This window comes from Phyllobates terribilis, unplaced genomic scaffold, assembly GCF_046119375.1.
Source record: "Phyllobates terribilis strain yellow unplaced genomic scaffold, ASM4611937v1 Scaffold_3__8_contigs__length_932513732, whole genome shotgun sequence".
NCBI lineage: Eukaryota > Metazoa > Chordata > Amphibia > Anura > Dendrobatidae > Phyllobates > Phyllobates terribilis.
The window spans coordinates 593,647,929-593,720,017 of record NW_027362763.1 but is presented as its reverse complement, the minus strand read 5'-3'; positions in this window follow the sequence as shown (position 1 = coordinate 593,720,017).

The following is a 72,089-nucleotide window of genomic DNA, read 5'->3' as shown; positions in this document are numbered from 1 at the left end:
AAAAACAAATGTTTCAACTTTTTTCAATTTTACCCCGTGGGATATATATTCTACCCACACACATTTGGAACTCTCCTGCGGTACCCTCACACATATTATCCCCTCATTTAGTGGATATTTAAGCATAAAAGTGAAATTTTCAAAAATTCTGAAAATTGGATGAAAACGACGAAATGTCAAGGACTCATCGGGCGAATTGCTCTGGAACTGAAATCAGAACGCTCACTGACATTTCCCCTCTCAGAAAGTCTGTTAAAAGCTAGAAAAATGACTAATTCCCCCCAAAAAAAAATTTCAACTTTTTTCAGTTTTAACCCTAAGGGATATATATTCTACCCACACACATTTGGAACTCTCCTGCGGTACAATCACACATATTATTCCCTCATTTAGTGGATATTTAAGCATAAAAGTGAAATTTTCAAAAATTCTGAAAATTGGATGAAAACAACGAAATGTCAAGGACTCATTGGGCGAATCGCTATGGAACTGAAATCGGAACGCTCACTGACATTTCCCATCTCTGAAAGTCTGATAAACGCAGGAAAAATGACTCAGTCCAAAAACAAAATTTTTTCAACTTTTTTCAATTTTGCCCTCGTGGGATATATATTCTAACCACACACATTTGGAACTCTTCTGGGGTACCCTCACACTTATTATTCCCTCATTTAGTGGATATTTTCACAAAAAAAGTGACATTTTCCAAAGTTGAGAAAATTGGCTGAAAACGACTAAATATCAAGGACTCATCGGGAAAATCGCTCTGGAACTGAAATCAGAACGCTCGCTGACATTTCCCCTCTCTGAAAGTCTGATAAAAGCCAGAAAAATGACTAAATCCAAAAAAAAAAATCAACTTTTTTCAATTTTACCACGTGGGATATATATTCTACCCACACACGTTTGGAACTCTCCTGGGGTACCCTCACGCATATTATTTCCTCATTTAGTGGATATTTTCCCAAACAAATGACATTTTCAAAAATTCAGAAAATTGGCTGAAAATGACGAAATATTAAGGACTCATCGGGCGAATCACTCTGGAACTGAAATCGGAATACTCACTGACATTTCCCATATCTGAAAGTCTGATAAACACAGGAAAAATGACTAAATGGCAAAAAAAAAAATTTTTCAACTTTTTTCAATTTTACCCTCGTGGGATATATATTCTACCCACACACATTTGGAACTCTCCTGGGGTACCCTCACACATATTATTCCTACATTTAGCGCATATTTTCACAAAAAAGTGAAACTTTCAAAAATTCTGAAAATTGGCTGAAAACGACTAAATATCAAGGACTCATCGGGTGAATCACCCTGGAACTGAAATCGGAACCCTCAGTGACATTTCACCTATCTGAAAGTCTGACAAACCCCGGAAAAATGACAGTCCAAAAAAATTTTATTTTAAATTTTTTCAATTTTACCCCCGTGGGATATATATTCTACCCACACACATTTGGAACTCTCCTGGGATACCCTCACACATATTATTCCCTCATTTAGTGGATATTATCACAAAAAAGTGACATTTTCAAAAATTCAGAAAATTGGCTGAAAACGACTAAGTATCAAGGACTCATCGGGCGAATCACTCTGGATCTGAAATCGGAACACTCACTGACATTTCCCATATCTGAAAGTCTGATAAACACCGGAAAAATGACTAAATGCCAAAAAAAAAAAATGTTCAACTTTTTTCAATTTTACCCCCGTGGGATATATATTCTGCCCACACACATTTGGAACTCTCCTGGAGTACCCTCACACATATTATTCCTACATTTAGCGGATATTTTCACAAAAAAGTGAAATTTTCAAAAATTCTGAAAATTGGCTGAAAAAGACTAAATATCAAGGACTCATCGGGCGAATCGCTCTGGAACTGAAATCAGAACGCTCACTGACATTTTCCCTCTCTGAAAGAGTGATAAACACCAGAAAAATGACTAAGTCCAAAAAAAAAATGTTTTCAACTTTTCTTAATTTTACCCCCGTGGGATATATATTCTACCCACACACATTTGGAACTCTACTGGGGTACCCTCACACATATTATTCCCTCATTTAGTGGACATTTAAACATAAAAGTGAAATTTTCAAACATTCAGAAAATTGGCTGAAAACAATGAAATATCAAGGACTCATTGGGCAAATCACTCTGGAACTGAAATCAGAATGCTCACTGACATTTCCCCTCTCTGAAAGTCTGATAAAAGACGGAAAAATGACTAAATCCACCAAAAACAAATGTTTCAACTTTTTTCAATTTTACCCCGTGGGATATATATTCTACCCACACACATTTGGAACTCTCCTGCGGTACCCTCACACATATTATCCCCTCATTTAGTGGATATTTAAGCATAAAAGTGAAATTTTCAAAAATTCTGAAAATTGGATGAAAACGACGAAATGTCAAGGACTCATCGGGCGAATTGCTCTGGAACTGAAATCAGAACGCTCACTGACATTTCCCCTCTCAGAAAGTCTGTTAAAAGCCAGAAAAATGACTAATTCCCCCCCAAAAAAAATTTCAACTTTTTTCAGTTTTAACCCTAAGGGATATATATTCTTCCCACACAGATTTGGAACTCTCCTGCGGTACCCTCACACATATTATTCCCTCATTTAGTGGATATTTAAGCATAAAAGTGAAATTTTCAAAAATTCTGAAAATTGGATGAAAACAACGAAATGTCAAGGACTCATTGGGCGAATCGCTCTTGAACTGAAATTGGAACGCTCACTGACATTTCCCCTCTCTAAAAGTCTGATAAACGCAGGAAAAATGACTAAGTCCAAAAACAAAATTTTTTCAACTTTTTTCAATTTTACCCCCGTGGGATATATATTCTAACCACACACATTTGGAACTCTTCTGGGGTACCCTCACACATATTATTCCCTCATTTAGTGGATATTTTCACAAAAAAATTGAAATTTTCAAAAATTCAGAAAAATGGCTGAAAACGACGAAAAATCAAGGACTCATCGGGAGAATCGCTCTGGAACTGAAATCAGAACGCTCATTGACATTTCCCCTCTCTGAAAGTCTGATAAAAGCCAGAAAAATGACTAAATCCACAAAAAAAAATATCAACTTTTTTCAATTTTACCACGTGGGATATATATTCTACCCACACACATTTGGAACTCTCCTGGGGTACCCTCACACATATTATTTCCTCATTTAGTGGATATTTTCACAAAAAAGTGACATTTTCAAAAATTCTGAAAATTGGCTGAAAGCAACTAAATATCAAAGACTCAATGGGCGAATCGCTCTTGAACTGTAATTGGAACGCTTACTGACATTTCCTCTCTCTGAAAGTCTGATAAACATCGGAAAAATGACTAAGTCCAAAAAAAAATTTTTTTTCATCTTTTTTCAATTTTACCCCTGTGGGATATATATTCTACCCACACACATTTGTAGCTCTCCTGGGGTACCCTCACACATATTATTCCCTCATTTATTGGATATTTTCACAAAAAAGTGAAATTTTCAAAAATTCAGAAAATTGGCTGAAAATGACGCAACGTCAAGGACTCATCGGGCGAATCACTCTGGAACTGAAATCGGAATGCTCATTGACATTTCCCGTCTCTGAAAGTCTGATAAACACCGAAAAAATGACTAAATGCGAAAAAAAAAAAATTCAACTTTTTTCAATTTTACCCCCGTGGGATATATATTCTACCCACACACCTTTGGAGATCTCCTGGGGTACCCTCACACATATTATTCCCTCATTTAGTGGATATTTTCACAAAAAAGTGAAATTTTCAAAAATTCTGAAAATTGGCTGAAAACGACTAAATATTAAGGACTCATTGGGCGAATCGCTCTGGAACTGAATTCGGAACACTCACTGACATTTCCCCTATCTAAAAGTCTGATAAACGCCGGAAAAATGACTAAGTCCAGAAAAAAACATTTTTCAAATTTTTTTCAATTTTACCCTTGTGGGATATATATTCCACCCACACACATTTGGAACTCTCCTGGGGTACCCTCACACATATTATTCCCTCATTTAGTGGATATTTTCACAAAAAAGTGACATTTTCAAAAATTCAGAAAATTGGCTGAAAACGACTAAATATCAAGGACTCATCGGGCAAATCACTCTGGAACTGAAATGAGAACACTCACTGACATTTCCCCCATCTGAAATTCTGATAAACACCGGAAAAATGACTAAATCCCCCCCAAACATTTTTTAAACTTTTTTCAATTTTACCCCCGTGTGATATATATTCTACCCAAACACATTTGGAACTCTCCTGGGGTACCCTCACACATATTATTCCCTCATTTAGTGGATATTTAAATATAAAAGTGAAATTTTCAAAAACTCAGAAAATTGGATGAAAACAACGAAATATCAAGGACTCATTGGGAAAATCGCTATGGAACTGAAATCGGAACGCTCACTGACATTTCCCATCTCTGAAAGTCTGATAAACAGCGTAAAAATGACTCAGTCCAAAAACAAAATTTTTTCAACTTTTTTCAATTTTGCCCTCGTGGGATATATATTTTACCCACACACATTTGGAACTCTCCTGGGGTACCCTCACACTTATTATTCCCTCATTTAGTGGATATTTTCACAAAAAAAGTGACATTTTCCAAAGTTGAGAAAATTGGCTGAAAACGACTAAATATCAAGGACTCATCGGGAAAATCGCTCTGGAACTGAAATCAGAACGCTCACTGACATTTCCCCTCTCTGAAAGTCTGATAAAAGCCAGAAAAATGACTAAATCCAAAAAAAAAAATCAACTTTTTTCAATTTTACCACGTGGGATATATATTCTACCCACACACGTTTGGAACTCTCCTGGGGTACCCTCACGCATATTATTTCCTCATTTAGTGGATATTTTCCCAAACAAATGACATTTTCAAAAATTCAGAAAATTGGCTGAAAATGACGAAATATTAAGGACTCATCGGGCGAATCACTCTGGAACTGAAATCGGAATACTCACTGACATTTCCCATATCTGAAAGTCTGATAAACACAGGAAAAATGACTAAATGGCAAAAAAAAAAATTTTTCAACTTTTTTCAATTTTACCCTCGTGGGATATATATTCTACCCACACACATTTGGAACTCTCCTGGGGTACCCTCACACATATTATTCCTACATTTAGCGCATATTTTCACAAAAAAGTGAAACTTTCAAAAATTCTGAAAATTGGCTGAAAACGACTAAATATCAAGGACTCATCGGGTGAATCACCCTGGAACTGAAATCGGAACCCTCAGTGACATTTCACCTATCTGAAAGTCTGACAAACCCCGGAAAAATGACAGTCCAAAAAAATTTTATTTTAAATTTTTTCAATTTTACCCCCGTGGGATATATATTCTACCCACACACATTTGGAACTCTCCTGGGATACCCTCACACATATTATTCCCTCATTTAGTGGATATTATCACAAAAAAGTGACATTTTCAAAAATTCAGAAAATTGGCTGAAAACGACTAAGTATCAAGGACTCATCGGGCGAATCACTCTGGATCTGAAATCGGAACACTCAGTGACATTTCCCCTATCTGAAAGTCTGATAAACACCGGAAAAATGACTAAGTCCAAAAAAAAATTTTTTTTACTTTTTTCAATCTTTTCCCCGTGGGATATATATTCTACCTACACACATTTGGAACTCTCCTGGGGTACCCTCACACATATTATTCCCTCATTTAGTGGATATTTTCACAAAAAAGTGACATTTTCAAAAATTCAGGAAATTGGCTGAAAACGTCTTAATATCAAGGACTCATCGGGTGAATTACCCTGGAACTGAAATCGGAACACTCACTGACATTTCACCTATCTGAAAGTCTGACAAACCCCGGAAAAATGACAGTCCAAAAAATTTTTTTTTTACATTTTTTCAATTTTACCCCCGTGGGATATATATTCTACCCACACACATTTGGAATTCTCCTGGTGTACCCTCACACATATTATTCCCTCATTTAGTGGATATTATCACAAAAAAGTGAAATTTTCAAAAATTCAGAAAATTGGCAGAAAATGACTAAATATCAAGGACTCATCATGCGAATCACTCTGGAACTGAAATCTGAATGCTCACTGACATTTCCTTTCTCTGAAAGTCTGATAAAACCCAGAAGAATGACTAAGTCCAAAAAAAACATTTTTCAACTTTTTTCAATTTTACCCCCGTGGGATATACATACTACCCACACACATTTGGAACTCTCCTGGGGTTCCCTCACACATATTATTCCCTCATTTAGTGGATATTATCACAAAAAAGTGAAATTTTCAAAAATTCTGAAAATTGGCTAAAAACGACGAAATATCAAGGACTCATCGGGCGAATCGCTCTGGAATGGAAATCGGGACACTCACTGACATTTTCCCTATCTGAAAGTCTGATAAAAGCCGGAAATATGACTAAGTCCAAAAAAAAAAATTTTTCAACTTTTTTCAATTTTACCCCCGTGGGATATATATTCTACCTACACACATTTGGAACTCTCCTGGGGTACCCTCACACATATTATTCCCTCATTTAGTGGATATTTTCACAAAAAAGTGACATTTTCAAAAATTCAGAACATTGGCTGAAAACGACTAAATATCATGGACTCATCGGGCGAATCACTCTGGAACGGAAATCGGGACACTCACTGACATTTCCCCTCTCTGAAAATTTGATAAACACTGGAAAAATGACTAAATCCCCCCCCAAAAAATTTTCAACTTTTTTCAATTTTACCCTTGTGGGATATGTATTCTACCCACACACATTTGTATCTCTCCTGGGGTACCCTCACACATATTATTCCCTCATTTAGTGGATATTTTCACAGAAAAGGGAAATTTTAAAAAATTCAGAAAATTGGCTGAAAACGACTAAATATCAAGGACTCATCGGGCGAATCGCTCTGGAACTGAAATCGGAACGCTCACTGACATTTCCCCTCTCTGAAAGTCTGATAAACGCCGGAAAAATGACTAAGTCCAAAAACAAAATTTTTTCAACTCTTTTCAATTTTACCCCCGTGGGATATATATTCTACCCACACACATTTGGAACTCTCCTGGGGTACCCTCACACATATTATTCCCTCATTTAGTGGATATTTTCACAAAAAAGTGAAATTTTCAAAAATTCAGAAAAGTGGCTGAAAACGACGAAATATCAAGGATAGTGTTGAGCGAACATGGTCGACACTGCTCGATACTCTCCCGAGCATCACGCTACTCGGGATGTTTGGTGAGCACCGAGCATTTCCGGGTAACTCAGGCGGGAGCTCGGGTCTCCGCCCTGCATGTTTGGCACTCTTTACAGAGCCAATGAACATGCAGGGATTGCCAGCCAGTCACTGTAATGCTGCAGCCATGTTGGTTGTGGGCATTACAGTGATTGGCTGGCCGCACAGCGTCACCTCGAGTATTTAAAACCGGGCGCCGCCATCTTGGACACAGTCGCTCCGGATTAGACAGTGTAGGGACAGCGCTGCTGATTTAGGGGGAGATATAAACTGCGAAATAGTTAGTGTAGGGTCTGTAAAGGCTGTATGAACAAACATTCAGGACTAATATCCATCCCAGATACCAGGCAGGCAGGCTGTATAGGAGACACAGTGGTTATACCAGCAAACGTTGCATTACAGTCCTGTGTGCTCCTGTTGCTGAAATTGCTGGACTTTGCACCAGGTGTCGGGGGCCAGGAAAAATCCTTTTTTTTTCTTCTAAATCCTCCTTTTTTTTCCTCCTTCACACTGTACAAATACACGTCTTATTAACGTTTTGGTGTGTCCCCCCCCCAAAAAAAAGTGTGTCTCTGATTTTTCAGACACAAATATAACTGTTGAAAATAGTCTGGTGTAGGCTAGAGAAACAGAAGTGTTGTTTTGCACTTCCAGGGTTCAAACCTCTGTATTATCCATTTTGGGGCATTTGTATCTAAAAAAAAAAGCAGTTTGAGTGTGTCGCTCACTGTTCAGCCGCAAATATCTCTATTTAAAAAAGTGTGGTATACCCCAGTAAACAATAACTGTGGTTTTGCCATCCCACGGTAAACAATCTCTATTATTCAGCTTTTGGTAGTTTTTTCCGTAAAGAAAAACAGTAGTGTCTCCTGACTGTTGTGACACAAAAATATATCTGTTGAAAATAGTCTTGTGTAGGCCCGACATCACAGTGTGGTTTCGCAGTTCCACGGGTCAAATCGCTGTACTATCCAGTTTTGTGCCTTTGGTATCTAAAAAAAAACCTCTTCCACGGTTCTAATCTACTCTTTATTACCCCTTTTCCATTGATAGTGCAAGTGTAAGCTATTTTACTTCATTTACAATGGGCAAGGCGCGTGGCAAGGGACGTGAAAGTGCACATCCTGGTGATGGTTCGTGCAGAGGACGGGGCCGTGGCCAAGGTCAAAATGTGCCACAACCAACAGCCACATTTTCTCGCTCCCACTTCTTGACCGAATTACTGGGGAAGCACAGAACAACACCAGTATTGAGAACTGATCAATGTGAACAGGTTATTAATTGGATAGCAGATAATATTTCCAGTTACCTGGGCACTACCACCTCCGGTCTGTCTTCCACACGGTCAACTCTTAGTAGCCGTGAGTCTCGACCGCATACTCCTCCTCACCCTGATGCTCCTTCCTCCCACTATGCCGAGCGTCGTCAGACAGCAAGTGATCCCACACTTGGACACTCTGAAGAGCTGTTCACTGGTCCATTTCCATATTTGGGCCCCTCGCCTGATACGCTTGAAGTGGTGGAAGAGGAGATCCCATGTTGCGATGCCCAAATATTTGAACAGCCACGGCCACAGGAAGTCGACATTGGCAATCTGTCACAAGAGGTGGACGATGACGAGACACAATTGCCAGAAAGTGAGGAGGAAGATCGTGGCGCACAAGTGGAAGAGGAGGAGGTGGTGGATGATCTAGTAACTGACCCAACGTGGAAGGAGGACATGCAGAGTGAGGCCAGCAATACACAGGGGGAGGGAGGCAGAGTACCCCAACAGGCAGGAAGAAGCAGTGTGGTGGCCACAGACAGAAGGCAGGCAACCGTTCCCCGTAACACCAACACGAGGGACGCTGCCAGTACAAGCCGTAGGTCTTCCAGAGTCTGGAATTTTTTTAAAGACTCTGGTGATAACCCCAAAAAGGCCATATGTTCACCTGCCACACCAGCATCAGCAGGGGTGACAAAACTACCAGCCTGACCACCACCAGCATGATCAGGCACGTGGCAGCAAAGCACCCGACTTTGTGGGGCGAAACCCATGGTCCACGACCAGTGTCAGCGGGTGTCACCACTGCTTCTTCCACTGTTGTGCATGAAATAGAACCCCCTGTTGTGTGTGCAAGGCAATCCCCTGTCCATACTGCATGTAAAGATGCCCCCTCCTCTCAGTCTTCACTTGTTTTGGCAGTTTCTCAAGAAACAGCATCAACGTCCACGTCCACGTCCCACCGCAGCGTTCAATTGTCCATATCCCAGACCTTTGAATGAAAGTGGAAATTCGCAGCTAACGCCCCACAGGCCACAGTCCTAAATTCGCACATTTCACGACTGCTTGCGTTGGAAATGCTGCCTTTTAGGCTGGTGGAGACGGAATCCTTCCGCAATCTTATGGCGGTGGCCGTCCCTCGGTACTCGGTCCCCAGCCGACACTATTTTGCCCGGTGTGCCATCCCCGCACTATACCAGCACGTGTCCCAAAGCATCTGCCGTGCCCTCAACAGCGCAGTTACTGGGAGAGTCCACCTGACAACAGACACGTGGACAAGTGCTTGTGGCCAGGGACGGTACATCTCTCTGACGGCACACTGGGTAAACATAGTGGAAGCCGGGACCCAGTCGGACCTTGGGACGGAACACATCCTCCCCACACCGAGGATTGCGGGCCCTATATCAGTCAGAGTTGCCCCCACAGTGCACAGCTTCTGCGCATCCTCCTCCTCCTCATATTCAGCCTCCATCTCAGATATCACCACATCAGTTACAAGCTGGAAGCATTGCAGTGCTGCCTCTGCCAAGCAGCAACAGGCTGTGCTGAAACTCATAAGCTTAGGTGATAAACCTCACACTGCTTGTGAGTTGTGGACAGCTGTGAAAGAGCAGGCAGATCTGTGGCTGAGACCGCTGAACCTACATCCCGGCATGATCGTGTGTGACAATAGCCGTAACCTGGTGGCGGCTCTGAGGCGAGGTGAGATCACACACGTACCATGCCTGGCTCATGTGCTTAACCTCGTGGTTCAGCGGTTTCTTAAATCGTACCCCGAGTTGCCAGATCTGTTCGTGAAAGTACGCCGCCTGTCAGCTCATTTTCGCAAGGCGGCTACAGCTTCCGCCGCCCTTGCTGTGTTGCAGCAGCGTTTGCAGCTTCCGGCACACCGACTGGTGTGTAATGTCCCCACACGTTGGAACTCTACCCTCCACATGTTGCAAAGGATTTGTGAGCAGAAGAGAGCAGTTGTGGAGTACCAGCTGCAACAAGGCCGTCGATATTCAGGTCAGACTCCACACATAAGACCTCAGGAGTGGACCTGGATGTCTGACATATGTAACATCCTGACAAACTTTGAGGAGGCCACCAAGATGGTGAGTGGCGATGACGCCATCATTAGTGTCAGCATCCCACTTGTCTGTCTTTTGCAACGCTCTCTGCAGAGAATTAAAGAGGAGGCATTGCAGCCAGAGTATGATGAGATGGACCAAGAAGCCGTAGCGGGCGATTACACACAGCCCAGCCTCATCTCATACCAACGTGCATTGGGGGACAATGAGGGAGAGGAGGAGGAGGAAGAACAGGAGCTGCTGTCATGCGTTGTAGATGGTAGTACCTGTACAAGTGTCATACCATCGGTTCAGCGTGGGTGGCCTGAGGACAGGGGGGAGGAGGAAGAGGAGGAGGAGGAGACCATGGTCAGTCGTCATCTTGGTGAGGACACGGAAATCTTTCCCGTTACCAGTCTGGCACGAATGGCTGACTTTATGTTACGCTGCCTTAACCGTGACCCTCGCGTTGTCAAAATGTTGGGTGACAGTCATTACTGGTTGGTGACACTTGTAGACCCCCGCTACAAGGAGAACTTTCACTCTCTTATTCCTGAGGTGGAGTGGTCTACAAAAATGTGGCAGTACCAGAAGGCGCTTGCTGCAGAACTCTTAAAAAAATTCCCACCTGAACACGCTAGGGGCAGAGGTCACAGTTCGTTGCCCAATCAAGGCATACAGGCAAGAGAGATGCAACTCCAATCCAGCAGAGGCAGGCATACACTGTCAACATTCTGGGACAGTTTTCTGACACCCGCCCAGCTTACAGGCCCTGAGGCGCGGGGTACTCTCACAAGGAGTGGAAAGTTTCAAAAGATGGTGAGGGAGTACCTTGCCAACCGTACCAGCGTCCTCCGTGATTCCTCTGTGCCTTTTAATTATTGGATATCCAAGCTGGACACTTGGAATGAACTCGCTCTGTACGCCTTGGAGGTTCTGGCCTGCCCTGTCGCTAGCGTGTTATCGGAGCGTGTTTTTAGTGCCGCTGGGGGAATTATAACTGATAAGGGCACTCGCCTGTCAACTGACAATGCTGACAAGCTGACCCTTATCAAAATGAACAAGGGCTGGATTGGGCCAGTGTTCTCATCACCACCAAATGACAGCAGAGTAACATAAAGTCAAATCCACTGTGTTATTTCGGGAGGTGTATTCACATGCACCGCTTCACACCCACACATGGATATACATTTCCTCATTTCGGATGTTTTATCTTCTTCTCCTTATCCTCAGCCTCCACCACCACTATACCACCAGGGTGCCAGCATTGCAAGTTCCTCTGTCCTTATTTTTGGCAGCTTTTGCTTGCAAGGCATAAGCAAATACTATGGGACACCCACTCCCCAATAATGGGACTTATGTTTGTAATATGCTGTACTGCATGGCTCTTGTAAGGGGCATTGCAAGTTGCTCCGTCCTAATTTTTTGCAGCTTTTGCTTGGAAACATAAGCAAATACTATGGGAGACCCACTCCCCAATAATGGGACTTATGTTTGTAATATGCTGTACTGCATGGCTCTTGTAAGGGGCATTGCAAGTTGCTCCGTCCTAATTTTTGCCAGCTTTTGCTTGCAAGGCATAAGCAAATACTATGGGACACCACCTCCCCAATAATGGGACTTATGTTTGTAATATGCTGTACTGCATGGCTCTTGTAAGGGGCATTGCAAGTTGCTCCATTCTAATTTTTGGCAGCTTTTGCTTGCAAGGCATAAGCAAATACTATGGGACACCCACTCCCCAATAATGGAACTTATGTTTGTAATATGCTGTACTGCATGGCTCTTGTAAGGGGCATTGCAAGTTGCTCCGTCCTAATTTTTTGCAGCTTTTGCTTGGAAACATAAGCAAATACTATGGGAGACCCACTCCCCAATAATGGGACTTATGTTTGTAATATGCTGTACTGCATGGCTCTTGTAAGGGGCATTGCAAGTTGCTCCGTCCTAATTTTTGCCAGCTTTTGCTTGCAAGGCATAAGCAAATACTATGGGACACCACCTCCCCAATAATGGAACTTATGTTTGTAATATGCTGTACTGCATGGCTCTTGTAAGGGGCATTGCAAGTTGCTCCGTCCTAATTTTTGGCAGCTTTTGCTTGCAAGGCATAAGCAAATACTATGGGACACCCACTCCCCAATAATGGGACTTATGTTTGTAATATGCTGTACTGCATGGCTCTTGTAAGGGGCACTGCAAGTTGCTCCGTCCTAATTTTTGGCAGCTTTTGCTTGGAAAGCATAAGCAAATACTATGGGACACCCACTCCCCAATAATGGGACTTATGTTTGTAATATGCTGTACAGCATGGCTCTTGTAAGGGGCATTGCAAGTTGCTCCGTCCTAATTTTTGGCAGCTTTTGCTTGCAAGGCATAAGCAAATACTATGGGAGACCCACTCCCCAATAATGGGACTTATGTTTGTAATATGCTGTACTGCATGGCTCTTGTAAGGGGCATTGCAAGTTGCTCCGTCCTAATTTTTGGCAGCTGTTGCTTGCAAGGCATAAGCAAATACTATGGGAGACCCAGTCCCCAATAATGGGACTTATGTTTGTAATATGCTGTACTGCATGGCTCTTGTAAGGGGCATTGCAAGTTGCTCCGTCCTAATTTTTGGCAGCTTTTGCTTGCAAGGCATAAGCAAATACTATGGGAGACCCACTCCCCAATAATGGGACTTATGTTTGTAATATACTGTACTGCATGTGACGCGCCCCCTGGGCCGTGTGTACATGTGTGTGGGATACCCGGTGCCGGGTCTCTGGGGTCTGTAGTCTCCGTGGGGGTGACCCGGTCCCGTGGCTCAGGCTGGTCAAATCAGTGGCAGTCTTCCTTAGGTTTTGAGGTTATTTGTCCGACTGCGCCACCCGTGGATTGTGGTCAGGGAGTACCACCGCTGCGAGGCAGACCACTGAGGTTGGTGTTGTCTGCGCAGCAGAGAATGGGATAACTCTCCATGGGAGGCATATAGCCTCAGGGCAGTGAGTGTGGATGATGGGGTGATGGTGCACGAGCGCAGCAGGAACGACTCAGAGTCTTTGCAGTGCAGTTCAGGGTCTTTACTGATGATTATAAGGTAGACCCTCCCGGGAGTACTGGCTAGCATAAGAGGCCTGGTCAGTCTGTGAGCAAGCAGGAGTTCCCCTGGCCAGGTGAAGTTGTAGGCCTCCCCGTCCGTCTGCACTCTTCCTGGCTACCTTGCTGTAAGCGGGTAGAAGTAGCCCACGTCCCTGAGTGTACCGTGTAGTGTTCACCCGTATGGCTGGTGACTTGGGGCCTTCTGTTAGCCTCCGCTCCACGACGGCGGTGCTGGTCCCTTGCTTGTGAATGAGCCTCCGGGCTTCTATGGCCAGAGAACCTGAATACCCCTGCCGGCTGGTTTCTGATGCTAGATATATAAGTCCTCACAGCCTCGGACTCCTGTATCCGGTTCCTATTATCTTCTGCCAGGGCGAGCTCTGCTCAGCTTCCAGCCCCTGATCTTTAGCTCCTACAGACCTCCTTGCTGTTACTTTCCCTTGCTCTCACTCTGACTCTGACTGTTCTCTGTTCTCTGACTCACTCAACCCCGCCCCAGATCCAGTTTATAAAGGCAGAATTCTCCCCTCCCAGGACTGGGGCAGGAGGATGTTGCATGTTTAAGGGATCCTGACCAGGAAACCTCCCACTTGCTCTCCGACGTAATTTCTCTATTACTGTAGTGACCAGACCCCTGGGGTGCCACACATGGCTCTTGTAAGGGGCATTGTAGTTCCTCATAATTTTTGGAAAGCCTTCCATTCACTGATTAGGGCAACAGTGCACAGGAGACCCAGTTGCTATAAATGGAAAAAAAGGTTTAGTTAACGCCCTCTGACCTCCATGTCATTTCCAAGGGGCATTGGAGTGCCTCAAAATTTTTGGTAGGCATTGCACTCACTGTATGCCCTATAACTGTGTAGCCAAACCGCTCCTTTTGTTACAGAAACATATCCTACAAGACATATCTGGTTGACTGGCCTGATATTGATGTGAATGGTCCCTGTTCCTCCTGCTCTTTCTCCTTTGCCACTACCTCATCCATCATTTATCACCTGAAGCTTTGTTTTAACGGGAGTCATAGAACTTGGATAGTAGCAGGAAAACATCCAGCAATCCTCGGAGGAGGTAGGATATGCGCCAAAAGGCTGAACACCTCAGGCCTAGCCGCTACTACATACATGCGCTTGCATTCCAACAAAACAAAGCAGATGCTAACTTCTATCATCCTCATCATGCTCCTCACCTTGGCACTCTCAACTCCCCTGATTGAGAAGCCAGGGCCCACCGGAGGAGTCTGATAGTCCGGTGGGCTCGGCCAATGCTGCCCTAAAGCAGGACAGGCTAAGAAAAGTGTGGGAAAGGTTACCGGGACAAATAGGGGTGGCTGGGGACTGAGTATGGACACCCGGCCACCCCCTGGTGGCTGGGGAGCAAGCGGGGACACCCGGCCACCAGGCGGCTGGGGACTGAGTATGGATTCCAGGCCGCCAACACAGCTATGACGTGGTGGCCAGATTCCGCCTCCACATGCCTAAAAGGACCAATTTCAAGTTCAAGCAAGCAAGCAGTATGGTGTTGCAGCCAGGGGGTGGGTGGGTGTCAGGCTGCATACTTGCACTTGTATTGCAAGGAATGGGGGAGGTACAATTGAACACTGCCCTGGGACTAGAACTTGCATGGGGATAGTTGCAAGTCTGCATCTTCTGATGCGGCAAGGATCACTTATGATGGGCACACTTTTAGACAGTGACCTGGGAATCAGAGATGCTTCCAGGGGTCTTCCCCATGCTGTTCCCATGTCTTTTCAGCACTTTATTCATGTGTCACACAGCACATGGCCAGATAAGGTTGTAAAATGTTAAAATGACATTTCCCGGTGAATGCATTTGTCATAGTTGAAAGCAATACAAAAGTGCAAAAACGCATAAAAAATGCTACTTGTGAACATAGCCGAAGGTGTGGAGGAGTATTTTTGTTTTTGGTCATTTTTACTTATACACAAGTCTTTTACCTGGAAAGGTTGTTCCTTAACATATTTCACAGGAAAAAAGTTTAACTTTCGTTTTTGAACGTTTTATTGTGAGCCGTAAAAGTGGCTTAATACCTCTGACCAAGTTGTTGACAGCAGTGACCTGGGGGTCAGAAATGCTTCCTGGGGCGATCCCCATGCTGTCCCCATGTATTTGAGCACTGTCACTATCGTTTTGGGCACTTGTTAGGCTTTTAAAAGACTGCCGGGGGTGCCACCGCAAAAATGCTCGAGTCTCCCATAGACTAACATAGGGCTCGTTGCTCGGGCCGAGCACCCGAGTATCACGGCGAGCTCGGCCCGAGCTTAGAGCACCCGAGCATTTTAGTGCTCAACACTAATCAAGGACTTATCAGTCGAATCGCTCTGGAACTGAAATCAGAACGCTCACTGACATTTCCCCTCTCTGAAAGTCTGATAAACGCCGGAAAAATGAGTAAGTCGAAAAAAAAAAATTTTCCAACTTTTTTCAATTTTACCCCCGTGGGATATATATTCTACCCACATACATTTGGAACTCTCCTGGGGTACCCTCACAGGAGAGTAAAAGGAGGGGGAGACATAAATATAGGCATGTCATGCCCTTCTAAAGCCGAAAAAGTGCGAAGCCGACACGGCCAGTCCGTTCCTGCCCGTGCGACCTCCGTGTCGCCGGGTTTGTGCCAGAGCTGCGGTGGACCCTGTCGGCCAGCCCCCCTCTCCCAATACTGGTGCCTGTCCGCTGGTGGGTCGAGCGAGCCCCCCTGTGGTGGAGGCTGGTCTAAGCTTTTTAATTTAAATTGTCTCTCTAATTTAAATGAATACACTTTAAATCCTTTTACAAGGATCTATTGGAGGGCAAGTTTCATGCCAGCAGCCGTGTAATTCCAGCTCCATTAGCGTCCACTAAAGCTGCTGCAGTTAAAAAGCTTTTATAAGGATCGAGCTTGGCGGTCCACCGCAAGGCGTCCTACCGCCAGTCCCAGCCCCTATGCCTTGGGGTGCCTCCTGATGCTCTTCACTGAGTATCCTGGGATCCCGAAGCATTTCCTTTGAAAAAATTAAGTGTCCAAACTACAGGTGGTGTAGCTTGCTTAACAGCTGGGATAGTCTGCTGACTAGCAGACACTTCTACTAGGCACAAAGTATTTCCTGGGCTAGATGCAGTTAAAAATTTGTAATTACATACTCTCGTTGGATGCTGAGAAAGCATTCCATAGAGTCTCCTGGCACGCCATATATTATTCTCTAAAAAAGCTTGGGGTAGGGGTCTAGGTAACCCTTTTATAGCCAAAATCATGGCCCTGTATTGCAATACGTCACCTAGGCTGAAGATAAATGGAACTGTAGCACCCCGAGGGCTCGGTTGCTACAGAGGTATTGCACCTCACCCAGAGGTGTGATATCTCTCTCAGGTAAGGATGGAGTGTGGATTAGGACCCCGACACCTGCATGCATTACACCACATTGCCATGGGGCTGGGCGACCAACATGCCCCTGAGATGGGCACGACAGTCCCTGTCCCTGGCTCGAGTGGGGGGAGGGAACACCGAGGAAGGGGAACCCTGTAGTGCAGGAGCAAGGAGGAAGCAGTTACTGGGTGCATTGGGAAGGGAGTATAAAAGGTGGGCACCATCTTAGTTCAGTGCAGAGAAGTCTGAGCAGAAGTGACAGGGAGCAGGGGCTCTGCATGAGCTCTGCTCAGGAGGCGGGCCTAGCAACAGAGGCCCAGGCCTGGAAGAGGGAGAAGGAAGGAAGAGGAGCGGAGAAGGCTCCAGTAACGAGGAACGAAGGGATTCCAGGGGTGCGGACGGGCGAGTCGCCACCGCACGCCCGAATCCACCTGCGTGGAGGGGTCAGGCCAAAGGGGGAGACCGGTCCACAAAACTAGTGGAGGCGGGAAATGACCCTCAGCAAGAAACCGGAGGCTGTGACATTTTATGTGGCGCAGCCCCTCGCTACACCCACTAGGAAGGCACCACATAGGGTCAGGGAAACTGGCACCAAGTTTTCCAAGAGGAGGCCCGAGGCAGCCGGACAGAAGCGTTGGAAAGAAAGGCCAGACAAAGGTCACACAAAGGGGGTCCTGTGAAGCGCTCCAAAGTTATCTGGGAGTTGTCTGAGCCCCTCACCTGGTGAGCACAGTACGACTTTGGCAGCTGTTACCTGCAGAAGTGGTCTGGATAATAAGAACTGTGAGTAAAGGCCCTGGACTGCATCACTGACTCCGTGTCGTTACTGCTGCTGCCCTGCACCATCACCCCCATCCTCCGCATACACTGCCCTGAGGCTATACTCCTCCCGTGGGGAGTTATACTACACTCTGCTGCACCCACAACACCAGCCTCAGCGGTCTGCACTGCTGCGGCGGTTCACTCTGACCGCAATCCACGGGTGGCGTAGTCGGACATTTAAACATCAAAACCACATAAATAATTCCGCCACTGGTTTGACCGCCTTGAGCCACGGAACCGGGTCGCCGCCATGGAGACTACAACCACCAGCATCCACCAAAAAGGGTCCGGCTCCGGGTGTCCCAAGGCCCAGGGGGCGCGTCAGAACATTTTCATCACCTTTCATAAGCACCAATGGGACAAGGCAGAGATGTCCTCTGTCCCCTCTCTTATACATCCTAGTGATGGAGCACCTGCTCTCATCAATTCACCATAACCCCAATATTAGGTGGATTGAGGTGGGAGGCACCGAGTACAAGTGCTCTGCATTTGCTGATGATGTCCTAGTATATATCACTCAATCACATATATCCATCCCTGCTGTTATGGCTGAAATAGATCACTTTGTTACATGGTCAAATTTTAAAATCAATGCAGCGAAGTCTGAGGCCCTCGATGTCTCCCTCCCCAACTCCATACAGGATTCCATCCAGTCCAACTTTCCCTTTGCCTGGCCCTCACAGGGTATCAAATACTTAGGAATTCCTATTCATAGAGACCTCTCCCGTCTATGTTATCTTAATTTTAGGCCCTTTATTGAACAACTCCATACAGACCACGGTTGGCAAGTTAGAACTGTAAGATTCACTATGTGAACCACTGGTGTTTTGTGGAAAAGCACATGTACACTGTGTTCCAAATTATTATGCAAAAAGTGTTTAGGAGTGATAAGGGAATAATTTGTTTGTTTGTCAGTTAAACTCATTGATGGTGATGTGTGTCAGGGCTCTTTATATCACTGTAAGCAATTGCAGACACCTGTGCTAATTAGTTTGGCAGGTGTGTCCAATGAAAGGCAAGACTACTTAAGAAGGCTGTCCCACATTATTAAGCAGCCTACATTTTCTGCCAAAATGGGAAAGAAAAAGGATGTGTCGGCTGCTGGGGAAGCAACAAATTGTGGAGTGTTTAGGTCAAGGTATGACTACAATCAACATTGCCAAGACACTTCATCCTGATCATCGCACAATCAAGAAGTATGTAGCTGATTCACAGTACACACGTGTGCGTGCTGATAAGGGAAAATTGAGGACTCTTTCCTACAGGCAATTATGTCAGGTTAAAAGAGCAGCGGCAAAAAAGCCTTGTCATAGCAGCAGACAAGTTTTTGAAGCTGCTGGTGCCTCCAACGTCCCCCGAACAACAAGATGCAGAGTCCTTCAGAGGTTTGCAGCTGTGCGTAAGCCATTCTGTCGACCTCCTCTATCCACTGCACACAAGCAGAAACTGCTCCAGTGGGCCAAACAATACATGAAGACTGACTTCAAAACTGTTTTGTTCACCGATGAGTGCCGTGCAACGCTCGTTGGTCCAGATGGATGGAGTGGAGGGTGGCTGTTGATGGACACCCCACGCAAACACAGCTACGGCGCCAACAAGGTGGAGGTGGAGTAATGTTTCGGGCTGGAATCATCGGGAGAGAGATTGTCGGCCCCTTTAGGATCCCTGAAGGGGTAAAGATGAACTCCATAAAGTATGTGGAGTTTCTCAAACAGCACTTCGTGCCATGGCTCAAGAAGAAGAACCGTGTATTCCACAGCAAGATAATTTTCATGCATGATAATGCACCGTTTCATGCTGCACATAACACATCTGCATCTCTGGCTGATATGAGCATAAAAGGGGACAAATTTATGGTGTGAGCCCCATGCTCCCCTGACCTCAATTCCATTCAGAACCTCTGGAGCATCATCAAAAGGAGTGTCTATGATGGCGGGAGGCAGTTCACATCTAAGCAACAGCTCTGGGAGGGTATTCTGTCCTCATGCAAAACAATTGAAGCAGAAACCATCCAAAACCTGACAAATTCAATGGACGAGAGAGTTCAGAAGCTCCTTTCGAACAAGGGGTCCTCTGTGCAAATGTAACATCACCTAGAATAAAGTTTTGAGTTGAAAACTGTTTGATTTCAGTTTCTAATAACCTGCTAATGCTTATAATTTCAAAAATGACCATTTTTTTGGTCTTTATTAAAATGAATAGGTTGATCAAAGAGTGTGGGGGATCTAAGAGTGTGGCAACCCAGTAGTCAGGATTACTTCGAATTCTGACAATCTGAGTGTCATGTTGCAGGTAGTGCAGCAAGAAGGCACTCATGTGTCTTGCGCATCCAGGAGCACCAAGTCCCTGTTGTGTTGGTGGTGAGGTAACAATCATGCTTCCTTTCTCTGTCCTCTCCCCCCAACCTCGCACAACAGAAATGTGATCAAGGTCTCCCTCATCTGATGAGTCTTCCATCAGTTCGTCCTCCACTTCTTCCTGGGCTCCTGCACCTTCCTCACTAGTTTGGCTGCTACCATGCACCGTGATAAAACCATCTCCCCCACCCTCACATGCCTGCCGCCTTGGTGCTGCCGACTGTCTGGAACTTGCAGATGTTAGCCCTTCCGCATACAACTCCTCCTCCTCTACTTCCTCCACCTCCTCTTGTGCCACCACCTGACTCCGAATTCTGTTTAACATGTGCTCCAGCATGTAAATCACTGGAATAGTCATGCTGATAATGGCATCTTCAGCACTAAACATCTTCGTCGCCATTTCAAAACTGTGCAGAAGGGTGCATAGGTCCCTGATCTGAGACCACTCCTCCAGCGTGATTTTCCCCACCTCTGGATCTCATTGGCCCAGGCTATACGTCAGAACGTATTGCACCAGGGCTTGTCGGTGCTGCCACAGTCGCTGCAACATGTGCAGAGTTGAATTCCACCGGGTAGGCACATTGCATTTTAGCCAGTGAAGTGGCAGACCCAACGACTTCTGTAGAGATGTAAGTCGCTGAGCTGCGGGATGCGAACGGCAGTAGTGAGCACACAGCGACCGTGCCCTCTGCAGAAGGCCATCTAGTCCGGGAGAGTGGGCTAAAAATTGCTGGACAACCAGGTTCAGCAAGTGAGCCATACAAGGCACGTGTGTGACATTGCCACGGCAAAGGGCCCCACCCAGGTTTGCAGCATTGTCGCACACGGCCTTCCCTGGTTTCAGGTCCAGTGGAGACAACCATTCATGAAACTGGTTCTCCAGAACTGACCACAACTCCTCAGCTGTGTGACTCACATTTCCCAGACATTTCAAAGTAAAAACTGCCTGATGACGCTGAGCCCTGCTGCCAGCATAGTAAGGAGGTGTGCAGGATCCCTTCTGCGCAGTTAGAAAGCTTGTGGCATGACCAGACAGGCTTTGGGTGCAGGTGGAGGACCGAGAGGAGGTTGAGGAGGCAGAAGCAATGTAGGAACTTTGAGATAAAGAGGATTGATGCACAACTCGTGGGGACGGCAAGACTTGGACAGCAGCCCCTTGTCCTGCTGTCACCATAGTTACCCAGTGCCCAGTCAGCGACATGTAACACCCCTGTCCATGCCTACTCATCCAAGTGTCTGTGGTGAAATGCACCCTGTCACACACAGAGTTTCTCAAAGAAGTGGTGATGTTGTGTGCGACATGCTGGTGGAGCGCAGGCACACCTTTCTTTGAGAAGTAGTGCCGACTGGGCATCTGGTACTGGGGCACTGTGACGGACATAAGGTCTCGAAAATCCTCTGTGTCCACCAGGCGGAAAGGAAGCATTTCTGTAGCCTAGAGCTTGCAGACGGTGAAATTCAACCTCTTAACTTTCTCAAGGCTAGGAGGAAATGGTCTTTTACTTGTCCACATCTGAGGGACTGAGGGCTGGCTGTTGTGCTTAGACAGGGTTGAGAAGAGTGTACCCGGCAAACTGCCGGTCTGTGAGGAAGATGCAGGTGGACATGTTAGGTTGCCTTGATCCAAAGGTGGTGCTATCGATGTCGGACAGCGCTCAACACCAGCTGGTGTTACCACCTCCAAAGAAAATGATGACCCGCCAATCGCGCTGGCTGTTGCGGGTAAAGAGGTGGCAGGTCTGCATCCCAAAACAGGTGTGACTGCTGTCCCCACAGTCACAGAGGATGAAGAGGCCGCGGATGCACAAGATGTGGCAGACGGTGGTTGGCCCGGATGACTAGGCCGCATTGTAGCACAGTGAGCTTCCCACTGCAACTTATGCTTCATGTCCATGTGCCGGTTCATGCATGAAGTACTCAAACTATGTATTTTTTGGCCTCTACTTAGCTTTTGCTGACAAATGTTACAGATAACACGAGTTGGGTCATCTTTTTCGATCTGAAAAAATGCCCAGGCTATGCAAGGCTTATCACCCATGCGACCTGAAGAGCCACTACGACTTGTGGTCAGAGGCAGAGTTGTGTTTGAGGATGCAGTTGTTGACGTGCTTCCAGTACTATGTCTCTGTCCAGGAAGGCAAAACCTGACCTCGTCGTCACTAGCATCCTCCTCCACCTCCTCTGCTGACCTCATCTCTTGGCTGACTGCGGGTTGACAGTAAGTGGGATCTCCAACCTCATCATCATCACCCTGTGTGTTATCACACCCGTCATCCTCACAGCCAACCTGTTCGTACCCTGACAAAAAACTAAAGTTGTCGCTCCAATCAGGTATTTGAGTCTCATCATCATCTTCCTCATTGTCTCCACCAACAGGAGTTACAGTTTGGAAACGAGGGTCTACATTATGGTCAGAATCTTCTGCGTCTGGTCCTGGATCCGACTTAAAAAGGTTCTGGACATCAGTGCAGATCATTTCCTTATCTGGATTCACAGAAGCTCTGGAGCTGACCTCTGATTCCCAGGCTATAGTATGAGTAAACAGCTCTGCAGACTCAACCATCTGTTCTACCCCATACTCAGACGGCAGCTGGAGACTTGGGAGCTGTGAGGAAGCAAGTGTGATTGGGGTGACACCTCTGAGGACTGGAGTATTTGTGATGTTGAAGTTGAGGTGGAGGAGAGCCCACTTAAAGGAGCACTTGATATCCATTGAAGCACCTGCTGTTTTTGTGCCTCATCTGGAATTTGTAGCGATTGGCGTGGCCGTAAGAAAGGGATCTTATCACATTGTCCGCTAAAAGAAGTAGACATTTTAGTTTGGCTGGAAGATGGTCTTTCTGCTGCAGATGTTACTGTTGCTTTAACACCTACCCCACGGACACAACCTTTTCTCCCCTTCCCAACACGCCTATTCCCCTTTGCACGAGCAGCAGGCCTTTTTCCAATCATTTTGGTGGTTAACTAATTCACAACTCTGGAGTTGTTGCACAAAAAAACAATGGATGGGAAACGAGCAGAGCTGAGTGGCCAAAGTGTGGTATTAGGCCAAAAAGTATTGGCTGGGTTAGATGCAGATAAAAATTATATTGAATTTGCAACCTGATGGAGGTCAGTATAGATGGACTAATAGAACAAGTCCCACACACTGCTACAAGCTGAAATAATTTTTCAGAGCTAGATGCAGAAAAAAATTATATTGAATTTTCAACCTGATGAAGGTCAGTATAGATGGACTAATAGAACAAGTCCCACACACTGCTAGAAGCCGAAATATCTTTTCAGAGCTAGATGCAGAAAAAAATTAGATTGAATTTGCAACCTGATGGAGGTTACTATAGATGGACTAATAGAACAAGTCCAACACACTGCTAGAAGCCAAAATATTTTTTCAGAGCTAGATGCAGAAAAAATTTGAATGAATTTGCAACCTGATGGACGTTAGTATAGATGGACTAATAGAACAAGTCCCACACACTGCTAGAAGCCGAAATATTTTTTCAGAGCCAGATGCAGAAAAAAATTAGATTGAAATTGCAACCTGATGGAGGTCAGTATAGATTGACTAATAGAACAAGTCCCACACACTGCTACAAGCCGAAATATCTTTTCAGAGCTAGATGCAGAAAAAAATTAGATTGAATTTGCAACCTGATGGAGGTTACTATAGATGGACTAATAGAACAAGTCCCACACACTGCTAGAAGCCGAAATATTTTTTCAGAGCTAGATGCAGAAAAAAATTATGTTGAATTTGCAACCTGATGGAGGTCAGTATAGATGGACTAATAGAACAAGTCCCACACACTGCTACAAGCTGAAATATTTTTTCAGAGCTAGATGCAGAAAAAAATTATATTGAATTTGCAGCCTGATGGAGGTTAATATAGATGGACTAATAGAACAAGTCCCACACACCGCTAGAAGCCTAAATATTTTTTCAGAGCTATATGCAGAAAATAAATTAGATTGAATTTGCAACCTGATGGAGGTTAGTATAGATGGACTAATAGAACAAGTCCCACACACTGCTAGAAGCCGAAATATTTTTTCAGAGCTAGATGCAGAAATTTTTTTTATTGAATTTGCAACCTGATGGAGGTCAGGATAGATGGACTAATAGAACAAGTCCCAAACACTGCTACAAGCTGAAATATTTTTTCAGAGCTAGATGCAGAAAAAAATTAGGTTGAATTTGCAACCTGATGGAGGTTAATATAGATGGACTAATAGAACAAGTCCCACACACTGCTAAAAGCCTAAATATTTTTTTCATAGCTAGATGGAGAAAAAAATTTGATTGAATTTGCAACCTGATGGAGGTTAGTATAGATGGACTAATAGAACAAGTCCCACACACTGCTAGAAGCCGAAATATTTTTTCAGAGCTAGATGCAGAAAAAAATTTGATTGAATTTGCAAACTGAGGGAGTTTAGTATAGATGGACTAATAGAACAAGTCCCTCACACTGCTAGAGGCCTAAATATTTTTTCAGAGCTCGATGCAGAAAAATATTATATTGAGTTTGCAACCTGATGGAGGTCAGTATAGATGAACTAATAGAACAAGTCCCACACACTGCTACAAGCTGAAATATTTTTTCAGAGCTAGATGCAGAAAAAAATTAGATTGAATTTGCAACCTGATGGAGGTTAGTATAGATGGACTAATAGAACAAGTCACACACACTGCTAGAAGGTGAAATATTTTTTCACAGCTAGATGCAGAAAAAAAATTATATTGAATTTGCAACCTGATGGAAGTCAGTATAGATGGACTAATAGAACAAGTCCCACACACTGCTAGAAGCCGAAATATTTTTTCAGAGCTAGATGCATAAAAAAATTAGATTGAATTTGCAACCTGATGGAGGTCAGTATAGATGGACTAATAGAACAAGTCCCAAACACTACTGGAAGCCTAAATATTTTTTCAGAGCTAGATGCAGAAAAAAATTAGATTGAATTTGCAACCTGATGGAGGTCAGTATAGATGGACTAATAGAACAAGTCCCACACACTGTTAGAGGCCTAAATATTTTTTCAGAGCTAGATGCAGAAAAAAATTAGATTGAATTTGCAACCTGATGGAGGTGAGTATAGATGGACTAATAGAACAAGGCCCACACACTGCTACAAGCTGAAATATTTTTTCAGAGCTAGATGCAGAAAAAAATTAGATTGAATTTGCAACGTGATGGAGGACAACATAGATAGACTAATAGAACAAGTCCAACACACTTCTAGAAGACTAAATATTTTTTCAGAGCTAGATGCAGAAAAAAATTATATTGAATCTGCAACCTGATGGAGGTCAGTATAGATGGACTAATAGAACATATCCCATACACTGCTAGAAGCCTAAATATTTTTTCAGAGCTAGTTGCAGAAAAAAAATAGATTGCATTTGCAACCTGGTAAAGGTTAGCATAGATGGACTAATAGAACAAGTCCCACACACTGCTACAAGCCTAAATATTTTTTCAGAGCTAGATGCAAAAAAAAATAGATTGAATTTGCAACCTGATGGAGGTCAGTATAGATGGACTAATAGAACTAGTTCCACACACTGCTACAAGCTGAAATATTTTCCAAAAAATTATATTGAATTTGCAACCTGATAGAAGTTAGCATAGATGAACTAATAGAACAAGTCCCACACACTGCTACAAGCCAAAATATATTTTTTCAGAGCTAGATGCAGAAAAAAAATTATATTGAATTTGCAACCTGATGGAGGTCAGTATAGATGGACTAATAGAACAAGTCCCACACACTGCTAGAAGCCTAAATATTTTTTCAGAGCTAGATACAGAAAAAAATGAGATTGAATTTGCAACCTGATGGAGGTTAGTATAGATGGACTAATAGAACAAGTCCCACACACTGCTAGAAGCCGAAATATTTTTTCAGAGCTAGATGCAGAAATTTTTTTTATTGAATTTGCAACCTGATGGAGGTCAGGATAGATGGACTAAGAGAACAAGTCCCACACACTGCTACAAGCTGAAATATTTTTTCAGAGCTAGATGCAGAAAAAAATTAGATTGAATTTGCAAGCTGATGGAAGTTAATATAGATGGACTAATAGAATAAGTCCCACACACTGCTAAAAGCCTAAATATTTTTTTCATAGCTAGATTGAGAAAAAAATTTGATTGAATTTGCAACCTGATGGAGGTTAGTATAGATGGACTAATAGAACATGTCACACACACTGCTAGAAGCCGAAATATTTTTTCAGAGCTAGATGCAGAAAAAAATTAGATTGAATTTGCAAACTGAGGGAGGTTAGTATAGATGGCCTAGTAGAACAAGTCCCACACACTGCTAGAAGCCGAAATATTTTTTCAGAGCTAGATGCAGAAAAAAATTAGATTGAATTTGCAACCTGATGGAGGTCAGTATAGATGGACTAATAGAACAAGTCAAAAACACTGCTAGAAGCCTAAATATTTTATCAGAGCTAGAAGCAGAAAAAAATTAGATTCAATTTGCAACCTGATGGAGGTCAGTATAGATGGACTAATAGAACAAGTCCCACACACTGCTAGAAGCCTAAATATTTTTTCAGAGCTAGATGCAGAAAAATATTAGATTGAATTTGCAACCTGATGGAGGTCAGTATAGATGGACTAATAGAACAATTCCCAAACACTGCTGGAAGCCTTTTTTTTTTTTCAGAGCTAGATGCAGAAAAAAATTAGATTGAATTTGCAACCTGATGGAGGTCAGTATAGATGGACTAATAGAACAAGTCCCACACACTGCTAGAAGCCTAAATATTTTTTCAGAGCTAGATGCAGAAAAAAATTAGATTGAGTTTGCAAACTGATGGTGGTCAGTATAGATAGACTAATAGAACAAGTCACACACACTGCTAGAAATCTAAATATTTTTTCAGAACTAGATGCAGAAAAAAATTAGATTGAATTTGCAACCTGATGGAGGTCAGTATAGATGGACTAATAGAATAAATCCCACACACTGCTAGAAGCTTAAATATTTTTTCAGAGCTAGATGCAGAAAAAAATTCGATTGAATTTGCAACCTGATGGAGGTCAGTATAGATGGACTAATAGAACAAGGCCCACACACTGCTACAAGCCTAAATATTTTTTCAGAGCCAGATGCAGAAAAAAATTAATTGAATTTGCAACCTGATGGAGGTCAGTATAGATGGACTAATAGAACAAGTCCCAAACACTGCTGGAAGCCTAAATATTTTTTCAGAGCTAGATGCAGAAAAAAATTAGATTGAATTTGCAACCTGATGGAGGTCAGTATAGATAGACTAATAGAATAAGTCCCACTCACTGCTAGAAGCCTAAATATTTTTTCAGAGCTAGATGCAGAAAAAAATTAGATTGAATTTGCAACCTGATGGAGGTGAGTATAGATGGACTAATAGAACAAGGCCCACTCACTGCTACAAGCTGAAATATTTTTTCAGAGCTAGATGCAGAAAAAAATTAGATTGAATTTGCAACGTGATGGAGGTCAGCATAGATAGACTAATAGAACAAGTCCAACACACTGCTAGAAGCCTAAATATTTTTTCAGCGCTAGTTGCAGAAAAAAAATAGATTGCATTTGCAACCTGGTGAAGGTTAGCATAGATGGACTAATAGAACAAGTCCCACACACTGCTACAAGCCTAAATATTTTTTCAGAGCTAGATGCAAAAAAAAATAGATTGAATTTGCAACCTGATGGAGGTCAGTATAGATGTACTAATAGAACTAGTTCCACACACTGCTACAAGCTGAAATATTTTTTCCAAAAAATTATATTGAATTTGCAACCTGATAGAAGTTAGCATAGATGAACTAATAGAACGAGTCCCACACACTGCTACAAGCCAAAATATATTTTTTCAGAGCTAGATGCAGAAAAAAAATTATATTGAATTTGCAACCTGATGGAGGTCAGTATAGATGGCCTAATATAACAAGTCCCACACACTGCTAGAAGCCTAAATATTTTTTCAGAGCTAGATGTAGAAAAAAATTAGATTGAATTTGCAACCTGATGGAAGTCAGTATAGATGGACTAATAGAACAAGTCACACACACTGCTAGAAGCCTAAATATTTTTTCAGAGCTAGATGCAGAAAAAAATTAGATTGAATTTGCAACCTGATGGAGGTCAGTATAGATGGACTAATAGAACAAGTCCCACACACTGCTAGAAGCCTAAATATTTTTTCAGAGCTAGATACAGAAAAAAATGAGATTGAATTTGCAACCTGATGGAGGTTAGTATAGATGGACTAATAGAACAAGTCCCACACACTGCTAGAAGCCGAAATATTTTTTCAGAGCTAGATGCAGAAATTTTTTTTATTGAATTTGCAACCTGATGGAGGTCAGGATAGATGGACTAAGAGAACAAGTCCCACACACTGCTACAAGCTGAAATATTTTTTCAGAGCTAGATGCAGAAAAAAATTAGATTAAATTTGCAAGCTGATGGAAGTTAATATAGATGGACTAATAGAACAAGTCCCACACACTGCTAAAAGCCTAAATATTTTTTTCATAGCTAGATGGAGAAAAAAATTTGATTGAATTTGCAACCTGATGGAGGTTAGTATAGATGGACTAATAGAACAAGTCACACACACTGCTAGAAGCCGAAATATTTTTTCAGAGCTAGATGCAGAAAAATATTATATTGAGTTTGCAACCTGATGGAGGTCAGTATAGATGGACTAATAGAACAAGTCCCACACACTGCTACAAGCTGAAATATTTTTTCAGAGCAAGATGAGAAAAAAATTAGATTGAATTTGCAACCTGATGGAGGTTAGTATAGATGCGCTAGTAGAACAAGTCCCACACACTGCTAGAAGCCTAAATATTTTATCAGAGCTAGATGCAGAAAAAAAATTATATTGAATTTGCAACCTGATGGAAGTCAGTATAGATGGACTAATAGAACAAGTCCCACACACTGCTAGAAGCCTAAATATTTTTTCAGAGCTAGATGCAGAAAAAAATTAGATTGAATTTTTCAACCTGATGGAGGTCAGTATAGATGGACTAATAGAACAATTCCCAAACACTGCTGGAAGCCTAAATATTTTTTCAGAGCTAGATGCAGAAAAAAATTAGATTGAATTTGCAACCTGATGGAGGTCAGTATAGATGGACTAATAGAACAAGTCCCACACACTGCTAGAAGCCTAAATATTTTTTCAGATCTAGATGCAGAAAAAAATTAGATTGAATTTGCAACCTGATGGAGGTCAGTATAGATGGACTAATAGAACAAGTCCCAAACACTGCTGGAAGCCTAAATATTTTTTCAGAGCTAGATGCAGAAAAAAATTAGATTGAATTTGCAACCTGATGGAGGTCAGTATAGATAGACTAATAGAATAAGTCCCACATACTGCTAGAAGCCTAAATATTTTTTCAGAGCTAGATGCAGAAAAAAATTAGATTGAATTTGCAACCTGATGGAGGTGAGTATAGATGGACTAATAGAACAAGGCCCACTCACTGCTACAAGCTGAAATATTTTTTCAGAGCTAGATGCAGGAAAAAATTAGATTGAATTTGCAACGTGATGGAGGTCAGCATAGATAGACTAATAGAACAAGTCCAACACACTGCTAGAAGACTAAATATTTTTTCAGAGCTAGATGCAGAAAAAAATTATATTGAATCTGCAACCTGATGGAGGTCAGCATAGATGGACTAATAGAACATATCCCACACACTGCTAGAAGCCTAAATATTTTTTCAGAGCTAGATGCAGAAAAAAATTATATTGAATTTGCAACCTGATGGAGGTTAGTATACATGGACTAATAGAACAAGTCCCACACACTGCTAGAAGCCAAAATATTTTTTCAGAGCTAGATGCAGAAATTTTTTTTATTGAATTTGCAACCTGATGGAGGTCAGGATAGATGGACTAATAGAACAAGTCCCACACACTGCTGCAAGCTGAAATATTTTTTCAGAGCTAGATGCAGAAAAAAATTAGATTGAATTTGCAACCTGATGGAAGTTAATATAGATGGACTAATAGAACAAGTCCCACACACTGCTAAAAGCCTAAATATTTTTTTTCATAGCTAGATGGAGAAAAAAATTTGATTGAATTTGCAACCTGATGGAGGTTAGTATAGATGGACTAATAGAACAAGTCACACACACTGCTAGAAGCCGAAATATTTTTTCAGAGCTAGATGCAGAAAAAAATTAGATTGAATTTGCAAACTGAGGGAAGTTAGTATAGATGGACTAATAGAACAAGTCCCTCACACTGCTAGAGGCCTAAATATTTTTTCAGAGCTCGATGCAGAAAAATATTATATTGAGTTTGCAACCTGATGGAGGTCAGTATAGATGGATTAATAGAACAAGTCCCACACACTGCTACAAGCTGAAATATTTTTTCAGAGCAAGATGCAGAAAAAAATTAGATTGAATTTGCAACCTGATGGAGGTTAGTATAGATGTTAGAACCTTGCTGTTAGGTTTTTTTTCCTTTGCTGGTCACATGACCTTGTTGACCTATTTAATCCTGCTCCACCCTTCTGGCTTTGCTGGACTTCATTGTATATCTACTTTCTAGCTAGCCTGTGCTCTGTATCTAACTCTGTTAGTTTGCTTGGTCTACAGACCTCTATGTTCTATCTATTTTGTTTGTTCGTCTGTCTACTACTATTTCTGTTAGGAGGTGTCCCATATTCCTCCCAGTCCTTAGTACTTGTAGGGATTCCCTCCCCACATCTATAGGTCTCCATACAGACTAGATTAGGACTTTAGCAGGTCTGATCGCAGGATCAGGTTCCCTGTTACATCGTAGGGATTCAGCTGAGTCCTATAGTAGGGACAGATCTCCTCTCTTTGCTTAGCTTTGGTAGCAGAACATAACAGTAAGTCCAGCCAGCAAATTCTCTAAGGAAAGATTTTTCTGTTCCATCATGGTGTCGGTTCAGGATTTGGTTCATCGCCTGCAGGGACTCTCTCTGGAGGTGGCCGAGCTCCGTCAGCACGTGAGTAACTGTCCTGGAGCACATTTCTTGGAGCCTAAGGTATGTTTGCCGGATTTATTTTTTGGTGAACACCGAGAATTTTTTTCATTTAAAAATGCTTGCTTATTGTATTTTCGTTTGAGACCTAAGTCCTCTGGGGCTGAATCCCAGCGCGTAGGGTTCATAATGTCACTTTTGCGCAAAGAGCCTCAGGAGTGGGCCTTTTCTTTGCAACCTAGTGATTCATGCTTCAGATCAGTGGATAGTTTTTTTTCTGCTTTGGGACTACTATATGATGATCCTGACCGTGTCGCATCAGCTGAGACTGAGTTGAGGCGTTTAAAACAAGGATCAGGTAATGTGGAAAAATATTGTACACATTTTCGTCGTTGGTCCACTCAAACAGGGTGGAACGATTCTGCTCTGAAAAGTCTATTTCTTGCTGGGCTCAGTGAAAGGGTTAAAGACCTGCTAATTGCTTATCCTACACCTGAGGATTTGCAACAGGCTATGCAATTAGCTATACGGGTGGATAGAAGACTGCGTGCTAGGGTTAATGAGAGCAAATCCTCTGCTATGTCAGTTTCTGGTTATGATAATGTGTGTACTAAAAGTGGTGAACCGATGGAGATTGGATCGGTGGCACCTCGCTCTCAAGAAAAAGACCGTCGTTTTTCGGAAGGCTTGTGTTTCTATTGCGGAAAATCTGGTCATTTGATTAAAGGCTGTGAGCTTCGTATGAAGAAAGAAAAAAAAATGGTCAGTCACGCCCGTATTGCCTGTTTAAATTCCAAGGGTATATTTTTAGCTGCTTCCACGATTGCTCAGGAAAAATTAATGGAATTTCGGGTGTTTGTTGATTGCGGGTCTACACTGAATGTAATTGATGGGGGATTCGTGGAAAAACTCAATTTAAAACCTGAACCTTTATCATCCCCCATTGCTGTGGTTTCTGTGGATGGCTCCCCTTTGAAGAATATTACTCTCAAGGTCAGTGAATTTCCTCTCACTATTAATGGTGTTCACCATGAGAAATTGGATTTGGTAGTGTTGAATAACTTGCCTTCTCCAGTAATATTGGGTTTGCCCTGGTTAAAATTTCACAATCCTGTACTGGATTGGTCTACCAGTGAAATTAAATCCTGGAGCCATAAATGTTATGACAAGTGTTGTAACGGGCGTATTGCAGCTTTGGATAGGGGAGAATTGCCTGTTCCTATTCAGGATTTTTGGAGAGTTTTTTCTGAGAAAGAATCGCAGGTTTTGCCTCCCCATAGAGACTATGATTGTTCTATTGAATTTGTCCCTGGAGCGACTCTTCCTAAGAGTCGTTTATTTAACCTTACTATTCCTGAGAGGAAGGCTTTGGAGGAATACATACAGACAAGTTTGGCCGCCGGTCACATTAGGCCCTCTAAGTCTCCTGTGGCGGTTGGATTTTTTTTTGTAAAAAAAAAGGACGGCGGTTTACGTCCTTGTCTGGATTTTCGTGAGATTAACAAAATTACGGTACGCAATCCTTACCCACTGCCATTGATTCCTGATCTGTTTAACCAGTTATTGGGGGCCAAGTGGTTCTCTAAAATTGACCTTAAGGGGGCATACAATCTGTTGCGCATGAAGGAGGGTGATGAATGGAAGACTGCTTTTAACACTCCTGTGGGTCATTTTGAGAATCTGGTTATGCCTTTTGGTCTTACTAATGCTCCTGCATTTTTTCAGAATCTGATTAATGACATCCTTAGACCTTTGATTGGTAAAAATGTGGTTGTGTATTTGGATGACATTTTGATTTATTCGCCAGATCTGGAGTCTCATTGGCGGAGCGTGCGTGAGGTATTACAGTTATTAATGGACAATTCGCTTTTTGCTAAGCTGGAGAAATGTGAGTTCGCTGTACAGAGAATTAGTTTTTTGGGCTACATTATCTCCAGCAAAGGTTTTGAGATGGATCCGGTTAAGGTTCAGGCTGTGCAGGAATGGCCTAGGCCTATTGGTTTGAAATCGATACAGAGGTTTTTGGGTTTTGCCAATTACTATAGAAAATTCATAAAAAATTTTTCTAGTATTGTCAAACCTCTGACTGATCTCACCAGGAAAGGTGCTGATGCGGTTCAGTGGTCTTCTGAGGCCATTGAAGCTTTTGTGTATCTCAAGGAGAGGTTCACCTCTGCTCCCATCCTTATGCAGCATGATGTTACTAGGCCGTTTTTGGTTGAGGTTGATGCTTCCTCTGTGGGGGTTGGCGCAGTATTGTCTCAGGATAACGGGGATGGATTACATCCCTGTGCCTTTTTTTCAAAAAAATTTTCGGAGACTGAATTGAATTACGATATTGGTAATCGGGAATTATTGGCTATTAAACTCGCATTTGAACACTGGCGCCACTTCTTGGAAGGTGCGGAATTTCCCGTTCAGGTTCTTACGGATCATAAAAATCTGATATATCTTGATGCTGCCAAGCGCCTGAATGCCCGTCAGGCTAGGTGGGCACTGTTTTTCTCGCGGTTTAATTTCTCCGTTACTTACATCCCTGGTACTAAGAATGTTAAGGCGGATGCCTTGTCTCGCAGTTTTTCTCCCATAGTCGGTGCTGAGAAAGAGGAAAACATTTTACAAGAAGGTGTTGTGATAGCTGCTTTAGACTCCGTTTTGGAAGATGAGATTCTTAAAGCTCAGGAGAATGCCCCATCTAACACTCCTCATGGGAGGTTGTTTGTGCCTGGGACCTTTAGGAGAGATTTGTTTGTTGAGTGTCACGAATCTCGGTTGGCAGGTCATCCCGGAATCTCTGAGACCAAGAGACTGGTGGGTCGCAGTTTTTGGTGGCCTGGATGGCAGAAGGAAGTCATTAAGTGGGTGCGCCAATGTACTATATGTGCTAGATCTAAGTCTTCACATACTCCTGCTGCGGGGTTGCTTTGTCCTTTGGAGGTCCCCAGTGCTCCTTGGACACATTTGGCTATGGACTTTATAACTGACCTTCCCCCCTCTGAGGGTTTTACTGTCATCTGGATGGTCGTGGACCGTTTTAGCAAGATGTGTCACTTGGTTCCCTTTGTCAAACTGCCCTGCGCTAAAACTCTCGCTAAGGCCTTTGTCAAGAAAATTGTCAGACTTCATGGCGTTCCTACTGACATTGTTTCTGATAGGGGTCCTCAGTTCGTGGCTCGTTTTTGGCGTGCCTTTTGTGACAGGTTGGGAATTCATTTGTCGTTTTCGTCCGGATATCATCCTGAATCTAATGGCCAGACAGAAAGGAAAAACCAGGATGTTGAGCAGTTCTTGCGTTGTTTTGTGGCAGACAATCAAGAGGGGTGGTCTGAGTTTCTGCCACTTGCCGAATTTGCTCTGAACAATCATACATCTTCTTCTGCTGGTTGTTCACCTTTTTTTTGTTGTTCTGGGAGACATCCGTCGTTTGGGTCGTTCTCCAAGTTGGGATCTGCCGTGCCTGAGGAGGAGAATTTTTCCGGTGATTTGGAAAGAGTTTGGACGGATGTGCGTGGTAATCTTCAGGAGGCCAACAGAAAATCTAAAGACTACTTTGATAGGAAACGACAGGAGGTTTTGTTCGCTGTTGGTGACATGGTTTGGTTGTCCTCTAGGAATCTGCGGTTGAGGATTCCTTCTAAGAAATTGGGTCCCAAGTTTGTAGGGCCCTTTAAGGTGCTTCAGGTTGTCAACCAATCTGCTGTTAGGTTGGAGGTTCCTACCTCCTGGAGAATTAATCCGGTCTTTCATGTCTCTCTGTTAAAAAAAGCTGTTGTGTTGGATGGTGACGCCTCTGCCTCTGTTCCTCCGGTGGTGGAGGACGGGGAATATGAAATTTCTCGCATCCTTGACTCTAGACGGTATAGAGGTAGTTTGCAGTATCTTGTGGCCTGGAAAGGTTTCGGACCCGAGGATAACTCTTGGGTGAGGTCAGATGATGTTTCCGCGTCCAGACTTATCAGAGCGTTTCACAGGAGATTTCCTGATAAGCCTGGTCCTAGGGGATCCGGAGGATCCTCTTAGAAGGGGGGGTACTGTTAGAACCTTGCTGTTAGGTTTTTTTTCCTTTGCTGGTCACATGACCTTGTTGGCCTATTTAATCCTGCTCCGCCCTTCTGGCTTTGCTGGACTTCATTGTATATCTACTTTCTAGCTAGCCTGTGCTCTGTATCTAACTCTGTTAGTTTGCTTGGTCTACGGACCTCTATGTTCTATCTATTTTGTTTGTTCGTCTGTCTGCTACTATTTCTGTTAGGAGGTGTCCCATATTCCTCCCAGTCCTTAGTACTTGTAGGGATTCCCTCCCCACATCTATAGGTCTCCGTACAGACTAGATTAGGACTTTAGCAGGTCTGATCGCAGGATCAGGTTCCCTGTTACATCGTAGGGATTCAGCTGAGTCCTATAGTAGGGACAGATCTCCTCTCTTTCCTTAGCTTTGGTAGCAGAACATAACAATAGATGGCCTAGTAGAACAAGTCCCACACACTGCTAGAAGCCGAAATATTTTTTCAGAGCTAGATGCAGAAAAAAAATTATATTGAATTTGCAACCTGATGGAAGTCAGTATAGATGGACTAATAGAACAAGTCCCACACACTGCTAGAAGCCTAAATATTTTTTCAGAGCTAGATGCAGAAAAAAATTAGATTGAATTTGCAAACTGAGGGAAGTTAGTATAGATGGACTAATAGAACAAGTCCCTCACACTGCTAGAGGCCTAAATATTTTTTCAGAGCTCAATGCAGAAAAATATTATATTGAGTTTGCAACCTGATGGAGGTCAATATAGATGGACTAATAGAACAAGTCCCACACACTGCTGCAAGCTGAAATATTTTTTCAGAGCAAGATGCAGAAAAAAATTAGATTGAATTTGCAACCTGATGGAGGTTAGTATAGATGGCCTAGTAGAACAAGTCCCACACACTGCTAGAAGCCTAAATATTTTTTCAGAGCTAGATGCAGAAAAAAATTATATTGAATTTGCAACCTGATGGAGGTTAGTATAGATGGACAAATAGAACAAGTCCCACACACTGCTGGAAGCCAAAATATTTTTTCAGAGCTAGATGCAGAAATTTTTTTTATTGAATTTGCAACCTGATGGAGGTCAGTATAGATGGACTAATAGAACAAATCCCACACAATGCTACAAGCTGAAATATTTTTTCAGAGCTAGATGCAGAAAAAAATTAGATTGAATTTGCAACCTGATGGAGGTCAGTATAGATGGACTAATAGAACAAGTCCCAAACACTGCTGGAAGCCTAAATATTTTTTCAGAGCTAGATGCAGAAAAAAATTAGATTGAATTTGCAACCTGTTGGAGGTCAGTATAGATGGACTAATATAACAAGTCCCACACACTGCTAGAAGCCTAAATATTTTTTCAGAGCTAGATGCAGAAAAAAATTAGATTGAATTTGCAACCTGATGGAGGTGAGTATAGATGGACTAATAGAACAAGGCCCACTCACTGCTACAAGCTAAAATATTTTTTCAGAGCTAGATGCAGAAAAAAATTAGATTGAATTTGCAACGTGATGGAGGTCAGCATAGATAGACTATTAGAAAAAGTCCAACACACTGCTAGAAGACTAAATATTTTTTCAGAGCTAGATGCAGAAAAAAATTATATTGAATCTGCAACCTGATGGGGGTCAGTATAGATGGACTAATAGAAAATATCCCACACACTGCTAGAAGCCTAAATATTTTTTCAGAGCTAGTTGCAGAAAAAAAATAGATTGCATTTGCAACCTAGTGAAGGTTAGCATAGATGGACTAATAGAACAAGTCCCACACACTGCTACAAGCCTAAATATTTTTTCAGAGCTATATGCAAAAAAAAATTAGATTGAATTTGCAACCTGATGGAGGTCAGTATAGATGGACTAATAGAACAAGTTCCACACACTGCTACAAGCTGAAATAATTTTTTAAAAAATGATATTGAATTTGCAAGCTGATAGAAGTTAATATAGATGAACTAATAGAACAAGTCCCACACACTGCTGCAAGCCGAAATATTTTTTCAGAGCTTGATGCAGAAAAAAATTAGATTGAATTTGCAACCTGATGGAGGTCAGTATAGATGGCCTAATAGAACAAGTCCCACACACTGCTAGAAGCCTAAATATTTTTTCATAGCTAGATGCAGAAAAAAATTAGATTGAATTTGCAACCTGATGGAGGTCAGTATAGATGGACTAATAGAACAAGTCCCACACACTGCTAGAAGCCTAAATATTTTTTCAGAGCTAGATGCAGAAAAAAATTATATTGAATTTGCAACCTGATGGAGGTTAGTATAGATGGACTAATAGAACAAGTCCCACACACTGCTAGAAGCCAAAATATTTTTTCAGAGCTAGATGCAGAATTTTTTTTTATTGAATTTGCAACCTGATTGAGGTCAGGATAGATGGACTAATAGAACAAGTCCCACACACTGCTGCATGCTGAAATATTTTTTCAGAGCTAGATGCAGAAAAAAATTAGATTGAATTTGCAACCTGATAGAAGTTAATATAGATGGACTAATAGAACAAGTTCCACACACTGCTAGAAGCCGAAATATTTTTTTTCATAGCTAGATGGAGAAAAAAATTTGATTGAATTTGCAACCTGATGGAGGTTAGTATAGATGGACTAATAGAACAAGTCACACACACTGCTAGAAGCCGAAATATTTTTTCAGAGCTCGACGCAGAAAAATATTATATTGAGTTTGCAACCTGATGGAGGTCAGTATAGATGGACTAATAAAACAAGTCCCACACACTGCTACAAGCTGAAATATTTTTTCAGAGCAAGATGCAGAAAAAAATTAGATTGAATTTGCAACCTGATGGAGGTTAGTATAGATGGCCTAGTAGAACAAGTCCTACACACTGCTAGAAGCCGAAATATTTTTTCAGAGCTAGATGCAGAAAAAAAATTATATTGAATTTGCAACCTGATGGAAGTCAGTATAGATGGACTAATAGAACAAGTCCCACACACTGCTAGAAGCCTAAATATTTTTTCAGAGCTAGATGAAGAAAAATATTAGATTGAATTTGCAACCTGATGGAGGTCAGTATAGATGGACTAATAGAACAAGTCCCAAACACTGCTGGAAGCCTAAATATTTTTTCAGAGCTAGATGCAGAAAAAAATTAGATTGAATTTGCAACCTGATGGAGGTCAGTATAGATGGACTAATAGAACAAGTCCCAAACACTGCTGGAAGCCTAAATATTTTTTCAGAGCTAGATGCAGAAAAAAATTAGATTGAATTTGCAACCTGATGGAGGTCAGTATAGATGGACTAATATAACAAGTCCCACACACTGCTAGAAGCCTAAATAATTTTTCAGAGCTAGATGCAGAAAAAAATTAGATTGAATTTGCAACCTGATGGAGGTGAGTATAGATGGACTAATAGAACAAGGTCCACTCACTGCTACAAGCTGAAATATTTTTTCAGAGCTAGATGCAGAAAAAAATTAGATTGAATTTGCAAAGTGATGGAGGTCAGCATAGATAGACTAATAGAATAAGTCCAACACACTGCTAGAAGACTAAATATTTTTTCAGAGCTAGATGCAGAAAAAAATTATATTGAATCTGCAACCTGATGGAGGTCAGTATAGATGGACTAATAGAACATATCCCACACACTGCTAGAAGCCTAAATATTTTTTCAGAGCTAGTTGCAGAAAAAAAATAGATTGCATTTGCAACCTGGTGAAGGTTAGCATAGATGGACTAATAGAACAAGTCCCACACACTGCTAGAAGCCTAAATATTTTTTCAGAGCTAGATGCAGAAAAAAATTATATTGAATTTGCAACCTGATGGAGGTTAGTATACATGGACTAATAGAACAAATCCCACACACTGCAAGAAGCCAAAATATTTTTTCAGAGCTTGATGCAGAAATTTTTTTTATTGAATTTGCAACCTGATGGAGGTCAGGATAGATGGACTAATAGAACAAGTCCCACACACTGCTGCAAGCTGAAATATTTTTTCAGAGCTAGATGCAGAAAAAAATTAGATTGAATTTGCAACCTGATGGAAGTTAATATAGATGGACTAATAGAACAAGTCCCACACACTGCTAAAAGCCTAAATAATTTTTTTCATATCTAGATGGAGAAAAAAATTTGATTGAATTTGCAACCTGATGGAGGTTAGTATACATGGACTAATAGAACAAGTCACACACACTGCTAGAAGCCGAAATATTTTTTCAGAGCTAGATGCAGAAAAAAATTAGATTGAATTTGCAAACTGAGGGAAGTTAGTATAGATGGACTAATAGAACAAGTCCCTCACACTGCTAGAGGCCTAAATATTTTTTCAGAGCTCGATGCAGAAAAATATTATATTGAGTTTGCAACCTGATGGAGGTCAGTATAGATGGACTAATAGAACAAGTCCCACACACTGCTACAAGCTGAAATATTTTTTCAGAGCAAGATGCAGAAAAAAATTAGATTGAATTTGCAACCTGATGGAGGTTAGTATAGATGGCCTAGTAGAACAAGTCCCACACACTGCTAGAAGCTGAAATATTTTTTCAGAGCTAGATGCAGAAAAAAAATTATATTGAATTTGCAACCTGATGGAAGTCAGTATAGATGGACTAATAGAACAAGTCCCACACACTGCTAGAAGCCTAAATATTTTTTCAGAGCTAGATGCAGAAAAAAATTAGATTGAATTTGCAACCTGATGGAGGTCAGTATAGATAGACTAATAGAACAAGTCCCAAACACTGCTGGAAGCCTAAATATTTTTTCAGAGCTAGATGCAGAAAAAAATTAGATTGAATTTGCAACCTGATGGAGGTCAGTATAGATGGACTAATATAACAAGTCCCACACACTGCTAGAAGCCTAAATATTTTTTCAGAGCTAGATGCAGAAAAAAATTAGATTGAATTTGCAACCTGATCGAGGTGAGTATAGATGGACTAATAGAACAAGGCCCACTCACTGCTACAAGCTGAAATATTTTTTCAGAGCTAGATGGTGAAAAAAATTAGATTGAATTTGCAACGTGATGGAGGTCAGCATAGATAGACTAATAGAACAAGTCCAACACACTGCTAGAAGACTAAATATTTTTTCAGAGCTAGATGCAGAAAAAAATTATATTGAATCTGCAACCTGATGGAGGTCAGTATAGATGGACTAATAGAACATATCCCACACACTGCTAGAAGCCTAAATATTTTTTCAGAGCTAGTTGCAGAAAAAAAATAGATTGCATTTGCAACCTGGTGAAGGTTAGCATAGATGGACTAATAGAACAAGTCCCACACACTGCTACAAGCCTAAATATTTTTTCAGAGCTAGATGCAAAAAAAAATTAGATTGAATTTGCAACCTGATGCAGGTCAGTATAGATGGACTAATAGAACAAGTTCCACACACTGCTACAAGCTGAAATATTTTTTCCAAAAAATTATATTGAATTTGCAACCTGATAGAAGTTAGTATAGATGAACTAATAGAACAAGTCCCACACACTACTGCAAGCCGAAATATTTTTTCAGAGCTTGATGCAGAAAAAAATTATATTGAATTTGCAACCTGATGGAGGTCAGTATAGATGGCCTAATAGAACAAGTTCCACACACTGCTAGAAGCCTAAATATTTTTTCAGAGCTAGATGCAGAAAAAAATTAGATTTAATTTGCAACCTGATCGAGGTCAGTATAGATGGACTAATAGAACCAGTCCCACACACTGCTAGAAGCCTAAATATTTTTTCAGAGCTAGAAGCAGAAAAAAATTATATTGAATTTGCAACCTGATGGAGGTTAGTATAGATGGACTAATAGAACAAGTCCCACACACTGCTAGAAGCCAAAATATTTTTTCAGAGCCAGATGCAGAAAAAAATTAGATTGAATTTGCAAACTGAGGGAGGTTAGTATAGATGGACTAATAGAACAAGTCCCTCACACTGCTAGAGGCCTAAATATTTTTTCAGAGCTCGATGCAGAAAAATATTATATTGAGTTTGCAACCTGATGGAGGTCAATATAGATGGACTAATAGAACAAGTCCCACACACTGCTGCAAGCTGAAATATTTTTTCAGAGCAAGATGCAGAAAAAAAATTGATTGAATTTGCAACCTGATGGAGGTTAGTATAGATGGCCTAGTAGAACAAGTCCCACACACTGCTAGAAGCAGAAATATTTTTTCAGAGCTAGATGCAGAAAAAAAATTATATTGAATTTGCAACCTGATGGAAGTCAGTATAGATGGACTAATAGAACAAGTCCCACACACTGCTAGAAGCCTAAATATTTTTTCAGAGCTAGATGCAGAAAAAAATTAGATTGAATTTGCAACCTGATGGAGGTCAGTATAGATGGACTAATAGAACAAGTCCCAAACACTGCTGGAAGCCTAAATATTTTTTCAGAGCTAGATGCAGAAAAAAATTAGATTGAATTTGCAACCTGATGGAGGTCAGTATAGATGGACTAATAGAACAAGTCCCAAACACTGCTGGAAGCCTAAATATTTTTTCAGAGCTAGATGCAGAAAAAAATTAGATTGAATTTGCAACCTGATGGAGGTCAGTATAGATGGACTAATATAACAAGTCCCACACACTGCTAGAAGCCTAAATATTTTTTCAGAGCTAGATGCAGAAAAAAATTAGATTGAATTTGCAACCTGATGGAGGTGAGTATAGATGGACTAATAGAACAAGGTCCACTCACTGCTACAAGCTGAAATATTTTTTCAGAGCTAGATGCAGAAAAAAATTAGATTGAATTTGCAAAGTGATGGAGGTCAGCATAGAAAGACTAATAGAATAAGTCAAACACACTGCTAGAAGACTAAATATTTTTTCAGAGCTAGATGCAGAAAAAAATTATATTGAATCTGCAACCTGATGGAGGTCAGTATAGATGGACTAATAGAACATATCCCACACACTGCTAGAAGCCTAAATATTTTTTCAGAGCTAGTTGCAGAAAAAAAATAGATTGCATTTGCAACCCGGTGAAGGTTAGCATAGATGGACTAATAGAACAAGTCCCACACACTGCTAGAAGCCTAAATATTTTTTGAGCGCTAGATACAGAAAAAAATTAGATTGAATTTGCAACCTGATGGAGGTCAGTATAGATGGACTAATAGAACAAGTCCCACACACTGCTAGAAGCCTAAATATTTTTTCAGAGCTAGATGCAGAAAAAAATTATATTGAATTTGCAAACTGATGGAGGTTAGTATACATGGACTAATAGAACAAGTCCCCTACACTGCTAGAAGCCAAAATATTTTTTCAGAGCTCGATGCAGAAATTTTTTTATTGAATTTGCAACCTGATGGAGGTCAGGATAGATGGACTAATAGAACAAGTCCCACACACTGCTGCAAGCTGAAATATTTTTTCAGAGCTAGATGCAGAAAAAAATTAGATTGAATTTGCAACCTGATGGAAGTTAATATAGATGGACTAATAGAACAAGTCCCACACACTGCTAAAAGCCTAAATATTTTTTTTCATACCTCGATGGAGAAAAAAATTTGATTGAATTTGCAACCAGATGGAGGTTAGTATAGATGGACTAATAGAACAAGTCACACACACTGCTAGAAGCCGAAATATTTTTTCAGAGCTAGATGCAGAAAAAAATTAGATTGAATTTGCAAACTGAGGGAAGTTAGTATAGATGGACTAATAGAACAAGTCCCTCACACTGCTAGAGGCCTAAATATTTTTTCAGAGCTAGATGCAGAAAAATATTATATTGAGTTTGCAACCTGATGGAGGTCAGTATAGATGGACTAATAGAACAAGTCCCACACACTGCTACAAGCTGAAATATTTTTTCAGAGCAAGATGCAGAAAAAAATTAGATTGAATTTGCAACCTGATGGAGGTTAGTATAGATGGCCTAGTAGAACAAGTACCACACACTGCTAGAAGCCGAAATATTTTTTCAGAGCTAGATGCAGAAAAAAAATTATATTGAATTTGCAACCTTATGGAAGTCAGTATAGATGGACTAATAGAACAAGTCCCACACACTGCTAGAAGCCTAAATATTTTTTCAGAGCTAGATGCAGAAAAAAATTAGATTGAATTTGCAACCTGATGGAGGTCAGTATAGATGGACTAATAGAACAAGTCCCAAACACTGCTGGAAGCCTAAATATTTTTTCAGAGCTAGATGCAGAAAAAAATTAGATTGAATTTGCAACCTGATGGAGGTCAGTATAGATGGACTAATATAACAAGTCCCACACACTGCTAGAAGCCTAAATATTTTTTCAGAGCTAGATGCAGAAAAAAATTAGATTGAATTTGCAACCTGATGGAGGTGAGTATAGATGGACTAATAGAACAAGGTCCACTCACTGCTACAAGCTGAAATATTTTTTCAGAGCTAGATGCAGAAAAAAATTAGATTGAATTTGCAAAGTGATGGAGGTCAGCATAGAAAGACTAATAGAATAAGTCAAACACACTGCTAGAAGACTAAATATTTTTTCAGAGCTAGATGCAGAAAAAAATTATATTGAATCTGCAACCTGATGGAGGTCAGTATAGATGGACTAATAGAACATATCCCACACACTGCTAGCAGCCTAAATATTTTTTCAGAGCTAGTTGCAGAAAAAAAATAGATTGCATTTGCAACCTGGTGAAGGTTAGCATAGATGGACTAATAGAACAAGTCCCACACACTGCTAGAAGCCTAAATATTTTTTGAGCGCTAGATACAGAAAAAAATTAGATTGAATTTGCAACCTGATGGAGGTCAGTATAGATGGACTAATAGAACAAGTCCCACACACTGCTAGAAGCCTAAATATTTTTTCAGAGCTAGATGCAGAAAAAAATTATATTGAATTTGCAAACTGATGGAGGTTAGTATACATGGACTAATAGAACAAGTCCCCTACACTGCTAGAAGCCAAAATATTTTTTCAGAGCTCGATGCAGAAATTTTTTTATTGAATTTGCAACCTGATGGAGGTCAGGATAGATGGACTAATAGAACAAGTCCCACACACTGCTGCAAGCTGAAATATTTTTTCAGAGCTAGATGCAGAAAAAAATTAGATTGAATTTGCAACCTGATGGAAGTTAATATAGATGGACTAATAGAACAAGTCCCACACACTGCTAAAAGCCTAAATATTTTTTTTCATAGCTAGATGGAGAAAAAAATTTGATTGAATTTGCAACCAGATGGAGGTTAGTATAGATGGACTAATAGAACAAGTCACACACACTGCTAGAAGCCGAAATATTTTTTCAGAGCTAGATGCAGAAAAAAATTAGATTGAATTTGCAAACTGAGGGAAGTTAGTATAGATGGACTAATAGAACAAGTCCCTCACACTGCTAGAGGCCTAAATATTTTTTCAGAGCTCGATGCAGAAAAATATTATATTGAGTTTGCAACCTGATGGAGGTCAGTATAGATGGACTAATAGAACAAGTCCCACACACTGCTACAAGCTGAAATATTTTTTCAGAGCAAGATGCAGAAAAAAATTAGATTGAATTTGCAACCTGATGGAGGTTAGTATAGATGGCCTAGTAGAACAAGTACCACACACTGCTAGAAGCCGAAATATTTTTTCAGAGCTAGATGCAGAAAAAAAATTATATTGAATTTGCAACCTTATGGAAGTCAGTATAGATGGACTAATAGAACAAGTCCCACACACTGCTAGAAGCCTAAATATTTTTTCAGAGCTAGATGCAGAAAAAAATTAGATTGAATTTGCAACCTGATGGAGGTCAGTATAGATGGACTAATATAACAAGTCCCACACACTGCTAGACGCCTAAATATTTTTTCAGAGCTAGATGCAGAAAAAAATTAGATTGAATTTGCAACCTGATGGAGGTGAGTATAGATGGACTAATAGAACAAGGTCCACTCACTGCTACAAGCTGAAATATTTTTTCAGAGCTAGATGCAGAAAAAAATTAGATTGAATTTGCAAAGTGATGGAGGTCAGCATAGAAAGACTAATAGAATAAGTCAAACACACTGCTAGAAGACTAAATATTTTTTCAGAGCTAGATGCAGAAAAAAATTATATTGAATCTGCAACCTGATGGAGGTCAGTATAGATGGACTAATAGAACATATCCCACACACTGCTAGAAGCCTAAATATTTTTTCAGAGCTAGTTGCAGAAAAAAAATAGATTGCATTTGCAACCTGGTGAAGGTTAGCATAGATGGACTAATAGAACAAGTCCCACACACTGCTAGAAGCCTAAATATTTTTTCAGAGCTAGATGCAGAAAAAAATTATATTGAATTTGCAAACTGATGGAGGTTAGTATACATGGACTAATAGAACAAGTCCCCTACACTGCTAGAAGCCAAAATATTTTTTCAGAGCTCGATGCAGAAATTTTTTTATTGAATTTGCAACCTGATGGAGGTCAGGATAGATGGACTAATAGAACAAGTCCCACACACTGCTGCAAGCTGAAATATTTTTTCAGAGCTAGATGCAGAAAAAAATTAGATTGAATTTGCAACCTGATGGAAGTTAATATAGATGGACTAATAGAACAAGTCCCACACACTGCTAAAAGCCTAAATATTTTTTTTCATAGCTAGATGGAGAAAAAAATTTGATTGAATTTGCAACCAGATGGAGGTTAGTATAGATGGACTAATAGAACAAGTCACACACACTGCTAGAAGCCGAAATATTTTTTCAGAGCTAGATGCAGAAAAAAATTAGATTGAATTTGCAAACTGAGGGAAGTTAGTATAGATGGACTAATAGAACAAGTCCCTCACACTGCTAGAGACCTAAATATTTTTTCAGAGCTCGATGCAGAAAAATATTATATTGAGTTTGCAACCTGATGGAGGTCAGTATAGATGGACTAATAGAACAAGTCCCACACACTGCTACAAGCTGAAATATTTTTTCAGAGCAAGATGCAGAAAAAAATTAGATTGAATTTGCAACCTGATGTAGGTTAGTATAGATGGCCTAGTAGAACAAGTACCACACACTGCTAGAAGCCGAAATATTTTTTCAGAGCTAGATGCAGAATAAAAATTATTTTGAATTTGCAACCTTATGGAAGTCAGTATAGATGGACTAATAGAACAAGTCCCACACACTGCTAGAAGCCTAAATATTTTTTCAGAGCTAGATGCAGAAAAAAATTAGATTGAATTTGCAACCTGATGGAGGTCAGTATAGATGGACTAATAGAACAAGTCCCAAACACTGCTGGAAGCCTAAATATTTTTTCAGAGCTAGATGCAGAAAAAAATTAGATTGAATTTGCAACCTGATGGAGGTCAGTATAGATGGACTAATATAACAAGTCCCACACACTGCTAGAAGCCTAAATATTTTTTCAGAGCTAGATGCAGAAAAAAATTAGATTGAATTTGCAACCTGATGGAGGTGAGTATAGATGGACTAATAGAACAAGGCCCACTCACTGCTACAAGCTAAAATATTTTTTCAGAACTAGATGCAGATAAAACTTAGATTGAATTTGCAATGTGATGGAGGTCAGCATAGATAGACTATTAGAACAAGTCCAACACACTGCTAGAAGACTAAATATTTTTTCAGAGCTAGATGCAGAAAAAAATTATATTGAATCTGCAACCTGATGGAGGTCAGTATAGATGGACTAATAGAACATATCCCACACACTGCTAGAAGCCTAAATATTTTTTCAGAGCTAGTTGCAGAAAAAAAATAGATTGCATTTGCAACCTGGTGAAGGTTAGCATAGATGGACTAATAGAACAAGTCCGACACACTGCTACAAGCCTAAATATTTTTTCAGAGCTAGATGCAAAAAAAATTAGATTGAATTTTCAACCTGATGGAGGTCAGTATAGATAGACTAATAGAACAAGTTCCACACACTGCTACAAGCTGAAATATTTTTTCCAAAAAATTATATTGAATTTGCAAACTGATAGAAGTTAATATAGATGAACTAATAGAACAGGTCTCACACACTGCTGCAAGCCGAAATATTTTTTCAGAGCTTGATGCAGAAAAAAATTATATTGAATTTGCAACCTGATGGAGGTCAGTATATATGGCCTAATAGAACAAGTCCCACACACTGCTAGAAGCCTAAATATTTTTTGAGAGCTAGATGCAGAAAAAAATTAGATTGAATTTGCAACATGATGGAGGTCAGTATAGATGGACTAATAGAACAAGTCCCACACACTGCTAGAAGCCTAAATATTTTTTCAGAGCTAGATGCAGAAAAAAATTATATTGAATTTGCAACCTGATGGAGGTTAGTATAGATGGACTAATAGAACAAGTCCCACACAGTGCTAGAAGCCAAAATATTTTTTCAGAGCTAGATGCAGAATTTTTTTTTATTGAATTTGCAACCTGATTGAGGTCAGGATAGATGGACTAGTAGAACAAGTCCCAAACACTGCTGGAAGCCTAAATATTTTTTCAGAGCTAGATGCAGAAAAAAATTAGATTGAATTTGCAACCTGATGGAGGTCAGTATAGATGGACTAATAGAACAAGTCCCAAACACTGCTGGAAGCCTAAATATTTTTTCAGAGCTAGATGCAGAAAAAAATAAGATTGAATTTGCAACCTGATGGAGGTCAGTATAGATGGACTAATATAACAAGTCCCACACACTGCTAGAAGCCTAAATATTTTTTCAGAGCAAGATGCAGAAAAAAATTAGATTGAATTTGCAACCTGATGGAGGTGAGTATAGATGGACTAATAGAACAAGGTCCACTCACTGCTACAAGCTGAAATATTTTTTCAGAGCTAGATGCAGAAAAAATTAGATTGAATTTGCAACGTGATGGAGGTCAGCATAGAAAGACTAATAGAATAAGTCCAACACACTGCTAGAAGACTAAATATTTTTTCAGAGCTAGATGCAGAAAAAAATTATGTTGAATCTGCAACCTGATGGAGGTCAGTATAGATGGACTAATAGAACATATCCCACACACTGCTAGAAGCCTAAATATTTTTTCAGAGCTAGTTGCAGAAAAAAATAGATTGCATTTGCAACCTGGTGAAGGTTAGCATAGATGGACTAATAGAACAAGTCCCACACACTGCTAGAAGCCTAAATATTTTTTCAGAGCTAGATACAGAAAAATATTAGATTGAATTTGCAACCTGATGGAGGTCAGTATAGATGGACTAATAGAACAAGTCCCACACACTGTTAGAAGCCTAAATATTTTTTCAGAGCTAGATGCAGAAAAAAATTATATTGAATTTGCAACCTGATGGAGGTTAGTATACATGGACTAATAGAACAAGTCCCACACACTGCTAAAAGCCAAAATATTTTTTCAGAGCTAGATGCAGAAATTTTTTTGTTGAATTTGTAACCTGATGGAGGTCAGGATAGATGGACTAATAGAACAAGTCCCACACACTGCTGCAAGCTGAAATATTTTTTCAGAGCTAGATGCAGAAAAAAATTAGATTGAATTTGCAACCTGATGGAAGTTAATATAGATGGACTAATAGAACAAGTCCCACACACTGCTAAACGCCTAAATATTTTTTTTCATAGCTAGATGGAGAAAAAAATTTGATTGAATTTGCAACCTGATGGAGGTTAGTATAGATGGACTAATAGAACAAGTCACACACACTGCTAGAAGCCGAAATATTTTTTCAGAGCTAGATGCAGAAAAAAATTAGATTGAATTTGCAAACTGAGGGAAGTTAGTATAGATGGACTAATAGAACAAGTCCCTCACACTGCTAGAGGCCTAAATATTTTTTCAGAGCTCGATGCAGAAAAATATTATATTGAGTTTGCAACCTGATGGAGGTCAGTATAGATGGACTAATAGAACAAGTCCCACACACTGCTACAAGCTGAAATATTTTTTCAGAGCAAGATGCAGAAAAAAATTAGATTGAATTTGCAACCTGATGGAGGTTAGTATAGATGGCCTATTAGAACAATTCCCACACACTGCTAGAAGCCGAAATATTTTTTCAGAGCTAGATGCAGAAAAAAAATTATATTGAATTTGCAACCTTATGGAAGTCAGTATAGATGGACTAATAGAACAAGTCCCACACACTGCTAGAAGCCTAAATATTTTTTCAGAGCTAGATGCAGAAAAAAATTAGATTGAAGTTGCAACCTGATGGAGGTCAGTATAGATGGACTAATAGAACAAGTCCCAAACACTGCTGGAAGCCTAAATATTTTTTAAGAGCTAGATGCAGAAAAAAATTAGATTGAATTTGCAACCTGATGGAGGTCAGTATAGATGGACTAATAGAACAAGTCCCACACACTGCTAGAAGCCTAAATATTTTTTCAGAGCTAGATGCAGAAAAAAATTAGATTGAAGTTGCAACCTGATGGAGGTCAGTATAGATGGACTAATAGAACAAGTCCCAAACACTGCTGGAAGCCTAAATATTTTTTAAGAGCTAGATGCAGAAAAAAATTAGATTGAATTTGCAACCTGATGGAGGTCAGTATAGATGGACTAATAGAACAAGGCCCACACACTGCTACAAGCTGAAATATTTTTCAAGAGCTAGATGCAGAAAAAAATTAGATTGAATTTGCAACCTGATGGAGGTCAGTGTAGATGGACTAATAGATCAAATCCCACACACTGCTAGAAGCCGAAATATTTTTTCAGAGCTAGATGCAAAAAAAATTATATTAAATCTGCAACCCGATGGAGGTCAGTATAGATGGACTAATAGAACATATCCCACACACTGCTTGAAGCCTAAGTATTTTTTCAGAGGTAGATGCAGAAAAAAATTAGATTGAATTTGCAACCTGATGAAGGTTAGTATAGATGGACTAATAGAACAAGTCCCACACACTGCTACAAGCCTAAATATTTTTTCAGAGCTAGATGCAAAAAAAAATTAGGTTGAATTTGCAACCTGATGGAGGTCAGTATAGATGGACTAATTGAAAAAGTTCCACATACTGCTACAAGCTGAAATATTTTTTCGAAAAAAAATTATATTGAATTTGCAACCTGATAGAGGTTAGTATAGATGGACTAATAGAACAAGTCCCACACACTGCTAGAAGCCTAAATATTTTTTCAGAGCTAGATGCAGAAAAAAATTGGATTGAATTTGCAACCTGATGGAAGTCAGAATAGATGGACTAATAGAACAAGTCCCACACATTGCTAGAAGCCGAAATATTTTTTCAGAGCTAGATGCAGAAAAAAATTTGATTGAATTTGCAACCTGATGGAGGTTAGTATAGATGGACTAATAGAACAAGTCCCACACGATGCTAGGAGCCTTAATATTTTTTCAGAGCTAGATGCAGAAAAAAATTAGATTGAATTTGCAAACTGATGGTGGTCAGTATAGATGGACTAATAGAACAAGTCACACACACTGCTAGAAACCTAAATATTTTTTCAGAACTAGATGCAGAAAAAAATTAGATTGAATTTGCAACCTGATGGAGGTCAGTATAGATGGACTAATAGAATAAGTCCCACACACTGCTAGAAGCCTAAATATTTTTTCAGAGCTAGATGCAGAAAAAAATTAGATTGAATTTGCAACCTGATGGAGGTCAGTATAGATGGACTAATAGAACAAGGCCCACACACTGCTACAAGCCTAAATATTTTTTCAGAGCCAGATGCAGAAAAAAATTAGATTGAATTTGCAACCTGATGGAGGTCAGTATAGATGGACTAATAGAAGAAGTCGCACACACTGCTAGAAGTCTACATAATTTTTCAGAGCTAGATGCAGAAAAAAATTAGATTGAATTTGCAACCTTATGGAGGTCCGTATAGATGGACTAATAGAACAAGGCCCACACACTGTTACAAGCTAGAATATTTTTTCAGAGCTAGATGTAGAAAAAAAGTAGATTGAATTTGCTACCTGATGGAAGTCAGTATAGATGGTCCAATAGAACAAGTCCCTCACACTGCTAGAAGCATAAATATTTTTTCAGAGCTAGATGCAGAAAAAAATTAGATTGAATTTGCAACCTGATGGAGGTCAGTATAGATGGCCTAATAGAACAAGTCCCACACACTGCTAGAAGCCTAAATATTTTTTCAGAGCTAGATGCGGAAAAAAATTAGATTGAATTTGCAACCTGATGGAAGTCAGTATAGATGGACTAATAGAACAAGTCCCACACACTGCTAGAAGCCTAAATATTTTTTCAGAGCTAGATGCAGAAAAAAATTAGATTGAATTTGCAACCTGATGGAGGTCAGTATAGATGGACTAATAGAACAAGGCCCACACACTGCTACAAGCCTAAATATTTTTTCAGAGTAAGATGCAGAAAAAAATTTGATTGAATTTGCAACCTGATGGAGGTCAGTATAAATGGAATACTAGAACAAGTCCCACACACTGCTAGAAGACTAATTATTTTTTCAGAGCCAGATTCAGAAAAAAATTAGATTGAATTTGCAACCTGATGGAGGTCAGTATAGATGGACTACTAGAACAAGTCCCACACACTGCTAGAAGCCGAAATATTTTTTCAGAGCTAGATGCAGAAAAAAATTAGATTGAATTTGCAACCTGATGGAGGTTAGTATAGATGGACTAATAGAACAAGTCCCACACACTGCTAGGAGCCTAGATATTTTTTCAGAGCTAGATGCAGAAAAAAATTAGATTGAATTTGCAAACTGATGGTGGTCAGTATAGATGGACTAATAGAACATATCCCACACACTGCTAGAAGCCTAAATATTTTTTCAGAGTTAGTTTCAGAAAAAAAATAGATTGCATTTGCAACCTGGTGAAGGTTAGCATAGATTGACTAATAGAACAAGTCCCACACACTGCTACAAGCCTAAATATTTTTTCAGAGCTAGATGCAAAACAAAATTAGATTGAATTTGCAACCTGATGGAGGTCAGTATAGATGGACTAATAAAACAAGTTCCACACACTGCTACAAGCTGAAATATTTTTTCCAAAAAAATTATATTGATTTTGCAACCTGATCGAAGTTAGTATAGATGGACTAATAGAACAAGTCCGACACACTGCTAGAAGCCAAAATATTTTTTCAGAGCTAGATGCAGAAAAAAATTATATTGAATTTGCAACCTGATGGAGGTCAGTATAGATGGCCTAATAGAACAAGTCCCACACACTGCTAGAAGTCTAAATATTTTTTCAGAGCTAGATGCAGAAAAAAATTAGATTGAATTTGCAACCTGATGGAAGTCAGTATAGATGGACTAATAGAACAAGTCACACACACTGCTAGAAGCCTAAATATTTTTTCAGAGCTAGATGCAGAAAAAAATTAGATTGAATTTGCAATATCGTATACCGGAATCGGAAGTTCCCATAATGCAATGAGCCATTTTCATTTTATTCAGCCAATGAGGATCCTAAGAAGCGTGGGCAAATCCTGTTAGGCATGTAGGCATCTTAACTAATGGCATGGCTGTGATTGGCTGGTGAAATGATGTCATGATGCACTATAAAAGCCGCCGCCGCCATTTTGAGCTCACTCTGCTGTGAATTCAGTTACTGATAGGATGCTGTTGTTCTGAGGGACAGTTTTAGCTACCTATTTGGTTTATTCTGCTTTACCCAAGCTACTTTATGTAGCGCCAGCATCCCTGCCCTCTGCTAGGCAGGGACGCTGTTCCCCTCACCTCCCTGCTCCGTGCCCGGCGTCCTCCTCCCGCTCTGCTAGCAGCACGCGCACCTTCCCGGCCACTGTGCTTAGGGCGCACGCGCGCGCTCTCCCTCCCTCTTAAAGGGGCCGCGCGCGCCGTCCTAAGGAGTCCCCGGCCAATGGCCGGAGGACTTCACCATATATAAGGCACCTCCTCCAAAATGGAGGTGCCCGAGCAATGTTGTTGCACTGTTCACTACTCTGCTTCAGCCCTCAGGTCCCATTGCCAGCTACCTGCCAGATACCTGCCAGATTCCTGCCAGCTTGCTGTCTTATTCCTGCCTGATATTCCGCTACCTGCCTGCTAGCCTGAGGTCCGACGGTCTGCCTTACAACTCCTGTCAGTCTGTCTAAGGACCAGCTTGCCCGCTCACCTGGGAGCGCACTTCAGCTACCTGCCTGCTTGCCTGAGGTCCGACGGTCTGCCTTCCAACTCTGGCTGTACCCTTGTCTGTTGCTGCCGTGGATGGGGGTCTCTTACCACGCCCCATCCAACTCATCACCGAATCCATTACTCTGCAGGTGGGAATGCTGCATTCTGAGAGTATCTCCTTTCATGTTCTGCCTGGACTCTCTCACGCCCTCTTGTTAGGTCTACCTTGGCTCCAGAGACATGCACCCGTGCTTGACTGGCAGACCGGAGAAGTCCTTCGCTGGGGACAGGACTGCCATAAGACCTGTCTGGTTCCCGTCCATCCCGTCCGTCCTTCTCCTACCCCAGCTAATCTACCTGGACTTCCGATTCCTTATTGGTCTTATGCTGATGTCTTTAATAAAAAGGAAGCAGAGACACTACCCCCTCATAGACCATACGACTGCCCTATCGACTTGTTACCCGGTACTACTCCTCCCCGTGGGCGCATTTATCCATTATCCGCTGCTGAGACCCGGTCGATGTCCGAATATATTGAGGAGAATCTGGCCAGGGGATTCATCCGGAAATCTACCTCCCCGGCGGGAGCAGGCTTCTTCTTCGTAAAAAAGAAGGACGGCTCTCTCCGTCCCTGTATAGACTATAGAGGCCTTAACCAGATCACGGTGAAGAATAAGTACCCCCTTCCGCTCATTCCGGAGATATTTGATCATCTGAGAGGGGCTAGAATCTTCACCAAACTGGACCTCCGTGGGGCGTACAACCTGGTTCGTATCCGTCAGGGGGATGAATGGAAGACGGCATTCAACACCCGGGACGGCCACTATGAATATCTGGTAATGCCCTTTGGTCTCTGTAACGCTCCTGCCGTCTTTCAAGAGTTGGTCAATGACATCTTCCGGGACCTTCTCTACTCCTGCGTAGTGGTGTACCTGGACGACATCTTGGTCTTCTCTCCGGATCTCCAGACTCACCGGAGGGACGTTCGTCAGGTCCTGCTCAGGCTCAGGCAGAATCACCTCTTCGGTAAATACGAGAAGTGCCTCTTTGAGCAGACCTCGCTTCCGTTTTTGGGCTACATTATTTCTCAGACCGGCCTACGAATGGATCCAGAGAAACTGTCTGCCATCGAGAAATGGCCTCGACCGGAGGGGTTGAAGGCCATTCAGCGGTTCCTGGGCTTCGCCAACTACTACCGCCTCTTCATACCACACTTCTCTTCCCGGACTGCCCCAATTTCCGCGCTCACCCGTAAGGGTACTAATCCCAAAGAGTGGCCGCCCGAAGCTGAGGAGGCTTTTCTTTCCTTAAAACATTCCTTCTCTTCCGCCCCGGTGTTGCATCGCCCGGACGGCAACAAGCAGTTCTTCCTGGAAGTTGACACCTCCTCCTCTGGAGCCGGAGCGGTACTTACTCAAAAATCATCTTCCGGGAGGATGGTAACTTGCGGCTTCTTCTCTAAACTCTTCTCCTCCTCAGAGCGCAATTATTCCATAGGAGACCGAGAGTTATTGGCCATCAAACTGGCATTGGAGGAGTGGCGTTACCTGCTCGAGGGGGCTCTTCACCCGGTAATAATTTACACTGACCACAAGAACTTGGCTTACCTCCAGCATGCCCAGAGACTTAACCCGCGCCAAGCCCGGTGGTCCTTGTTTTTTGCTCGCTTTGATTTTGTTCTTCATTTTCGCCCGGCTGACAAAAACGTCAAGGCGGACGCCTTGTCTCGATCCTTTCGGGTGTCTGATCTCGAGGAAGATCCGAAACACATCATCGATCCCGCCAGAGTAATGCAGGTGGCTCCCGTGAGTCTAAATCGTCTCCCTCCCGGAAAGACGTTCGTATCAGTACCTGATCGGGAGAAGATCCTTCACTGGGGTCACTCGTCTAAACTGGCTGGCCATGCCGGTCAGAAAAAGACCCTCCAGCTTATTACCCGGCACTACTGGTGGCCTACCCTGCACAAGGACGTAATAGACTTTGTTTCTGCCTGTGTGTCCTGCGCCCGCAACAAGGTTCCGAGACATCTGCCAGCCGGTCGCCTCCTTCCGCTCCCAGTACCTGCTGCCCCCTGGCAGCATATAGCAATGGACTTTATAACAGACCTCCCAGTCTCTGCCGGTTGTACGGTCATTTGGGTGGTCGCTGACCGCTTCTCCAAGATGGCTCATTTCGTTCCCCTGCCAGGCCTCCCGTCTGCACCCGAGCTAGCTAAAGACTTTATTCGTCACATCTTCCGTCTTCATGGCCTACCCCTCCACATCGAGTTGGATCGTGGGGTACAGTTCACCTCATGCTTCTGGAGAGCCACTTGTAAACTGCTAGACGTCACCCTGAACTTCTCTTCCGCTTACCACCCACAGTCCAATGGTCAAGTGGAGCGGAACAATCAGAACCTGACCAGTTACCTCCGGCACTTCGTTAATGCCCATCATTCAGACTGGGTGGATCTCCTACCATGGGCCGAGTTCTCTTATAACAATCACGAGAGCGAATCCTCCTCCAAATCCCCGTTTTTTGTAGTCTTCGGTCAGCATCCTCGGATTCCTTTTCCTGTCTCCACCTCTGTGGACAGCCCGGCTGTGGAATCTCTCGTTAGCAAATTTTCCTCCATTTGGGAGAGTACCCGATCCGCACTCCTTCAGTCGTCCGAACGGATGAAAAGACACACTGACAAAAAACGCCTGGATCCTCCACAATTTCGTCCCGGAGATAAAGGCTGGCTCTCATATAAATATGTCCGACTCAAGATACCTTCTTACAAGTTAGGGCCTCGGTTCATCGGCCCCCTGGAGGTCATCAGTCAGATCAACCCGGTGGCCTATAAATTGAAACTCCCGGCCAACTTACGGATCCCTAACTCCTTCCATGTATCTCTCCTCAAACCTGTGGTACTTAACTCTTTTTCCAAGTCTACAGGTACGCCTCCTGCTCCGGTTTCTGCTGAGGACGAGTTTGAGGTAGAGAACATTCTTGCCACCAAAAGGGTAAGAGGAAAGACCTTTTTTCTAGTAGATTGGAAGGGGTTTGGTCCTGAGGAGAGAACGTGGGAGCCCCGGGAGAACATCCATGCCCCTCTTATCCTTGCTAAATTTCTGTCTGGCCTAAAAAAGGGGGGGCCTAAAGGGGGGGTACTGTAGCGCCGGCGTCCCTGCCCTCTGCTAGGCAGGGACGCTGTTCCCCTCACCTCCCTGCTCCGTGCCCGGCGTCCTCCTCCCGCTCTGCTGGCAGCGCGCGCTCCTTCCCGGCCACTGTGCTTAGGGCGCGCGCGCTCTCCCTCCCTCTTAAAGGGGCCGCGCGCCGTCCTAAGGAGTCCCCGGCCAATGGCCGGAGGACTTCACCATATATAAGGCACCTCCTCCAAAATGGAGGTGCCCGAGCAATGTTGTTGCACTGTTCACTACTCTGCTTCAGCCCTCAGGTCCCGTTGCCAGTTACCTGCCAGATACCTGCCAGATTCCTGCCAGCTTGCTGTCTTATTCCTGCCTGATATTCCGCTACCTGCCTGCTAGCCTGAGGTCCGACGGTCTGCCTTACAACTCCTGTCAGTCTGTCTAAGGAACAGCTTGCCCGCTCACCTGGGAGCGCACTTCAGCTACCTGCCTGCTTGCCTGAGGTCCGACGGTCTGCCTTCCAACTCCTGTCAGTCTGTCTATGGACCAGCTTGCCCGCTCACCTGGGAGCACACATCTGCTACCTGTCTGCTAGCCTACCTGGAGGCTCCGCCGTCACGTGCTGTGACCACCTTCCTGTCCAGTGACTCCTGTCCGCTCACCTGGGAGCGCTCATCTGCTGCCTGTCCGCTAGCCTACCTGGAGGCTCTGCCGTCACGTGCTGTGACCACCCGCTTATCCAGAGACTCTCGCCCGCTCACCTGGGAGCGCTCATCTGCCGCCTGTCTGTTGGTCTTCCTGGAGGCTCCGCCGTCACATGCTGTGACCACCCGTTTATCCAGAGACTCTCGCCTGCTCACCTGGGAGCTCAAGTCTACCATCAGCCGCCACAGGTCGTACCAACCCTTTACCCAGAGACTGCCCCGGTCACTTGCCGTGACCATCTGCCCGTTCTTCCAGAGACTGTCCCGGTCACTTGCCGTGACCATCTGCCCGTTCACCCAGAGACTGCCCCAGTCACTTGCCGTGATCTCCTGCCTGTTCTTCCAGAGACTGTCCCGGTCACTTGCCGTGACCATCTGCCCGTTCACCCAGAGACTGCCCCAGTCACTTGCCGTGATCTCCTGCCCGTTCTTCCAGAGACTGTCCCGGTCACCTGCTGTGACTGCCTGCCTGGTCGCCACCCGCTCCCTTACAAGGACCGCCCCCTTGTATAGTAGCTCAGAGGTTCCGCCTCCCAGACCCGTTACAGTTTGCTCGGGCCATGGAACCCGGTGGCACCCAAGCTCCCTCGCTCTCGGACCTCTGTCATGAACTGTCCCGTCAGAGGTCCCAACAGGAGTACATCCTGGGTCACCTGCGGAATGTCAATTCTCGCCTGGACACTCTGACTGCTCCACCAGCAACCACCGCCAGTGCCATGACTCGCAACCCGGCAGCTCCGCTGCCCACCAATACCATGGTATCCTACCCCGGACCCCGGCTTTCTGCACCTCCTCGCTTCAGAGGCGACTCCGCCCAGGCTGGGGGCTTCATAAATCAGTGCACCCTGCACTTTGAACTATTGTCCCACCAGTTTAACTCCGACCGGGCCAAAATTGCCTTCATCATGTCCCATCTCACCGGGGAGGCCCTGGCCTGGCTAAATCCTCTATGGGAGAGAGGAGACCCCCTGGTGTCCGACTTGCCTGCCTTCCTCACGGCTTTCTGGAAAGTCTTCGACGAACCCGGATGGAAGACCTCATCCGCATCATCTCTGCTACGCCTCCGTCAGGGAGGTCTCACCGTGGGCCAATATGCCATACGGTTCCGTACCCTTGCCTCGGAGCTGGCCTGGGATAACGACGCTCTGGTATCCATCTTCTGGGAGGGTCTGTCCGGCCGTATTAAAGATGAACTTGCCGGTCGGGACATTCCTACCACTCTCGATGACCTAATAACTCTTGCCACCCGGATTGACCTACGGTTCCAGGAGCGTGCCAAAGAGGTCACCCATGAGAGGAGGTTTCCACGTCTAGCTCCTACTTTTCAGAAACCCGTCACTCCCTTCGTCTCTCCCCAGGTACACTCTCCTGAGCCTATGCAGGTCGACCAGACCAAGATGATCAAAACCCGTCAGGACTTACGACGTGCCGAGGGGAGCTGCTTCTACTGTGGCAGTAAGGAGCACCTGATCCGTGCCTGCCCAGAGAGGTCGGGAAACACCTGTGTCTAGGTTCGCTCAGAGAGGTCGACCTAGACAAGAATAAATCCTCTCCATCTCTGCTGCTGTCAGTTTCAATCGTCTGCGGGGAGAACCGTTATTTCGAACTAGCCCAACTGGACTCTGGAGCAGCCGGGAATCTTATTTCACAGTCCCTGGTAGAGAAATACCGCATCCCCACCAAACCTCTGGCTGTACCCTTGTCTGTTGCTGCCGTGGATGGGGGTCTCTTACCACGCCCCATCCAACTCATCACCGAATCCATTACTCTGCAGGTGGGAATGCTGCATTCTGAGAGTATCTCCTTTCATGTTCTGCCTGGACTCTCTCACGCCCTCTTGTTAGGTCTACCTTGGTTCCAGAGACATGCACCCGTGCTTGACTGGCAGACCGGAGAAGTCCTTCGCTGGGGACAGGACTGCCATAAGACCTGTCTGGTTCCCGTCCATCCCGTCCGTCCTTCTCCTACCCCAGCTAATCTACCTGGACTTCCGATTCCTTATTGGTCTTATGCTGATGTCTTCAATAAAAAGGAAGCAGAGACACTACCCCCTCATAGACCATACGACTGCCCTATCGACTTGTTACCCGGTACTACTCCTCCCCGTGGGCGCATTTATCCATTATCCGCTGCTGAGACCCGGTCGATGTCCGAATATATTGAGGAGAATCTGGCCAGGGGATTTATCCGGAAATCTACCTCCCCGGCGGGAGCAGGCTTCTTCTTCGTAAAAAAGAAGGACGGCTCTCTCCGTCCCTGTATAGACTATAGAGGCCTTAACCAGATCACAGTGAAGAATAAGTACCCCCTTCCCCTCATTCCGGAGATATTTGATCGTCTGAGAGGGGCTAGAATCTTCACCAAACTGGACCTCCGTGGGGCGTACAACCTGGTTCGTATCCGTCAGGGGGATGAATGGAAGACGGCATTCAACACCCGGGACGGCCACTATGAATATCTGGTAATGCCCTTTGGTCTCTGTAACGCTCCTGCCGTCTTTCAAGAGTTGGTCAATGACATCTTCCGGGACCTTCTCTTCTACTGCGTAGTGGTGTACCTGGACGACATCTTGGTCTTCTCTCCGGATCTCCAGACTCACCGGAGGGACGTTCGTCAGGTCCTGCTCAGGCTCAGGCAGAATCACCTCTTCGCTAAATACGAGAAGTGCCTCTTTGAGCAGACCTCGCTTCCGTTTTTGGGCTACATTATTTCTCAGACCGGCCTACGAATGGATCCAGAGAAACTGTCTGCCATCGAGAAATGGCCTCGACCGGAGGGGTTGAAGGCCATTCAGCGGTTCCTGGGCTTCGCCAACTACTACCGCCTCTTCATACCACACTTCTCTTCCCGGACTGCCCCAATTTCCGCGCTCACCCGTAAGGGTACTAATCCCAAAGAGTGGCCGCCCGAAGCTGAGGAGACCTTTCTTTCCTTAAAACAGGCCTTCTCTTCCGCCCCGGTGCTGCATCGCCCGGACGGCAACAAGCAGTTCTTCCTGGAAGTTGACGCCTCCTCCTCTGGAGCCGGAGCGGTACTTACTCAAAAATCATCTTCCGGGAGGATGGTAACTTGCGGCTTCTTCTCTAAACTCTTCTCCTCCTCAGAGCGCAATTATTCCATAGGAGACCGAGAGTTATTGGCCATCAAACTGGCATTGGAGGAGTGGCGTTACCTGCTCGAGGGGGCTCTTCACCCAGTAATAATTTACACTGACCACAAGAACTTGGCTTACCTCCAGCATGCCCAGAGACTTAACCCGCGCCAAGCCCGGTGGTCCGTGTTTATTGCTCGCTTTGATTTTGTTCTTCATTTTCGCCCGGCTGACAAAAACGTCAAGGCAGACGCCTTGTCTCGATCCTTTCTGGTGTCTGATCTCGAGGAAGATCCGAAACACATCATCGATCCCGCCAGAGTAATGCAGGTGGCTCCCGTGAGTCTAAATCGTCTCCCTCCCGGAAAGACGTTTGTATCAGTACCTGATCGGGAGAAGATCCTTCACTGGGGTCACTCGTCTAAACTGGCTGGCCATGCCGGTCAGAAAAAGACCCTCCAGCTTATTACCCGGCACTACTGGTGGCCTACCCTGCACAAGGACGTAATAGACTTTGTTTCTGCCTGTGTGTCCTGCGCCCGCAACAAGGTTCCGAGACATCTGCCAGCCGGTCGCCTCCTTCCGCTCCCAGTACCTGCTGCCCCCTGGCAGCATATAGCAATGGACTTTATAACAGACCTCCCAGTCTCTGCCGGTTGTACGGTCATTTGGGTGGTCGCTGACCGCTTCTCCAAGATGGCTCATTTCGTTCCCCTGCCAGGCCTCCCGTCTGCACCCGAGCTAGCTAAAGACTTTATTCGTCACATCTTCCGTCTTCATGGCCTGCCCCTCCACATCGTGTCGGATCGTGGGGTACAGTTCACCTCACGCTTCTGGAGAGCCACTTGTAAACTGCTAGACGTCACCCTGGACTTCTCTTCCGCTTACCACCCACAGTCCAATGGTCAAGTGGAGCGGATCAATCAGAACCTGACCAGTTACCTCCGGCACTTCGTTAATGCCCATCATTCAGACTGGGTGGATCTCCTACCATGGGCCGAGTTCTCTTATAACAATCACGAGAGCGAATCCTCCTCCAAATCCCCGTTTTTTGTAGTCTTCGGTCAGCATCCTCGGATTCCTTTTCCTGTCTCCACCTCTGTGGACAACCCGGCTGCGGAATCTCTCGTTAGCAAATTTTCCTCCATTTGGGAGAGTACCCGATCCGCACTCCTTCAGTCGTCCGAACGGATGAAAAGACACGCTGACAAAAAACGCCTGGATCCTCCACAATTTCATCCCGGAGATAAAGTCTGGCTCTCATCTAAATATGTCCGACTCAAGATACCTTCTTACAAGTTAGGGCCTCGGTTCATCGGCCCCCTGGAGGTCATCAGTCAGATCAACCCGGTGGCCTATAAATTGAAACTCCCGGCCAACTTACGGATCCCTAACTCCTTCCATGTATCTCTCCTCAAACCTGTGGTACTTAACTCTTTTTCCAAGTCTACAGGTACGCCTCCTGCTCCGGTTTCTGCTGAGGATGAGTTTGAGGTAGAGAACATTCTTGCCACCAAAAGGGTAGGAGGAAAGACCTTTTTTCTAGTAGATTGGAAGGGGTTTGGTCCTGAGGAGAGAACGTGGGAGCCCCGGGAGAACATCCATGCCCCTCTTATCCTTGCTAAATTTCTGTCTGGCCTAAAAAAGGTGGGGCCTAAAGGGGGGGTACTGTAGCGCCGGCGTCCCTGCCCTCTGCTAGGCAGGGACGCTGTTCCCCTCACCTCCCTGCTCCGTGCCCGGCGTCCTCCTCCCGCTCTGCTGGCAGCGCGCGCTCCTTCCCGGCCACTGTGCTTAGGGCGCGCGCGCTCTCCCTCCCTCTTAAAGGGGCCGCGCGCGCCGTCCTAAGGAGTCCCCGGCCAATGGCCGGAGGACTTCACCATATATAAGGCACCTCCTCCAAAATGGAGGTGCCCGAGCAATGTTGTTGCACTGTTCACTACTCTGCTTCAGCCCTCAGGTCCCGTTGCCAGTTACCTGCCAGATACCTGCCAGATTCCTGCCAGCTTGCTGTCTTATTCCTGCCTGATATTCCGCTACCTGCCTGCTAGCCTGAGGTCCGACGGTCTGCCTTACAACTCCTGTCAGTCTGTCTAAGGACCAGCTTGCCCGCTCACCTGGGAGCACACTTCAGCTACCTGCCTGCTTGCCTGAGGTCCGACGGTCTGCCTTCCAACTCCTGTCAGTCTGTCTATGGACTAGCTTGCCCGCTCACCTGGGAGCGCACATCTGCTACCTGTCTGCTAGCCTACCTGGAGGCTCCGCCGTCACGTGCTGTGACCACCTGCCTATCCAGTGACTCCTGTCCGCTCACCTGGGAGCGCTCATCTGCTGCCTGTCTGCTAGCCTACCTGGAGGCTCTGCCGTCACGTGCTGTGACCACCCGCTTATCCAGAGACTCTCGCCCGCTCACCTGGGAGCGCTCATCTGCCGCCTGTCTGTTGGTCTTCCTGGAGGCTCCGCCGTCACATGCTGTGACCACCCGTTTATCCAGAGACTCTCGCCTGCTCACCTGGGAGCTCAAGTCTACCATCAGCCGCCACAGGTCGTACCAACCCTTTACCCAGAGACTGCCCCGGTCACTTGCCGTGACCATCTGCCCGTTCTTCCAGAGACTGTCCCGGTCACTTGCCGTGACCATCTGCCCGTTCACCCAGAGACTGCCCCAGTCACTTGCCGTGATCTCCTGCCCGTTCTTCCAGAGACTGTCCCGGTCACTTGCCGTGACCATCTGCCCGTTCACCCAGAGACTGCCCCAGTCACTTGCCGTGATCTCCTGCCCGTTCTTCCAGAGACTGTCCCGGTCACCTGCTGTGACTGCCTGCCTGGTCGCCACCCGCTCCCTTACAAGGACCGCCCCCTTGTATAGTAGCTCAGAGGTTCCGCCTCCCAGACCCGTTACACTTTATAAATCGCTGTGCCTTGCAGTGCTAGTGCACAGTTCTCTGTGCTGTTCACCGCTTTCTGCAAGGTCTCTGTGTGTGAGTGCAGCTCACCCTGTAGTGTGTGCTTCAGCCACGTCTGGTTATAGTGCACTCAGTGTGTGTCACTGCCTCATACATTGTCCTTTTTTGCCAATTCATAATTTTTCCTGATATCTCCTATTAGTGTGGTGGTTCCATCCGTATTCAGCTAAATTTGTTCCAAACACACTATATAGGAGTAGATAGAGAAATTATTTTGGTCTTGCAGTGCTAGTGCACAGTGCTCTGCATCTGTACTGTTCACCGCTGTCTGCAAGGTCTGGTGTGTGAGTGCAGCTCACCCTGTAGTGTGTGCTTCAACCACGTCTGGTTGTAGTGCACTCAGTGTGTGTCACTGCCTCATATATTGTCCTTTTTTGCCAATTCATAATTTTTCCTGATTTCTCCTATTAGTGTGGTGGTTCCATCCGTATTCAGCTAAATTGGTTCCAAACACACTATATAGGAGTAGTTAGAGGAGCCTTTCTGCAGCATTGGGCCCTGCAGCCCCAGCCAGATTAGTATTAGCCTATTTTTTGCAGCCTCATCTATTGCATTGTAGGTTACCTTCCTACATTGTAATAGCTAAAAAAAGTTTGTGATACGATCGTTATTACATCTTTAGGCACATCCAGTGTCTTTTTGTGACAAAAAAAACCTAAATAAAGTTCACCAAACACTCCACTTTACAGTTGTGTAGGCCACATTAGCTCATATTAAAGTCTAGTCCACACTTTATAAAATTAGTGTTTCTTATACCTGTTAGCAGCTGTTCAGGAATAAGCACACTAAGCCCTTAGTACTTTTCTGCCTATCTTTATCAGTCTACCAAGATGAAAAAGGCAGGGAGTAAGGCATGTGGTCGTGGGCGTGGGCGTGGAGTTTCTGCAGGGAGAGGATGTGAGGATTCTGTGCCTGCAGGGAGAGGACGTGGGGATTCTGTGCCTGCTGCGGGCACCAGTGACTCAGCATCCCCCAGTTTTACCAGGGAACAGTCCTTTATGCGCTGCTTTGTAGGAGCTAGCCATACCCCACTGCTGTGGGAGGACCAAATTGAAGCCGTTGTCGGATGGATGGCAGCTAACGCATCGACTTCAATTAGTTCCAGATCCTCTCAGGTCCTGAGCACTGAAGAGCACCCATCTGTCTCTTCACCACCTGCCAAATTGCCCAGGCAGTCAGAGAGCCCTGGACAGGAGCCATCTCTACTTCTGTTCTCTGAATCTCTTGGCTTGGAAAGAGGGGGCCAGCCAAGCAGAATTCGAGAATTTGAAGAAGAGGTAGTATGCAGTGATGCGCAACCGTTTTGTCTCTCTGAATCTGAAGAGGCGGGTGGGCCAGTGCCTATGGTTAGCAGCACACCTCAGTACGCATCTGATGATGAGACTCAGGTGCCACTTTCTGGTGCGTACTGTGCTTTCGAGAATACCCAGGAGAAGCAGTTGTTTGAAGAGGGTGGTGTAGATGATGAGGTCCTTGACCCATCATGGCGTGAGGGACAGGAAGGTGGTGGGAGCAGCTCTGAGGAAGAGATTCCCCGAACAGCCCAAAAAGGAGGGAGAGGGAGGGGGCAGACTTGGTCGCCTGTAGCCTCCACTTCGGCACCCATTAGGAGCATGGCTCTTCCAAAATCCAAAGCGGGCGCTCCCAAGACTTGCAGTGCCTGGTCCTTTTTTGACACAGTTGCAGATGACATATGCTTTGTCAAATGCAAGCTGTGTAATCAGAAGGTGAAAAGAGGGAAAAGTGTCAGCAACCTCAATACCACAAATATGTGGAAACATGTGCGGACCAAGAACGTGGTGGAGTTACAAAAACACACTGAAGACCTAGGCCAACCTACAGCGCCACCTACCACCTCTTCAGCTCGTGTTGTAGCCTCTTCCTCCAGCTCACACACAGCTGGTTCGGCTTCCTCACAGGATCGCCATGGAAGAATCTCTGGCACTGTTGTACAGAGACACAGTGTAATTCCATCCACAGCACCACTTTCCGAGTCATCCTCACACTCCCAGGCCAGTCTACAGCCATCGTTAGCACAGGCATGGGAGAAAAGGCGCCCATACTCGGCAAACCACCCCCGAGCACAGGCTCTGAATGCTGGCATAGCTAAACTACTGGTCCTTGAAATCCTATCACTCAGGCTGGTGGAGACTGACACATTCCGTAACTTTATGGCATTGGCAGTCCCACAATACAACGTGCCCAGCTGATTTTATTTCAGCAGGCAAGCCGTCCCTGCCCTGCAACATCATGTGGAGGGAAAAATTAAACATGCGCTACAAAACGCCGTCAGTAGCGAGGTCCACCTGACCACCGATGCGTGGACCAGTAAGCATGGAGAGGGACGATACCTTTCCCTCACTGCCCATTGGGTAAATGTTGTGGAGCCGGGTACAGATCTTGAGAGTGGCGCTGTACGTGTTCTGCCAACTCCAAGGATTGCAGGAATCCAGTCTGTACACATTGACTCCTCCTCATACTCCAGTTCCTCTGAATCAGCGCTGCAGGAGCTGTCACGGTCTACCTCCACATCGACCCGTGAACGGTTACCTGTTATGGTGACCAATATGAGCACAGCCGTGGCCAAACGTCAACAGGCCGTATTAAAATTAATTTCTTTGGGGAATCGAAGCCACACAGCGCAGGAGCTCTGGAATGCCATCAAGCAGCAGAGCGACGTGTGGTTTGTGCCAGCGAATCTCCAGCCAGGCATGGTAGTGTGTGACAATGGCTGAAATCTGGTGGCAGCTCTGGGCCTAGGCAACCTCACTCACATCCCATGTCTGGCACATGTGCTCAACTTGGTCGTGCAGAGTTTTTTGAGGGACTATCCAGATCTTGATGCACTGCTTCACAAGGTCCGCATAGAGTGTGCTCACTTGCGGCGTTCCAGCAATGCAAGATCACGCATTGCAGCTCTGCAGCGCCGATTACGTCTTCCGGAACATCGCATCATATGTGACCTACCCACCAGGTGGAATTCAACGTTACATATGTTGGAGAGGTTGTGTGAGCAGCAGGCAGCAGTAATGGAGTACCAGCTGCAGCAGGCGCAAACAAGTCGCAGTGCGCCGTTCACACTTCACCACCACTGAGTGGACCTCTATGAAGGACATTTGCCACGTTTTGCGTGCCTTCGATTATTCCATGCGGATGGCGAGTGCAGATGATGCACTAGTCAGCATGACTATCCCCCTTATCTGCCTGCTTGAAAAAACACTGCAAGCACTAAGGGACGAGGTTTTGGAAGAGGTGGAGGATGAGGAGTCACAAATGCCATCTGCTTCTCTACAGTCTGCGCAACGTGGTTCCTCACAAAGGCCTAGGCAGGGGACACTTTGTGAGGAGGATGAGGAGGAGTCAATGGATGAGGAAGACATCTGTCCAGAGGAGGGAGGTACACAATGCTCTAGTAGTTAGTATCTAGAGCGAGGGTGGGGTGATGCAGAGCAGGCAGAGATCACGCCTCAAGCAGGGGACAGCGTTTCTTGGCCAGTTGGCAGTCTGCAGCACATGGTTGATTTCATGCTGCAGTGCCTGAGAAATGACCGCCGCATCGCCCACATTCTCAACACGGCTGATTATTGGGTGTCCACCCTCCTAGATCCTCGCTACCGGGACAACTTACAAAGCCTCATAACACCGTTGAACCGGGAGCGTAAAATGCGGGAGTACCAAGACGCACTGGTGCATTCCATCATGTTCTCCATTCCAACCGAGAGCAGTGCTGCTAGTGCTTTACAAAGCAGCTCAGTGCGTCGAGGCAGTGGAGGAAGCTCTGCACAAAGAGGGAGCAAAAGCAGTGCCTCAGCACAAGGCAAGACCAGTATGGCCGAAATGTGGCAAAGTTTTGTGTCCCCGCCGCCACAAATGTCTACACCATCACAGACGGCTCCAGTCAGCAGGAGGCAACGTTTCCGTCAGATGGTGACAGACTACATGTCTTGCCCTCTTAGTGTACTCCCAGACGGCTCTTCTCCCTTCAAATTTTGGGTCTGTAAGCTAGATACATGGCCAGAGCTAAGTCAGTATGCATTGGAGGTGCTAGCTTGCCCTGCTGCTAGTGTATTATTGGAACGCGTCTTTAGTGCCGCAGGTGGTGTACTAACAGACCGTCGCATGCGACTATCCTCCGATAACGTTGACCGGCTTACTTTTCTCAAAATGAACAAGGCCTGGATCTCTCATGAATTTGCCAGTCCTCTTCCAGAATAAATAATTGTTGGCAAAAGTATCCAGGTCTCCTGTTCTGTTCATGTTTCTACCACCTGAACTGTAATCCCTGAGCTCCAACACCGCCAGTTGGCGCTCGGAAGTGCCGTCTGCACAGTCAACACTTGCTGTCGTGTCATTGGGGTTCAGTAACGTCAGCTGTTCCCCGGCTGTGCGGACGGCAATTTCTCCTGCTCTGTCCACATTCTCACTACTACAGATTTTAAAGTTGCTCCAATTACACCTCTGGCACCTCTGTTTTCAGTATTATCCCTGAGCTCCAACACCACCAGTTGGCGCTCGGAAGTGCCGTCTGCACAGTCAACACTTGCTGCCATGTCATTGGGGTTCAGTAACGTCAGCTGTTCCCCTGCTGTGCGGACGGCAATTTCTCCTGCTCTGTCCACATTCTCACTACTACAGATTTTAAAGTTGCTCCAATTACACCTCTGGCTCCTCTGTTTTCAGTATTATCCCTGAGCTCCAACACCGCCAGTTGGCACTCGGAAGTGCTGTCTGCACAGTCAACACTTGCTGCCGTGTTATTGGGGTTCAGTAACGTCAGCTGTTCCCCTGCTGTGCGGACGGCAATTTCTCCTGCTCTGTCCACATACACTGTACTACTGATTTAAAACCTCCTCCAAATACACCTCTGGCTCCTCTGTTTTTAGTATTTACCCTGGGCTCCAATACCGCTAGTTGCTGCTCAGAAGTGCCGTCTGCACAGTCAACGCTTGCTCCAGTGTTATTGGGGTTCAGTAACGTCAGCTGTTCCCCTGCTGTGCGGACGGCAATTTCTCCTGCTCTGTCCACATCCACTGTACTACTGATTTAAAACCTCCTCCAAATACACCTCTGGCTCCTCTGTTTTCAGTATTATCCCTGAGCTCCAACACCGCCAGTTGGCGCTCGGAAGTGCCGTCTGCACAGTCAACACTTGCTGCCATGTCATTCGGGTTCAGTAACGTCAGCTGTTCCCTAGCTGTGCGGACGGCAATTTCTCCTGCTCTGTCCACATCCACTGTACTACTGATTTAAAACCTCCTCCAAATACACCTCTGGCTCCTCTGTTTTCAGTATTATCCCTGAGCTCCAACACCGCCAGTTGGCACTCGGAAGTGCCGTCTGCACAGCCAACACTTGCTGCCATGTTATTGGGGTTCAGTAACGTCAGCTGTTCCCCTGCTGTGCGGACGGCAATTTCTCCTGCTCTGTCCACATCCACTGTACTACTGATTTAAAACCTCCTCCAAATACACCTCTGGCTCCTCTGTTTTAAGTATTTACCCTGGGCTCCAATACCGCTAGTTGCTGCTCAGAAGTGCCATCTGCACAGTCAACGCTTGCTGCAGTGTTATTGGGGTTCAGTAACGTCAGCTGTTCCACTACTGTGTGTCCGGCAAATTCTCCTGCTTTGTCCACATCCACTGTACTACTGAAATAAAACTTGCTCCAATTACACCTCTGGCTCCACTCTGTTTTTAGTATTTACCCTGGGTTCCAGCACCACCAGCTGGTTCTCGGTAGTTCCATTTGCTCTTGTACCTTCTACTACCCATCCGGGTTCCAGTACCGTCAGCTGGTTCTCAGCAGTGCCTTTAGATTAGGTGCCTCCTTCTCGGTATCCAAGTTCCACCAATGTCTACTGGTCCTTGGTAGTGCTTTCTGGCACAGGTACCTCCTGCTTAGTAACAGAGTTCCAGTACCATCAGCTGGTTCTCGGCAGTGTCTTTGGCATGGGTACTCCCTCCTGCCCTGCCTGGTTCCAGCACGCCAGCTGTTTCCGGGTAGTGTCAACGTCACTTTGCCTCCAATGCGTTGTCCTGTCGTGTTGCGGTTGGGTTAGTCGATTCTATGGTGCCTGCAGTTTAGGTGACTCCTATGTGGGCTGCGGGATCTGGCAATGAAGGCTGGTTCCATAGTGCCTATAGGACAAGCACCCCCTGTAGGACTGTGGGTTTTGGTAACTGCGGCCGGCTCGCGGCCTTGAACTTTTTTTTACATGGGTACCTTCTGCTACCCATCCGGGTTCCAGTACCGTCAGCTGGTTCTCGGCAGTGCCTTTGGATTAGGTGCCTCCTTCTCGGTATCCAAGTTCCACCAACGTCTGCTGGTCCTTGGTAGTGCTTTCTGGCACAGGTACCTCCTGCTTAGTAACTGAGTTCCAGTACCGTCAGCTGGTCTTCGGCAGTTCCATTGGCTCTTGTACCTTCTGCTACCCATCCGGGTTCCAGTACCGTTAGCTGGTCCTCGGTAGTTCCATTTGCTCTTGTACCTTCTACTACCCATCCAGGTTCCAGTACCGTCAGCTGGTTCTCGGCAGTGACTTTGGCACGGGTACTCCCTCCTGCCCAGCCTGGTTCCAGCACGCCAGCTGTTTCCGGGTAGTGTCAACGTCACTTTGCCTCCAATGCGTTGTCCTGTCGTGTTGCGGTCGGGTTAGCCGACTCTATGGTGCCTGCAGTTTAGGTGACTCCTATGTGGGCTGCGGGATCTGACAATGAAGGCTGGTTCCATAGTGCCAATAGGACAAGCACCCCCTGTAGGACTGTGGGTTTTGGTAACTGCGGCCGGCTCGCGGCCTTGAACTTTTTTTTACATGGGTACCTTCTGCTACCCATCCGGGTTCCAGTACCGTCAGCTGGTTCTCGGCAGTGCCTTTGGATTAGGTGCCTCCTTCTCGGTATCCAAGTTCCACCAACGTCTGCTGATCCTTGGTAGTGCTTTCTGGCACAGGTACCTCCTGCTTAGTAACCGAGTTCCAGTACCGTCAGCTGGTCTTCGGCAGTTCCATTGGCTCTTGTACCTTCTGCTACCCATCCGGGTTCCAGTACCGTCAGCTGGTTCTCGGTAGTTCCTCAGCTTTCTTGTACCTTCTGCTACATTTCCAAGTTCAAGCTTTTTGAAATGGTTCTTGGTAATCACTCTGGATCTCCCTGACGAGGGCCCTGAAGACGAGGACCCTGAAGACCAACCCTAAGAAGACGAGGACCCCTAAGACAACGACCCTGAAGACGAGGACCCTGAAGACCACCCCGAAGAAGACGAGGACCCTGAAGACCACCCCGAAGAAGACGAGGACCCTGAAGACCACCACGAAGAAGACGAGGACCCTGAAGACCACTCCGAAGAAGACGAGGACCCCGAAGACGAGGACCCAGAAGACCATCCCGAAGAAGACGAGGACCCCGAAGACGAGGACCCCCGAAGACGACGACCCTGAAGACCACCCCGAAGAAGACCAAGAAGATGACCCTGAAGAAGTTGACCAAGAGGACAAAGAAGAGAAGACAAGCACCAAGATACAGAAGAACAAGAGACAGAAAACCAAGAAGCAGAAATACAAGAAGCTGCAGAACAAAAAGCGGAAGAACATTAAGCATAAGACTAAAAATCAGAGCAAAAGATAATATCTAAATTATAAGCAGAAGATGACTAAGCAGTGTATGGGGGTGAGTCCGTTCCTCCTCGTGGTGCCCCTGGAAAAGACCTGCTGCTGCAGGCCAAACTGAACGCGGACAAATCCTGTTGTAAATCTTTTGTGACAGGCAGAACGAAAGGTGTAATGTCCAAACTTTTATAGATAACAACTACAGGAATGCCTGTCACAAATAAGAATATGATGAAGAAGAAGAATATGACGAAGATGAAGAAGTAGAATATGAAGAAAGTAAAAAAAAAGAATAATACGAAGAAGGTGAAGAAGAAGATGAAGAAGGTGAAGAAGAAGAGGATAAAAAAGATGCTGAGGATGATGAAGGAGAAAGTGTGGGAGAAGTAAAAAAGAAGGTAAAGAGCATGGAAGTAGTGAAACATAAATATCTGACAAAATATAAAAATACTTAACATAGTCAATATTTCCGTAACTCAGAACGTCTTTAAAAAAAAATTAATTCCTGCTATTCCATTTGATTGGGCTAAATCTCTATGCCTTTATTGTCTCCCCCACCTCCCCCAATACATTCTACATTATTCTTAGTTGTTTTCCTTCATGTAGAATTAACCTACAAGGAAAGAAATGGTTTATTTTCATTCCGATATTCCTGTCCCATTGACTTGCATTGGTTTCCGGTATCGGAATCGGCGATATCCGATACTTTTTCTGTATCGGTCCGATCCAATCCGATCCGATATTTCCCGATATCGGAAGGTATCGCTCAACACTAGTCAGTATAGATGGACTAATAAAACAAGTTCCACACACTGCTGCAAGCTGAAATATTTTTTCAAAAAAAAATTATATTGAATTTGCAACCTGATAGAGGTTAGTATAGATGGACTAATAGAACAAGTCCCACACACTGCTAGAAGCCGAAATATTTTTTCAGCGCTAGATGCAGAAAAAAATTAGATTGAATTTGCAACCTGATGGAGGTCAGTATAGAAAGACTAATATTACAAGTCCCACACACTGCTAGAAGCCGAAATATTTTTTCAGAGCTAGATGCAGAAAAAAATTAGATTGAATTTGCAACCTGATGGAGGTTAGTATAGATGGACTAATAGAAAAAGTCCCACACACTGCTAGAAGCCGAAATATTTTATCAGAGCTAGATGCAGAAAAAAATTAGATTGAATTTGCAACCTGATGGAGGTTAGTATAGATGGACTAATAGAACAAGTCCCACACACTGCTAGGAGCCTAAATATTTTTTCAGAGCTAGATGCAGAAAAAAATTAGATTGAATTTGCAAACTGATGGTGGTCAGTATAGATGGACTAATAGAACAAGTC